Source organism: Trachypithecus francoisi, unplaced genomic scaffold (assembly GCF_009764315.1).
Source record: "Trachypithecus francoisi isolate TF-2019V2 unplaced genomic scaffold, Tfra_2.0 Contig01440, whole genome shotgun sequence".
Taxonomy (NCBI): Eukaryota; Metazoa; Chordata; class Mammalia; order Primates; family Cercopithecidae; genus Trachypithecus; species Trachypithecus francoisi.
In genome coordinates, this window is record NW_022681431.1 from 19,177,553 (window position 1) to 19,249,641 (window position 72,089).

Genomic DNA, 72,089 nt, shown 5'->3' on the forward strand with positions numbered 1-72,089 from the left:
TATTTTTTGTAGAGATGAGATCCTGCTATATTGCCCAGGCTGGTCTTGAACTCCTAGGTTCAAGTGATCCTCCCACTTTGGCTTCCCAAAGTGCTGGGACTACAGGAATGAGCCAGTGTGCCTGGCTAAGTTTTCCCACTTTGGTAGAGATGAGATCCTGCTACATTGCACAGGCTGGTCTTGAACTCCTGGGCTTAAGTGATCTTCCCACTTTGGTGTCCCAAAGTTTTGAGATTACAGGCTTGAACCACCTGGTCTGGCCCCACCAACTTTTTGATGGAAGAAGTCAAGTTCCTCGGGTGGGTGATTGCTTTGAGGTGGAAACAGCACCAGGTTCTAGCCAACAAGACATAAGGGGACCTTCTGGGAGAACTATTTTGCCCTAACAAAGAGAGAGACCCATGGAGAAATTCTACCTCCCTTTCTGCCATTGAGTGTTATTGTATAAGGACATGATGCTCGGAAGTGTGGCTGCCATTTTGTACCCCAAAAGAAAAGCAAAAGCATCATAGAGAAGCAAAACGAGAGCCCAGATATGTTGAACAGTCAGTTAGACAAACCTGAGCCAGTTGCCTTTAGACTCTTACTTATGTGGGATCATAAATTTCCAATATTTAAACCATTTTTAGTGAATACTTTAAAAATTGCAACCCAGGTCATTTAAAATTATAAACTGATATTATTCCATTTAGGGATTCAGCCATCCACAAAAATAACTGGGATGGAATTAATGAATATTTCTTAATAATTATGTTTTAAACATATGGACGAGTTGCTAGTTTATTCACTGATTTGACATATGAGTGAAGATTGCTTTTATGTGTTAGAACAATAAAGCTAAAAATGGATATACAGCCCAGCCTGAAAATAAATATGGATTACAATAGAATTATTCTTGATTTCTTTGTGGACTTGGAGAGATGTTACAATTCTATTCATTTAAAAATTTTGTTTAAATATATGGGGTACCTATGCAATTTTGTTATGTGCATAGATTGTGAGGGGCATTTGCCCGTCTCCCCTGGCATTTCCCTTGCCCTCTTCTTCTGGGTGTCTCTGGAAAGTCTTCTGCTGTGAGGGACTTTCCCTTTATTGGACAATCCTGTCCAATAAAGCTTGCATTGTGCAATATTGCCTTCTTGTTCTATCTTTCTGTCTTGTCTTTGATCAGCCCCCAAATCCTCAAACTCACCATTGTTCTCTGCTATTATTTTTCTTTTAGTGCTCATTAAAATATGTATGTGTACACACACACACACACACACACACACACACACATATAGTCTTTGGAATTCTTTTCCTTGTATGTCTCCTCCATATCCTCTCACTCTTCCTTCAAATGTCTGCCCAAACCTTGCTTCTCAATGAGTCCTTCCTTGACCACCCTTTCTGATACTGCAACGCCTGATACTGCAACTGCCCTCCATTTTACCTCCCTGCTTTTCCAAATTTCCCTTCTCTTGCTCTATTTTTTTCTTATTTCTCTACTACTTGTTGTCTATTCACATACTATACACTTTACTCATACATGTTTGTTGTTTATTGTATGTCACTACCTGTTAGGATATTATTTCTTCAGAACTTGAAGATACTGCTCCATGGCCTCATCAGTTTCACTGTTGCTAATGACAAGTCAAGATAAGACTATTTCCTTTGGTAGCCTTGAAATTTTTCCCTAGAAACTTCTAGGTTCTCTTGTTTATCTGTGTAGTTCTGAGCTGCACCAACTTTTTAAAAGAGAGCAGGCTTGTTCTTTCCTACCATTTGATACTTAGTAAGCATTCAATTCTGAAGATGTGGGTCTTTTTTCAGTTCTGGAAGCTTTTCTGTGTGTATACCCAAACACCCCCCCCACCCCCCGCCCACAGACACACAGATCTCTCTATAAACATAATACACATATATGATTCTTTGTGTAAATATAATACACATCATACATGTAGATACACACACGAACACATACATAAAATTTTATATCCGTGTGTATTACATTTATTTCCTCTCTGCTATTGTAGAACTTGTGGATCTGTTTTTATGCAACTGAAGGTTTATCTCATATTTTCCACCTCTTTTTGTGGTTTTTAATGTTTTATGAAGAATTCTTTAGTTCAATTTGATTTTAATCTCTCCATTTTCCCCTTCAGCCTATGAGTTGAATTTTTAAATATGACCATATGTTTAATTTCTAAGATCTTGTTTGTTATATTTTTATAGAAGGCTTTTCTTATTTCTCTGAGGGTATTAACTGTCCTTATTTTAAAACTTTATTTTCCTTCATCTTCTATTTGTTGAATTTGGCTCCTGTCTTTTGTGGATATTAATTTTCCTCAAATGTTGTGTGATTCTTGTTTGGTTGCCTATATTTTTATTTGAGATTCTCCTTTTGCCTCTTGGTGGTCTGAGTGCAAAACCCTGTCTCAGGGGGTCTAGTGGGAGGTGGGGATTGTTGCCAAGTAGGTTGTGTGAGACCATAATCTTCTGGGCGTAAATCACTCTTGAGGATTGTGAGTGATGGTGACAGCTGGAATTGTTCTCATTGACAGGCTTTTTAAAAAATTATTATACTTTAAGTTCTAGGGTACATGTGCACAACGTGCAGGTTTGTTACATATGTATACATGTGCCATGTTGGTGTGCTGCACCCATTAACCCGCCATTTACATTAGGTATATCTCCTAACGCTATCCCTAATCCCCTCCCCCTACCCCACGACAGGCCCTGGTGTGTGATGTTCCCCTTCCTGTGTCCAAGTGTTCTCATTGTTCAATTACCACCTATAAGTGAGAACATGTGGTGTTTGATTTTCTGTTCTTGCAGTAGTTTGCTGAGAATGATGGTTTCCAGCTGCATCCATGTCCCTACAAAGGACATGAACTCATCTTTTTTATGGCTGCATAGTATTGCATAGTGTATATGTGCCACATTTTCTTAATCCAGTCTGTCACAGATGGACATTTGGGTTGGTTCCAAGTATTTGCTATTGTGAATAGTTCCACAATAAACATACGTGTGCACGTGTCTTTATAGCAGCAATGATTTATAATCCTTTGGGTATATACCCAGTAATGGGATGGCTGGGTCAAATGGTATTTTTTAGTTCTAGATACTTGAGGAATCGCCACACTGTCTTCCACAATGGTTGAGCTAGTTTACAGTCCCACCAACAGTGTAAAAGTGTTCCTATTTCTTCATATCCTCACCAGCACCTGTTGTTTCCTGACTTTTTAATGATCGCCATTCTAACAGGTGTGAGATGGTATCTCCTTTGACAGGCTTTTCTTACACAAGTGTCAGGCTTTTCTTTCCTACCATTTGATACTTAGTAAGCATTCAGTTCTGAAGATGTGGGTCTTTTTTCAGTTCTGGAAGGTTTTCTGTGTGTATACCCAAACACCCCCCCCCACCCCCCACCCACAGACACACAGATCTCTCTCTAAACATAATACACACACATATATGATTCTTTGTGTAAATATAATACACATCATACATGTAGATACACACACGAACACATACATAAAATTTTATATCCGTGTGTATTACATTTATTTCCTCTCTGCTATTGTAGAACTTGTGGATCTGTTTTACTCTTACACAAGAGTCAACCCCAAGTTCCATGGGTCAAATCTCCATTTCTGAGAGCTGTGCTCCCTGCTTTTACGTAGAGGCTAAAACCAGAGCCTCTGTTCCCTTTCAATGTTTTTCTTCCTTTGCTGTCCACTTCGAAGTTTAGTAGTACTTTAGTCTTTGCTCTTCTGTTTTCAGCCCCAACATTTCTACAAAGCCTGTGGCTCTAAACCTTGTTTGCTCATTGCAATCACCTGGGAAGACTGAGAAACTACTGAAGCCTTGGTCTTACCCCCACCCACACCCCCACCCCCACCCCCACCCTGAGATCTTAATTTGTTTGGTTTGGGGAGCCGCCTGGACACTGGCATTTTTCTAAATTTTCTAGTTGATTTTAATTTACAACCAAGATTGCTAACCACAGTGCTAGGAAATGGTCTCAGGCAGATCTGTCCTCTAACTGTAGAAAAAGTTCCTGGAGCTTGTCATAGGGCAGAAGCCTTCTTTATCTGCTGCTCACTGTAAGAAGCAGATAGGAAGGAAGGGGGCTGCCTACACAGCCTTTGGTGACACGGTTTCTTTAATTAGTCATCTTCTTGTTTGACCAATAGCCTTTCCTTCTTTTGTATCTCAACCTTAATAACTGAACATGAAGTACTTAGAATTGCTTTTACTTCAATAGTTGTTATTTTTTTTCTTAGTTGTTTTAGGCCGAAGTTTCTCTTCCATTTTTTTCCCCATCACTCTCCTCTTAGTGATGTACGATTTTCCAAGATTATTTAAAATTTCTGGTGCACTGACTGGCGCTATCACTTACTTTTCAGCATGGTGGTACATTTATTTTTAATTATTTTTCTTGTTATTTGCATGGATTTGAAGAGGAATGGATGGACACATCTGTGATCATACTACCAAATTTGTTCCATGTCCTAGTTGTATCTCCATTTGTCTTTCTCTGCTAATAGATATATAAAATGTGGAAAGAGATGTTTTACAATCTCTCATAGCAATCCTATTTTTGTTTTACATAATTTGATGCTTTTGTATAAAACATAAAGGTTCATGGCTATTATAAATTTTATGTAGATTTTGCCTTTCATGAATATAAAATGACCTTCTTTTCTATGGAAACCTTTTTATTTTTACCTTATATTAAATTTTGTTTGAAATCAAAGGGGCCATCCTTTCTGTTTTTAAAATTTCATTTGTCTGATAAGCCTTTGTTTATTCTTTCAAAACATTTCTCATATTAATGTGTCTCTTTGAGCTTAAACAGCATATGTGTAGATTTTTAAAATCTTTTTTAAATGGGAAATTGAAATAACTTAAATGTATTATCATATATGCTTGGCCTCATCTCTGTTATCTTGTTTTATATTTTTAGATGTTATGCTTTCTTGTTGTGTTCTGAATATATGTCTTTCACTTTGTGTAATACACTTTGTTTGCTTTTACTTTTTCCAGTATTCTGAAAGATAAACATTCCTCTTAAAATTTTAGCTTTTGGTTTTTGGAAAACGATACTTAACCTATTATTAAAAATTTTAAAAAAAATTTAAATTTCCTGCAGAATTCTTACTTGCAAACAATAGAAACTGACTCCAGCTAAATTAAGCAGAAAGGAATCTTCTTCTAGAAGGATAAGGAGCTGTTCACAGAATGGATAGGAAGGAAGGTTTTACATGGGGAGAAGCCACTGGTGGCTGCATGGCAGGACTGGCTAGACCACCCCCAGAAACGGCAGCTGTGTGATTGCCTCTGTTCCTCCAGTGTTCCCTGGACGCTGCCATCAGACACTTCCTCAGCCACCTTCCCCACCCCTGCTCTGGACACCGACCTCCACGGCTGCCACTGCCAGACTTCTGAAGAGTCTCTGTTACTAAGCATCATATGTTTCACATGAATGTCCCAAGCAAGAGCACACCACGGGCTCAACTTAAGCCTCCAGCCCATGGCAGAGCCGAAACGGGTTTGAGAGGGCAAGTTTCTGACTTTTTCAGCCTGGAAGTGTGGCAAGTTCTTGCTTGCACCCTTCCCCATGTCCCAGACCTCTGCCCAATATTCATTCCCCCTCTAGTTTTATTACAGTATCTTCTCAACATTTTATAAATGATGACAAAACTGAAAAGTGAAATACCTCTATACCAGTGGTCCGCAGTCTTTTTGGAAGCAGGGACTGGTTTTGTGGAAGACAATTTTTCCATGGAGGTGGGTGCAAAGGGATTCAAGTGCATTACATTTATTGTGCGCTTTATTTCTATTATTTTTGTGTTGTAATATACGATAAAATAATTATACAACTCACTATAATGTAGAATGAGTGGGAGCCCTGAGCTTGTTTTCCTGCGACTAGATGGTCCTATCTGGGGGTGATGGGAGACAGTGAGAGATCAGCAGGCATTAGATTCTCATAAGGAACGTGCAATCTAGATCCCTCGCGTGTGCAGTTCACAATAGGGTTCGTGCTCCTATGAGAATCTAATGCTGCCACTGATCTGACAGGAGGCGGAGCCCAGGCGGTAATGTGAGTGTTAGGGAGAGGCTGTAAATACAGATGAAGCTTGGCTTGCTCGCCCACCACTCACCTCCTGCTTTGCAGCCTGGTTCCTAGCAGGCCCTGGACTGGTATCAGTCTGTGGCCTGGGTGTTGGGGACCCCTGCTATATACAATATAGGGTAAAAAAAAAGAGGAAAGAAGAGAGAATTTGGTTAAAATATATTCATAGAAGGAAGTGTGAAGAGAAGTCACGGTCCTTATTGCTTCCATTGGTTATGTGGTCGCAGATCCATGCTGCCCAGTGAAAGTTCCTGTAATGGTGCAAATGGTTTGTGCCTGCACTGTTCAATGCAGAAGTCACCTGTGGCCAGCAAACCCTCAAAATGTGGCTGATGAAATGAGAAACTAATATTTTAATTGTATTTAATTTTAATTAATTTACATTTGGATTTAAATAGCCACATATGGCTGGTGGCTACAATGCTGTACAGCGTAGCTGTGAATAGAATGATATTCCCTTTGTCTTCAGCCATACATCAGTGAACTAGGATCTCTCTCAGATTAATTCTTTGCTTAATTTCAGCACAACCCTGAAACCTAGCTAGTTTTGTCTCTATGGGACTTCCATAGTCATTCACTCAAAACTCATCATTGAACATGTTAAGAAAGGCTCTAACCATATTTTTCTTTGTCCTCATGGAGAAGGAGCAACCTTATTTCCTTTTTGATAATTCATGTCAATTACTAGGCAATCCTGTAACACTGCATTTTTATCTGTTCACCCAATGGTAAAGGGAATACAGACAGTCTGGTGGCAATTCACTGGGATGGTTATCTCCTTCCTTGCAAACAGAACTTCAAAACTAGTGGATAACAGCTATAAGAATATGTAACGTTTTTTATAAGTATATTACCAGGTTTAATTCTTAGAGGTATCACACCCCCTTCTGCTCCATTGTTTCCTGGACCCATATTCTGACTGTAGAAGAAAGAGAACTTACCTAGAATCCTTCAGGGCTGCAATCTGGCCTGTCTTTCAGCTGGAGTGACTCATTTTTCCACAGCTCATTGCAATGTTCTACAAGTTCAGCTCCAGCTGCTTTTAGATGATGGGATACATAATAAAACTAGTAGCTGGTTTATTCATTTTTCCCCACCACTGTAAAGTGAGTTCCTAGGTCAGAAACAATATCCTTTGGGGCACCATGCCTGTCATGACTATATATAAGGTATTCAGTAATGGTTGCACTTGTAGAAGCAGAGTTGAGAAGGAAAGCATATCGAAGTCCAAATAATAAGTGAAGATAAATGGCACCTTTATCAGGAAGGCTGCCAATGCAATTAACCTTGTGCTAGGTAGCTGGCTAGGTAGCTATCCCCCAAAGGCAAGGTATTATATTGGGGGCTCCAGGTTGGTCTTTTAATGGGAAAGTTGAGCCAATAGCAGATGTGTTAGCTAGGGAAGAGGGGGTTGGCTGACAATAGAGAAGGTCATTTTGTCTACCTGATTATTAAAAGCATCCCTGCACTGGGTATTCATGTTTGATACAAATATTCTCTCCCTTTGGGCCCATTCTGAGGGTCCTCTAGAATAGTAGCTGAAATCGAAGTTAAAAGCTCTTTGAGTTTCGACAGTCTGCTTTAATTCTCTAAACACCAGACATCTTCACCAGGGTGTTCCTTTGATCTTGTGTCCTGATATTATGACCATGCCTCTGGTATTTAAGTGCCCCATGTGGCCTCTGTCACCCTCAGATCTTCCCATTTTCTTTAAAATCAAGGAAACAGTTTCACTGCATCATGTTCTACTGGTCTCCCTGCTCAAGCTGTTACAAAGATACAGAGTGTCAATGGTGAAATCTGTACCAATAAATACAGTCTTATGTAATGTCTTCTCCCCTCCTTGTCCAATACTGTCTGAATCCATTCACATATATATTCCCCATATGTTTTGCCAGCGTAAAGAGGTGAGGCCTTGCAGTGTGTGTGTATGTGTGTGTGTGTGTGTGTGTGTGTGTTAAGCAAGTTCCTCCTGGGCTTGATTTTGATTTTGTAATAGTATCCCTAGGGCATGTTTAGATATGCTTATTATTAAAGGTTTAGGGACATTGAGGAAAGGGAATTCTCTCATTTTTAAAATGACATATGTAGAGTTGTATCACAACAGGGAATCAGGGTTCTTTCTTCTGGCAATAAAGGCTTACTGGAAATTGAGGGTTGCAGGTATAGAATTCTCCAAATATTTTGAATCTAAACACATACACACACACACATACACCCCACACTAGAGAGCACCAGTAAAGAAAAAAAGGTTAGTTAAATTCCAGTATAAATGCATATTTGTTCTCTTTTGTTATCTTACCTAACTTAAAAAGCAATTGTAAAAAAATGTAGATAATGTATTGCTTTGCCTATGACGTATAGGAACGTGTTATGCTTGTGAATAACAGCACAAGTAGGTGAGTAGGAACAATGCTGTGCTAGGAAAATGATTCCAGATGATTACTTGATCAAAGTATAAATGAAGGAAACCAGAAATGATAAATAGGAAGGTTAATACAACAAAAGCTACAAAAACATATTTGCTCTCCTTTCTTCTCTCTGCTCTTTGAAAAGACCTAAAATCTTATAAAGGAAGAACTTTAACAATGTATTATTGGTTTATAATATTGACAGATGTACAACAATAATACTACAATAAGTAGGAAAAGGGAATAGAGCTATATAGGAATAACATTTCTGTATTTCACTGGAATTAAAATGGTATCAATCTGAAGCCGATTCTGATAAGTTAAGATGTGTCGGTAGGCCCTACAAAAGACACTAAGAAGATGACTCAAGAAAATTTAAAAAGTTGTCAAAGAAATTTAAATGCATTAGTAGAAAATATTCACTCAATAGAAAAGAAAATAGTAAGAAAGGATTAGAGGGATAAAAAACCATGAAAATTATAGGAAACAATAAGTGTAATAATGGTGAATGTAATTCTATATCAATAATAACATTAATGTTAATAGAATATACAATCAAAATGGACAAATGGTCAGACTGGATAAAAAATAAGATCCAACTATATGCTGTCTAAAGGAAATAATTTTGATTCAAAAACACAAATAGAATGGAAGTAAAAGGATAGAAAACATATTATGCAAATAGCAACCATAAGAAAGGTGGAAGGGCTGTACTAATATCAGCAAATGGACTTTAAAAACAAAATAAAAGGTACTAGAGACAAAGAAAGGGACTTTACAGCGCTAAAAGGGTCAGTTTGTCAGGAAGTTATGAGTGATCAGAAGTGTTTCATCAGTTTTGAGAAACCCTGTACAAGTATTGGTTCACATCTCTCTCTTACCCTATTTTCCTTCTCTTTTTCTTCTGGAACTTCTCTTGCTTGTTTATTAGATCTTCTCCCTGAATCGTACCTGTCTCTAATGCTTTTTTCTGTGTTTTCAATTATTTTTTTTCCTCTCTCTGCTTTAGTTTGATTGTTTTCTGTTACCTATTTTCCAGGTGATAGATGCTGTGTCTAATGTGTTATTGAACTCAACTAGTTAGTTCTTAATTTTATATTTTGTTTTTTTTAGTTCTGGAATTTCCATTTGATCCTGTTTTCATCATTTTGAATATACCGATGAAATTACCTAGCCTTTTAACTGTTTTATGCATATTCTTTGTTTTCATATTAATTGAACATTAATTGAATTGTGGTTATTTTAACATCCTTGTAGGTTAAGACTAAAATTGGGATCACCTATGGGTCTGTTTCTATCGATTATTTTTTTTCTCTTGTTATTTTTTGACATGTGAAGGAATATCTGAATAAATGCCAGACATTATTTATTTAAAAAATATAGAAACTCTAGATTCCTGAGAAGGCTCACTTTCCCCTCTTGGCAGAGTGGTGGTCAGTTGGTTTACTTCAGTAAGGAACTGTGCTGAATCATGGCTGCATGAGGGGTGACCTCTGGCTCAAGATTGACCTTGTGTAGTTTCATCTAGAATGTTGGTGTGTTTGGGGAATGCTCTTTTTTATGGGTATCAAATTCCAATCTTTGTCATGTGAGACTGACAACAGAGCTCTGTTTTGTTTTGCAGGGTCTTCCCACTTATGTTTTTGCCTTTTGCCACATACGGGTTCCAGTTTTCAATACATGTTTTGGGGAAAATTATCTGCCGTGTGCTTGAAATTTTATAAATCTCCACCAAAACTCTTCCGATTCCTTTTACTCCTGCTGCAGCCCTCTTCCAGCTGTTGCCCTGGATTTTGCCCTAGACTCTTAGCTTCTTACCCATATTCAAATTCATCAATACCTCCAGGAGAAAAGCAGCTGCAGAGGCCAGTTCACCTCTCTGTTTCTTCCTTTGTGAAGTATTAGTCCATTTTGTTGTTGTTGCCTTAGCAACTCTTGGCTTTTTCAAAAAAAAAATTTTGTATTCCGTCTGGCTTTTCTAGCTCTAGATGGGAGCACTGGTCTTTGGAGAAGTGGACAAGTAATACATCTTCCCTAGAAGGTAAAGAATCTTTGTGTAGTACATATTTTGAAATATCTTTCTGTTTATTCATGCATAATTTGCCATTTAGCTGATATCAGAATTTGAGGGACATGATATTTTTCCTTAAAACTAGAATTTTTTTTGCCTTTTTAGCATTTTAGAGTTTGACAAGAGTCTGATTTTTATTTCTTGTGTTGTTAAACTTAAAAAAAACTCTAGGTGTTTAAAGGCTTGTCTGTTTAGTGAAAATATTATGTATTTTTTCCAGGATATGTGTTTATGTGGGTTATCTTTCAGAGATTTTGAAGAGTTTGTGATAAGCTTTTTACACTAAGCTTTCTTGACAGTTTCGATGTGGTTTTCAATTAAGCTCTAGATGTTCACTTCTTGTCTAGTTGGAGTGTCTTCCTGAGAATACCTGCAACTCTTAGGTTTAAACTCTATTTCCTTTCTTCTTACCTGTAATCTTCACCATCCATTTTATTTTTCATTTTTTTGGTCACTTTGGTTTTCTCATACTACATTTGAAAAATTTGTCAAGTTATTTCTGTTTGATTAGATTTTACCAAGTTTAATCTTATGCTTCATTGAATCAATTTGCATTTAAATCCTACTATTGTGATTTTATCTTTTTGAAAATTATCCTACCTTGAGTCTTTTTTCTCTCTTTTCTATGCATATTAGTCTTTTATTCTTAGTCTTTTTTTTTTTTTTCTGTATCTTGGCTTTCTGCTTCTGTTTCATAGAAGTCATGCATTCTAATAAGTATGCAAACTAATGGAAATTTCTCCATTCTTTAGCAAATCGTTTTCAGGTGTTTGTTATCCTTGTACATTTTTAAGGTGATCTTTCTTTTCATTTCCATAGCAGTATTTTAAAAATCAACTTTAGTGAGGTATCATTTGCATTTATTAATATACACCCATTTTCAATGAACACCTCAATGCCCTTTGTATATATCCATATATTCACCACCACAATCAAGATAAGGAATATTTTTTTTTTTTTTTGAGACGGAGTCTCGCTCTGTTGCCCAGGCTGGAGTGCAGTGGCCGGATCTCAGCTCACTGCAAGCTCCGCCTCCCGGGTTTATGCCATTCTCCTGCCTCAGCCTCCCGAGGAGCTGGGATTACAGGCGCCCGCCACCTCGCCCGGCTAGCTTTTTGTATTTTTTTAGTAGAGACGGAGTTTCACTGTGTTCGCCAGCATGGTCTCGATCTCCTGACCTCGTGATCCGCCCATCTCGGCCTCCCAAAGTGCTGGGATTACAGGCTTGAGCCACCACGCCCGGCCAGGAATATTTTCATTTCTCCAAAAAGTTTCCTATACTTTTTTTTGTAGTCAATTACCCCAACACATTCTCATGCAACCACGGATATGATTTCTATCATTACAGATTAGTTCTGGCTGTTCAACAGTTTCATAAAATCAGAGCCATCTACTATGTACTTTTCTTCCTAGCTTTTTTTGCTCAGCTTAGCATTATTAAAATTCATTAGTATTGTTATGCCTATCAGTAGTTTGCTTCTTTTTGTCACTTAGTAATATTCCATCGTATAAATATAACACACTGTGTGTATCCATTCTTGCATGGACTGAATGTTTGTGTACCCCCAGAATTCATAACTGAATCCCTAATCCCTATTATGATGGTATTTGGAGGTGAGGCCTTTGGGAGGTGATTAGGTTTAGATGAGATGATGACAATGGGCCTCCCATAGTGGGGTTTAGTGTACTTCTAAGAACAGAAAGAGAGCAGAGCACTCTCAGTCTCTCTCTCTTTCTCCACCACCCACACCCCAAAACATACACTGTGGCTTTCTGTAAGTCAGGAAGAGGACCCTTATCAAGAGCCTGACCATGCTGGCACTCTGATCTTGGACTTCCCAGCCTCCAGAACTGGGAGACACAACTGTCTAAGTTTTTTTCACCCAAGCTATGATATTTTGTTTTATCAGTCTGAGGAGTCTAAGACAATTCTCCTGTTGATTGGACTCTTGGGTTGTTTCTAGTTTGCAACCATTATGAATACAACTGCTGCGAACATTCGTGTATCAGCCTCCTTTTCTTCATGTGTATGTTTAAGTCCTTGTATATATTTACAGTAACTGTTAATGAAGTCCCTGCTTGCTAATTCAATCATTTCCATATTTTCTTTGTCCATTCCAATTAACTGGTATTTCTCTTGGATATCAGAAACATTTTTCTGACATTTTGTGTGTGGCATAATCTTCATTTGAATGCTGGACATTTTTGAGGGTCTCCATTCCTTTAAAGATTTTGGAGTTTTTCTGTGTCAGGAGGTTAATTTACTTTCTGAATCATTTTCATACTTTTGGGATGTGTTTTCAAGTTTCTTTTGAGTGGATCCAGAGTAACCTGTACTCCATGGCTATTAAGCCTTACTCCTAAGGTGCAGACATTTTGGAGTCTCTATGACTGCTCCAAATGTTCAGTGGTACCTCTTCATTCTAGATTGTCAGAACTCAGATACCTCCTGTACTGCCTTAGGAAGTTGTTCAGCTTTCAGCTTCCCTGTAATTTTTTCCTAGAAGCCATTCTTTGCCTGGTTAGTCCTATGTTGCTTGTTGTTCAATGTCTGAAAGTAGTTGTTACATATATTTTGTCTAGATTTCTAGATGTTTATGGTAGGAGTACTGGTACATCATCATGGCTGGAAGCAAAAATCATATTGTAGTGTTTTCTTTTTTAATTTTTATTTTTTGGGTCTCACTTTGTCACCTAGGCTAGAATGTAGTGGTACAATCATAACTCACTGTAATGTCAAACTCCTGGGCTTAAGTTATCCTTCCTCCCCAGCCTGCTGAGTAGCTAGGACTACAGGCATTCACCATCAGGCCCAGCTGATTCACTTTTTTGTTGTTGTTAAAGATGGGGTCTTGTTGTGTTGTCCAAGCTGGACTTTAACTCTTGGCCTCAAGCAATTCTCCCACCCTGGCTTCCAGAAATGCTGGGATTATAAGCATGAGCCATCACACTTGGCCATTAGTGCATTATTTTCAATAGTTATTTAAAATTCAGTTTTCTATTTGATTATTTTATTTTTTTCACTATTCATTATTTTATTCACTATTTTCTTAGCATCTGTGTGAATGGTTTGCTTTGTAACACCTTCGTCCTTTTGGAGGTGATTGAAACCTCTTTTCAAATATATAGCTAAGACAGAAAATTAATTTCTTCCTATTCTTAGTGAAATTCTCAGTGACATACAATATTTGTATGTCAGGTAACACTGCTGAGTTTGACTCCATGGAACAATCCAATCAACAGGTCCAGATCTTTGACTCTGAATAAATCTGCTATGAAACTTGTGACTCCTTGTATGCCCTGCAATCAGAGATCTTCATCTTTTCATTCAGAGGATACATGTATTGCTCTTCTTTGAGAGTTATGAAATAAGACTCTCCCTTTCTCTCTTTCTGGATAGTGTAGTCCAAAGATGTTACATCTAATAATGCTTCAGCAAGTTTGATACCATGACGGTAGGTAGAAGGATGGTAGTTTAAGTAGAAAATGCGATCCTACTTTAATTTATACAAAAATATTTATTTAGTACCTATTGTGCATCAGACACTCTTCTATGAGCTAGAGATACAAAAATACCTGAAGCTTGCATTCCATTGAATCAAACCACTGCGTTACCTAACCCTGAAATGCATATTATCTTTAGCTTTTTGAAGTTACAATAGTCATTTTCCCATCTTTGTTGTTTAAAGCCATTTGACTTAAGTTTTCTGTACTTGCAAACAAAGGCATCCTCAGAATATTTCATCGGGCTGCGTGCTCACATTATAGTTTACTGCTGCCAGTTCCCCATCCCTCTTCTAACAAAATTCTTGCCTGGTGATATTTTTGATAAAAATAGTAGCTAACATTAACTGAGCCCTTGCTATGTATTGGATACTTCTCTAACCACTGTACATGCGTTGGGTCATTTAGTCTTCCAAACAACTCAGTGAAGTAAGCACTGCTATTGTCACCCTTTTACTACCAGGGAACCGTAAACTTTCTCAAAGCCGCATTGCCAGTAAGCATGGAGGATTTGAACTTAGCTTGTCTGGTTGGAAAGTGTGAGCTCTCAACCACAACATTATTTACTAAACGCTTGCTTTTATTCACTGGCTGTATTGTGAATATATTTTCGTGCATTCAAATATTCTCTTTCAATTTTGCTCCAACATATTCAATTATGTAGGTACCATATTATATTTAGCCTACATCTCCTTTGTTGGCATTATTTTCTTCTAATTTTTCAATTGAATAATGACATTGCTATGTACATCCTTGTGTATATATATATATACATATATACACACACATATATACATATATATATACATATATATATACACATATATATACACATATATATATACACATATATATATTTTTTTGAGACAGAGTCTCACTCTGCCACCCAGGCTGGAGTGCAGTGGCATGATCTTGGCTCACTGCAACCTCTGTCTCCTAGGATCAAGCGATTCTCCTGACTCAGCTTCCTGAGTAGCTGGATTACAGGTGCATGCTGCCACACCCGGCTACTTTTTGTGTATTTAGTAGAGACAGGGTTTCACCATGTTGGCCAGGCTGGTCTCGAACTCCTGACCTCATGATCCACCCACCTCTGCCTCCCAAAGTGCTAGGATTACAGGCGTGAGCCACAGTGCCTGGCCATATTACTTTTTTTAGAAAACCAGTCTAATTATTTCTTTCTTTCTTTTTTTTTTTTTTGGAGACAGAATCTCTTTCTGTCATCCAAATTGGAGTGAAGTGGTGCAGTCACCACTCACTGCAACCTTGACCTCCTGGGCTTAAGTGATCCTCTCACCTTAGCCTCCTGAGTAGGTGGGACCATAGGTGTGCACCACTATGCCTGGCTAAATAAATTTTTTTTTTTTTTTTGTAGAGATGAGATTTCTCTATGTTGCTTAGACTTGTCTTGAACTCCTGGGATCAAGCAATCTTCCCACCTTAGCCTCCCAAACTGTTAGAATCACAGGCATGAACCACTGTACCAGGTTACTGTAATTATTTCTTTAGAAAAATTCCTAGGAGCAGAAAATCTGGAACCAATGACCAGTCTATTTTAAGTTTATGATGGAATATGCAATGTTGCCCTCCAGAAAATATTAGTTTACACTTCTACCATAAGTATATCTTTCTCAGTATTTTAGTAAGAAATGTGGTAAGCATTAAAATTTAAACCAGGCTGAGTGCAGTGGCTCATGCCTGTAATCCCAGCACTTTGGGAGGCCGAGGCAGGTGGATCACGAGGTCAGGAGTTTGAGACCAGCCTGACCAACATGGTGAAACCCCGTCTCTACTAAAAATATAAAAATTAACCAGGTGTGGTGGTGCACACCTGTGATCTCAGTTACTCAGGAGACTGAGGCAGGAGAATCGCTTGAACCCTGGGAGGTGGAAGTTGCAGTGAGCCAAGATCATGCCACTGCCCTCCAGCCTGGGCAACAGAGCAAGATTCCATCTAAAAAAAATTAAAACGGAAATTCCCTTTATTCATTTTTAGCCCAGATTTATCTGTTCCTGATCACTTTGTTTCTCAAGGCTATCAGTGCTTATCTTTTTTTCCTCTTGGGCAGTATCTACCTGAATTCTGTATTTTTAACATGTATTTTGACTCCTCATGCTCCTAGTTTTAAAGAATTAGTCTGTGAACTTGCTGTGGGTTTAAGGTTTTTTCCTGAGACCCCGAGACCACACTAAGATTTTCACTTGGCAAGGTTAAAGAGTGAAATAATCACCTGGATATTGTAGCTGAAAATGCTATTGGAAAGTGAAGAAGAGGCTGGGTGCAGTGGCTCACTCCTGTAATCTCAGCACTTAGGAAGACTGAGGTGAGAGGATCTTTTGAGCTCAGTTCAAGACCAGCCTGGACAATGTAGTGAGACCCACTCTCTACTAAAAATACAAAAAATTAGCCGGGTGTGGCGGCACATGCCTGTGGTCTCAGCTACTTGGGAGACTGAGGATGAGGCAGAAGGATCGCTTGAGCCTGGGAGGTTGAGGCTGCAGTGAGCTGAGATCCTGCCACTGCACTTCAGCCTGGCCAACAGAGCAAGACCTTTTTTTAAAACACAAAACCAAACAAAAAAACAAAGAAAGAAGGGAGTTGGGTTGGAATCACTTAATTTGAGAACTCATTTGTATCTCATTAACTAGTTTCCTATTTTTATTTTATTAAAACCTAGATATCACAGTGAAATTTAAACTCATATTCATAAAGGAAAGCAATTTATAAAGTCCAATCTAGTTTATGTCGTTAGTAAGAATAATAGTATGGTTTAAAGAAGATCTATATGTTTTTACTAATATTTGTTCTGCTTTCACAAATATATTGCCATGTATGGACTTCTCCTTCCAACCAGAAGTTCAGTTGGCACCATGAACAGTTCAAAACACTAATACTTGTGATCACAGCATTGGTTCTTAATTAAACGTACAATTTCCCCGCCCACACTATTTATGGATTGCTAAAACAATATTTTCGCCTTTATCTTTGGCTGTCAGATAGCAAGTTGGAGAGTGAAGTAGAACTGACAGAAATGAAGACAACTACAAAGTTAGCATTGATTTTTGCCTTCCCCCCTCTGTCTTTTGAGATTGTTTCTTCACATTTCTCATATCTTTTCTCCTGACTTATGCAAGGCCCTCTTTCTTGCTCTAGGCCTTTCATTGTTCTGAAACATAAAAAGGAACATCAAAGACTTTCGTCATGTGCGTTTTGGATCTTACTGTACCTTGACGATATCGAGAGGTTCACATTCCTACCAAGCCTGTGGGTTTAGTTCAGCAATGCTCCCCATTTTTCTCTACTGACCATAACATTTCAACCCTGCTTGAATCTTTGAAGATGGGTATTGAGTGACTTTAGAATCATCCTCAGAGTTAGAAATCCCAGAAAGCATCTTTTCTTGTGATATTTTATTCTGTATCTTGAAAACAGTCAGAACAAATGCACTTCTCTGGGTATATAGTGACTAGGAATGGAGACCATACTAGGAAAATTGACATGAAGAACAAAAAGATCCACACAAATAGTTCTTTTGCACTATACAATGTGTCACAGATTGTTTGCTAAAGTTAAGAAGAAAGCTAGTCAAAATATAGCTCTCTTTTTGTATCTCAGATGGCTGGGCTGTAGAAATTGAGACACTCTGGTCAAATATCTAGCTTCAGAAGGTGTTGTTTACATCCTCATCAATTCATCTATTATTTACAATTGTATGCATTTCAGGTTTTAGGAATAAAAAAAGTGTTATAAGAATTTGCTGTATACAAACATTGATTCAAATGTTTTTACAGGCTTAGTCAAAGCCTGATTTCTTTACAAGATTAGTTCTAAATAAAAATAGCAAGAGTTTTTGACTCCTCCCAAGGGAGTATTCCCAGATAATAATATTCATTTACTCTTCCTTATAAAAGATTTTCTCTGCTTATAATTTGTGGTTTATGTTTTTGTACTTGCAGAGTTCGGAAAATGGTCCATGAAATCACTTCTAACACCAACTGCAAGTTTGGGGGTTCCCAAGACCACCCTCACTTCTGACACCAACTGCAAGAATGAGTGTCTACAAGGCTACTTTTGGGCTTGATAATTTGCTAGACTCACTCACAGAACTCACTAACAGCCATTATCCTCATGGTTACAGTTTATTGCAGCAAAAGAATATATACCAAAATCAGCCAAAGGAAGAGGTGCATGGTGCAGGGATTAGGAGAATTCAAAATGTTGAGCGTGCAGTCGTCCTCTCCCGGTGTTGACTGCACCTGGAATGATGTGTAACAATACTCACTTAGTATTGCCAGCTATGTGTGTGTTGTCACATGGCACTATTTAACACTGAGCTGTGGTGACTAGAGTTTTCAGTTGGGTTTCAGACACATAGAATGGTTGGCTAACTCAATCTCCAGCTCCTCTGGAGGCAGAGCTGATACTGTGTAACCCACAGCTTCTACCATAAATCACATTGCTAGATGATCTGGGATGGCCCAAGGCTCCTAGCTAAACTAAGACACTCCTGTCAGGTAGAACATTCTAAGGGCTCAGAGATTGTCTCCCAGGATTCTCCCAGGTCAGACCTCTCTTTGGGCAAGATTAAATTCTGTATTACACAATACCAGATGAGCAGCTGTCTTTTGATGGCTGTAAATGGATAGTGAAGGATATTTTCAATATATTTTGGGTAGGAGCAGTGATCTGTCATTTCAGAAAGGTTATAGGAGTATAGATTTGTGTCCATCAGGATGAGAAAGCCACTGTTTGAACCTGTAGATAATTCTGAGACCACTGATAGGAAGCATTTATCCTTTGGCCAATGTTAGGCTAGTTGCCATCAAGCGTTAGCAGCATACAACAAGCTTAGGTTTTCTAAAATACAAAAAGATCCTTACTGAGAGCATATTAGAAGAAACTAATTCTGTGGAAGAGGAAGTATATTTGCTTCAGGATTAGGAAGAAAAGCAGCATCAATTCTACATTCCACTTAAGTACATTTCCATTTGCTTGAGAAAACACAGCCATTATTTAGTTGGGAATCAATTTTTGAGTGAGCAGTGAAGAAAGACTTAGACGAGAGTGTCTCTGAAAGCTTTTGTGGGTAGAATTCTACGATAGACTTGATTGTTCCTCACTGTGTCCTCCAGTTCCATGAAGATTCTATGTTATCTCTCCTAAAGTTCACTTTTATCTCCTCCATTAGATGAGAAAATGTGCACCAGGCCATCTCCTGCACTCTTTCCCATCTTGGCTAATCATTGCTCCATCCATCCATTTGCTCAGGCCAAAACCTATGTAGGCATCTGTATCAGTTATTATCATTGTGTAATAGGCTACTGCAGACTTAGTGGCTTAAAACAACACCCCTTTGTTAGCTCATAGTTCTGTAGTTAAGAAGCCTGGACGTGGCCTGTCTTGACTCTCTGCTCAGGGCCTCACAAGGCCAAAATCAGGGTGTCAGTCTGCTGCATTCCTATCCAGAGTTCAGGGTTTTCTCCCAGGTTCATCCAGATTGGCAGAATTTAATTGCTTGTGGTTATAGAATTGAATTTTCCATTTTCTTGTTGGATATGGGCTGAAGTTTACTCTGAGCTCTTTGAGGCTTTTCTCAGGTCCTAGTTTTATGGATTTCTCAAAACCTGGCAGCTTCCTTTTCTGAGCAGGCAAGATGATCTTTCTCCATTCTGCCAAGACAGACTCTTATATAATGTTGAATAATCACTAGAGTAACCATCCTACTACCTTTGTCTCCTAACACAATCTAATCAAAGGAGTGACTAACCCTTAATGGTTACAGGTCCTATCTATGCCCACAGGGAGTGATTAAGCAGGGGTTGGGAGTCTGGGGACATCTCAGAATTCTGCTCGCCACCATGTCTTTGTATTGTATTACATTATTCTTCTTATTATTTTATAGAGACAGGGTTTTGCCATGTTGTCCAGGCTGGTCTCAACCTCCTGAACTCAAGCGATCTACCCACCTGGCCTCCCAAAATGCTAGTATTATAGGCGTGTGTCACTAAACCTGGATTGTGTTATGTTATTTAATAGAATAGTCATGTATCTCTTTGTAATATTAAAAAAGACTTTAAATAAATAAAATCTAGAAAGAAAAAAATAAACCAGAGACTTTAAACATTCAAATAAATGGGGGAAAACAAGGAATATTTTTAAGTTTAATACATGCAAAATGTTAAGGAAAAAGAAAAAGAGAAGCAAAGAAATTACATGGTTAAAAAATAAAATAAGATGTTAGAAATAAATCAGAATTTATCAAAACGCCATAAATGTCAATTGATTAAACAGGCCATCAATAGAGATTCTTTCATTGAATGAAGGAATATAATCCAACTACATGCAGTTTAAAGAGCGCCCCTGAATGGTGATACACAAGGTTTATCCACTAAATTATTTAACTAATAATGTTTTTGTTTCTAGGGACTCTTCAGGGAGAAAATAAAAGTCTGTGCCTATGAAGCTCACATTGTAGTGTGGGATGTTGATGAAAAATGAAAAGCTATTAGTAATGTGGAGAATGACCAATGCTGCTAAGAATGGAGCAGGACAAGGGGTAGAGAGTAGTTTGGTGGGTGCGAAGGCCTGGATCTTTTAGATGGGCTATTTAGGGCTGACTCTGAGAAGTAGAGATCTGAATGGTGTGATCTGAGAGACCAAAATATTATTTAATAGATGCTTCTTTATCAACTAAGATGTACCCTAAAGTTAAGGTAACTTTTGTTTTCTTAACCTTAGGGTCCATCTTAATTGATAAAGTTTGAGTTTCAGAAATCGGCTAATATGACAAATTTTCAAATTCCTAAGGCTACAAGAAAGAAATACAATCTTGCTAAATTCCCTAAAAATAGGAGTTATCAGACTCCTCCTGTTTTACAACCCAGAGCACTACAACTCTGGTTGGACTGAGGACCAGCCTTACAAACATTCTTTCCTGATAAGCAAATGTAAACCTTAAGCCAGCTTCAGCCAGATATAGAGGCTGTACACAAACTGATTCCGTGTCCTGTAGTTCACCTTTTTGAGATGCCCAGGTGGGAAGGGCTCCCTGACAGAACTTCCAACCGACCTGTGCACTGGGAGGAATGCGCACTGGAGTCTTGGGAAGTTTGCCCCGTTTCCAGTGAGGAGGAGCCTGGACCCTCTGTTCCTGGGTGGAACCTGGGATTCAGCCTGTGGGACAGGAAGCACACTAGCAGGACTCTGACTTTGAGGAGGGTCCCTGTTTCCCCCCTTTTCACCCTTTTTGACCAATAAATTTCATTTTTTCTCTCCCTTCAAAGTGTCTGTGAGCCTAATCGCTGATGGTCGTGGGACAAGAACCTGGTTCTTAGCTGAACTAAGGAAAATGTCCTGTAACATTTTGACATAAACAGCCAAATTCTGTTTGATTTTAATACTAAAACCCGGCCCAAAGTGAACATGGGACGTATATTACATACATGTTTATCCATTGAACATGTGCTCAGCTCCACTTGTAAATATGCATAGCTTTTCTCCAAAACCTGCTGAATATGTATGACTCTTATTGAGTAATATGTACCCTGTGTGGCATAAAACCCAACCTGCCCTTTCCCTTCTTGAAGCAAGAGCACCTTCAACCCACACCAGAGACTCTTCCTGGTTTGCAGCCTGATAATGCCAATAAAGCTCTCCTTTCTACTATTTAGACCTCCTGGTGGTCTTCTGGACCAGAATAGATTGAGGGAATGAGCCACGTGGGTATGTGCATGCAGAATAAGTGTGAAGACCCTGAGTTGGGATGTGCTTGGCATGCTCGAGTAGCAGCAGGCTGGTAAAAATGCCACTAAAGCAGAGTGTGCAAGGGAGGACAGGTGGGGAAAGGAAGTGGCAAGGGGCAGGTGATGTAGGTCTTTAGCAATTATGCTAAGTGAAATAATCCAGACACAGAGGAACAAATAGCATGTGGTCTGTCTTATATGGTGGAATCTAAAGAAGGTGAATTTGTAGACGGAGAGAATTACAATGGTGGTTGGCAGGCACTTGGTAGCAGGGTGGTTTAGAGGGAATTGGAGAGCTGTTGGTCAAAGGGTTCAGGCCTTCAGTTATAAGAAGAACAACTTCTGGGGGTCTAATATACCATATGGATGGTGACAGATGTACTAATTAATTTGAGTATGATAACCATTCACAATGTATATGTACATCAAATCATTGTTTTGTACACCTTGAACGTATTCAATCTTTATCAATTAAATATTTTAAAATAAATATTTATTGAACACCTATTTTGTATCACACTTGGTACCTAGTTTTGGGAACACAAAATGGACAAGACAGCTAGGGGTCTTGCCACCTTGAACCTTTTGCTAAATCATGTTCCCTATGAAATATTACTTACTATCATGACACTGACCAAGGCTCTTTCCTTGTCCTGACTCTAATCAGGCTCCATTCAGCCTTTGGGGTCTCAACCTTGGGCTTTGGTGTCTGTTCTTGTGGATTCCAGTTGTAGCAAGAATCCTGCTTAAAGTCAGTTTAGCCAGAACTCCAACTCTTGATACTTAGTCACTCTCATTCTTCAGTTAAATTCCTCATCTCTCGTCATCCCGCAGGTAATATCTGATCACCTTAGCCTGCTCTCAGCAAGAATCTTGCCCAGTTGGTTTAGTCAGAATCCTGTCTGATGTTTCCTCTTGGTAATTTTGCATCCACTGACCCCTGCCCTGCTCCTTGACTATAAATCCCCACTTTTCCTTGTTGTATTCTGAATTGAGCCCAGTTCTATACTCAGGTCTTGTTTCCCCTGTTGCAATAATTCCTGAGTAAAATAGATTTTTACGATTTAACTCCTGCCACCTCTGGTATTCTTTGACATCACAAATACATAAACAGCAACAACAACATGGTCTCCTTGCAAATAATGGGATCACTCAAGCTCATCTAGGACCATGGAAACAGCTTATTTCCTTATATCTTTCCCTTGGTCTTCTTTAAAAGCTATGATCTTTCAAGAGTTACATTTAGAATCTTACATGGCTGGGCAAATTTTGGTCTATCTTTTGGTGAATGAATCACTGACTATTCAACCGTGTAACAACTTCTGGCTGCATTGTTACCCAGCAGCGAGAGTTTGCCAAACAGTACTTTGCATGACAAACTGTACTGTATCTGTCCATATCCCAGCTTTCCAAGTAATCTTTGGAAAGCATTTATTATACCAGAAAGTTTCCAAATGTTTATTTCCATTGCTTAGGGGAAAAAAGATTGGTTTGGAGGGCAGTGAAATTGGTTGTTTTTCCTACCCATTTTCCATGTGTTTCACTCCATTAGGTCTGGGCTTGCAAAGTTTAGGAAGGGGTTTATTTGTCACAATTCAATTGCAGATAGAACATAGAAAATTATCTTGTGAGTGTTTTGGAAAATGTGTGGTGATCTTTCAATGCTTCGCCAGGGTGTGAAAGATTGTGAAACCCCATAGCTTTCACAGTTTTGCAGTAAGAAGAAAGCCTTTTTGGTTTTTATTACTGAGCATTTAAAACTCATGAGAAAAAATGGAAAAGCCCTAGAATAAAAGTATGTTGAGAGGAGGTTCAAGGCAGCAGCAAGAATGGCCATCACAGTTTTGGGTCAAAACAAGTGACAACTAACAAGACAGAGAACATATTTATGCTTGCGACTTTAATGTTTGGTCTCATTATCTTATTAGATACATTGAATGATATTTGCAAATAGGCTGGGAAAATTGAAGCTTTGTGTGTGTGTGTGTGTGTGTGTGTGTGTGTGTTTTATTACAGGTAGCTTTTATAGCATGGGATTTCTCTCATAACAGGTAGAGGGGCATGGTTCTTTCCCCCATTCTGAAGCTTTGTGTGTGTGTGTTTGTTTTTTTTTTTGCTTTTTTTCTGGTATAAAAAGTTCAATTAGGGTAACTCTGCCTCTTGCCTCATTTGTCCTGGTGATACGTATGAAATAACATCAAATTTGCTAGTTAGATTAATTGTAATTAGTGATGACATTAATTGTGTGCACTCCACTCCTTCCTGCTCATCTTCCTCTTAGAAGGGAGGCTGCCCTTGGAGGGGAAATGTTCCCTCTGCTCCTTTCATCCATGAGGATGGGCCTGCTGTCTTGTCCCCTGCTGCCTGTGACTGGCTCAGAAGTGGGCCTAATGCTGGGCTTCATTGAACGTGCCTTCCTACCCAGCTGTATCTTTGTAAATATTGTTCTTTTAGTTTTTACCTTTAATCTTTTATGTTTATTTTTCAAATTGTTCAGAAGCTTATTTGGGAAGAAGGGTATATTTATTGGGGCCAATTCAGAGACCTCAACTGTAACCCAAAGATCAGTTCTATGAATACAGAATACAGAAATCCAATCCTCATTGCCGGAGACAGTGCCAGTTCAAGCCAATCAGCTAAAAGGAAAATCTCAATGTTTTGTCCCTCAAAATAATCTCTGCATAAAGACCTTGGAAATATTAGTTTAACCAACAGAAAAGCTTGTCAGGGCCAGGCATTGTTGCTCGGTCTATAATCCCAGCACTTTGGGAGGCCAATGTGGGAGGATCACTTGAGGCCAGACGTTTAAGACTAGCCAAGGCAACATGGCAAGACCCCATCTCTACAATAAATAAATTAAAAAAAAAATTAGCAGGGCGTGGTGGCATGCGCCTGTCATCTCAGTCAGGAGGCTAAGTTGAGAGGATCACTTGAACCTAGGAGGGTGAGGCTTCTGTGGGCTGTGATTGTGCCACTACACTCCAGCCTGAGTAACAGAGCAGAGCAAGACCCTATCTCTAAAAAACAAAAAAAAGCTAATCAGCATTAAACCTACAGAAAGGAATCTGAGCAGAAGAAGTCAATGGTCAATGATAGGGAATCCTGATTCCTTACTGACACCCAAAACACTAATAAATCTCTTAATTATATATGAGTTGCTGTTACCTTGCACAGCACTGAGCGGTTCTATATGGCAGTTGCTCAGTTAGCTCTCAACTTCCTGAACAGCAGTTGCAGTTATTCAGCCTTGCTCTTAAGCGTTAGTATGCATGCTGAGTTTTAGACTAGCTAACTGCTGTAAGAGGTAGATGCTGAGACCTGCAGAGGGAAGTTCTCAGGATACAAATGTACGTGTCTCAAAAACTGTTTTCTCCCAGTGTGTAGCCTCCAGAGAGATTCCCTGCCTGGCTTGGCTCTGGGGTGAAGGAGGCTGGTGGTTTTCAATTAAGTGCCTATAAAATATTTTAGAAGAAACAGGGGCAGATTGTAAATTATAAAAATGACCACAGAAGTATTTCCAGCCCCATCTGCTCTTCTAGAACCTTGTCACTCCCCATGAAAAGGTAGGTTTTATCTGGGTAGGGCTTTCTTACTGCCTTGAGGCCAAGATGTGGTTCTGAAAGTGATGCTGGGACGCAAAAGACTGTAAGATACTTCTCTGGCTCTTTCTTGGGATGTGGTTCCCTGGAAACCGAGCCACCATGTGATAAGGAAGCTGTGAAATAAGAAATATAGATATATTTCTGAGCCTGAGTTAATTGATCAGGCTTACCAGTGGCATTTAGAAATGGTGCTAGACCCAGCTTCCGAGGAGTTGGCTTATTGGATACATGAGGAAATGCAAAACAATAAGAAACATACTAAACCTACAATCCTTTGGTTGTTGTTATTTATAATAGCAAAAACTGAAAGAAAGTTGGAGTTGGACTTTGAATATATATATTGTCGTGTGTGGTGGCTCACATCTGTAATTCCAACACTTTGGGAGGCCGAGGTGAACAGATTACTTGGAGTCAGGAGTTTGAGGCCAGCCTGGCCAACATGGCGAAACTCCGTCTCTACTAAAAATACAACAATTAGCCAGGCATGGTGGCATGCACCTGTAGTCCCAGCTACTCAGAAGAGGCAGAGGTTATAGTAAGCCAAGATTGTGCCACTATACTCCAGCCTGGGTGACACAGCAAGATTCTGTCTCAAAAACAAACAAACAAACAAACAAACAATGTATATAAATCTCCACTCACAGTTTTTTTTTTTTCTTTTCTTTGAGATGGAGTGTCACTCTGTCACTCAGGCTGGAGTGCAGTGGCGTGATCTCAGCTCACTGCAACGTCTGCCTCTTGGGTTCAAGTGATACTCCTGCCTCAGCCTCCTGAGTAGCTGGGTTTACAGGAGCCACCACCATGTCCAGCTACTTTTTGTGTTTTTAGTAGAGATGTGGTTTTGCCATGTTGGCCAGGTTGGTCTCGATCACCTAACCTCAGATGATCCACTCACCTCGGCCTCCCAAAGTGTTGGGATTACAGGCGTGAGCCACCGCACCTGGCCGCCACCCACAGTTTTTAACACAGAAGTTTCAAAACTCTTGTAAAGAAAGGTGCTAGGAGAATCTTTTGTTCTAATATTTGGTCTTAGACCCCAGTTCTGTACACAGGGTTTCTAAGACTTTAGTAATTTCCATAGTGATAGGAGCATCTGACACAAAGCTCCTAAATCCCTTGGAATTTTCTAGGTGATAGGAGCCTCTTTTGTTCTAGTGAGCTGACTCTTGGTGGGCTCCTGGGTGGGTACTGGTCACCAGAAAAACCAAGGCATGCTTAGAAGCTTGGAACTGTTAGCTCCACATCTCATCCTCTGAAGAGGGGAGAGGAGCTAGAGCCTGAGTTAATTGATCAGGCTTACCAATGGCATTTAGAAATGGTGCTAGACCCAACTTCTGAGGAGTTGGCTTATTGGATACATGAGGAAACGCAAAATAATAAGAAACATACTAAACATACAGTCCTTTGGTTGTTGTTATTTATAATAGCAAAAAATGAAAGAAAGTGTGGAGTTGGACTTTGAATCCTGCACCAACCTCAGTTTTGGTTTGGATGAGCTTTGGCTGTTAGCCTCAGAGATGCTTGCAAAGGGAAAAGTTAACCAGGGACAACAGATAGTATCTCTGGTCACCAAGAAGGCAGTCAGCTTGGGGAAAGGGACAAGCCAAGAGACTACTGAAACCTGGGGGTATTGCATGAATAAATTATCTCATCTTGTGGATTGATATCATCAGCTCCCTGAAGAACCTTTACTAACATGGATTGTGAGAGTAGCTAATTTGGGGGCTGTGTCTTTGGTTTTGAATGCTACAGAGTGGAAGCCCATGCTTGAGTTGATTCAGGATCCACAGCTCACTATTGAACAATCCCTCTATACAGGGGGTTATTCCTATATGGCATGGCTATAAAGTGTGTTTATCCTAAAAGTGGGATTGCTAACTCCCCCATAAATGCCAAGTGGAACATCTCAGATGATGCAGCTGATAGGCTTCATATGCAAATTTTATGAGGAGTGGCCATTCGTCTGCTGAATATGCCTGTAACTGAGCAGCCTGGCTTCAAACTGCATTTTAAAACTTTGTTTTCTGTCCTCCTTTCTCTCCAATCTCAAGATATGACTTTGAGACAAATTGCATATGTGTTACCTGTCATCTTGACATACAGCCTTGGAATGTTCTGTGAACGTCCGCTCCTATTCTTTTCCCCTTCTATGCTCCCATGTCTTAAGCACATTCATTTACCTACATGCTTGCTAAGCACACACCATACTCACTTATCTGGTCATATATTTCCTTAGAAGCTTCAGGGGCCGGATCCTGATATGGACCAGACACCTCCAGCCACAATGGCGCCAGCCCTTCAACCTGTTGGAACAATAACTTAAGACAAGCCATCGAGTTGGTCATGCCACCCGACACCTCCTAGGCCGCCTGCCTCTTCTGCATTCCAAACCTTCTATTTAAAACCCACCCCTGTGTTCTCTCCACAAATTGGAGAGTGGAAATTTTTGGAAAATATTACACCCCTCGTCCCCTTGCTAGCATAGATAATAAAATCTCACTCTCTTTTTGTCACACTTTACTCTTGCTATATTGGCTTCTTTTTACAAGCTACAAGCAGCCAGACCCTTTTGCCAATTACATGCCCATTAAGAGGTTATGGAAAATGCTGTGATAAAAGGAGTTCCTTTTCCATGGGCGCCCCACGTGTGCTTCTGCAAAATGGAACGATAGCTTGAGAAACCTTACCAGATTTGCTATTTCAGCTTCCCTTTATGGGTCTTACTGATCAAGGACATTATAGTAATTAAAAAGAAATGAGACAAAGAAGAGAGTCATGGACTTGTCCTAGCATGGCAGAAGTCTTTAGATGGTTATTGAGAAACCAGATGAATGTTGTAGATATTGATGGTGTTGAAACAAGTATTGATCCAGCACTATTGAAGTTTAGATGAACCAATGGGACGTTCTGTTTGTCTCCCGACACTGAAAGGCCCCAAACAAGTTTGCTCCATTTACCCCAGTTTGGAGAAACTTAAAAAGTCAGAGATTACTCAGGACTGCTTGGGGTGATGGTTAAGCAGGTTAATCAAGATTGATGAGGGGCCAGTGTCTCCTGGCCAGACTGCCAGCTGACTGGGGTCCCAAGGACGTGTGCACATGTGTGGATGAAATGGTCAGTGGAAGGAGAAGAGACTTTTCTGGGACTCCTTGATATAGGAGGTCAATGCATTGTAATTCCAAAATCTGTTGGTGAAGACTTAACAGGAGCTAAAGTTAGATTGGGAGAGTATATGGAGCTGCAGTGGTTGGTGGGATTAACATGGAAGTTTGGAGGACAATTGGAATTCTTGAAAAAACTATGTGAGTTGGTTGTGTCACCTTTACCTGAATGTATTATTGGGATGGATATTATGTCTGACTGCGGATTGCTTCCTCTACCTAATATTGTTTTTTTTTTTTTTTTTTTTTTTTTTTTTTTTTGAGACGGAGTCTCGCTCTGTCACCCAGGCTGGAGTGCAGTGGCCGGATCTCAGCTCACTGCAAGCTCCGCCTCCCGGGTTTATGCCATTCTCTCGCCTCAGCCTCCCGAGTAGCTGGGACTACAGGCGCCTGCCATCTCGCCCGGCTAATTTTTTTTTTTTTTGTATATATTTTTTTTAGTAGAGACGGGGTTTCACCGTGTTAGCCAGGATGGTCTCGATCTACTGACCTCGTGATCCGCCCGTCTCGGCCTCCCAAAGTGCTGGGATTACAGGCTTGAGCCACCGCGCCCGGCCATATTGTTATTAGAAGTTATGTAAGTCTTCCCTGAGGTCAGTTTTCTTTGAATGTGCTAAATGAGAACTATTAGAACTGCCTGAATCCACACAGGTGGTTAATTTAAAACAATATAGAGTAACTGAGAGTGGCAGAGGGGGTTGGGGGGTTGCAAAAGGAGATTCACACTTTAATTAATGACATGCTAGATGCAGGAGTGCTGATACAAAAGAATTTTTTGAACAACAGCCCTGGGTGGCCCTTATAAAAGGAGGCTGGCTCGTGGAGAACCAACAGTAGACTACTGAGGCTTAAATACACATATTTGTACCACCTATAGCGTCAGTAATTCTAGACGTGATTTCAGTCATACAAAAGACTGCCACTCAGTGATAGATCTTGCAAACATTCTTCTCTAGTTTAACCTCAGAAAGTGCCAAACACTGTTTGCTCTTATGTGGGAAGGATCCCAGTCTACATATACTGTGCTACCATGGGGTCATCTGAACTCACTGGTTTACTGTCATCATTTGGTCAGTAGGGATTTGGGCTTGATGCAGGTCTCAAGTGTAATAATGCACCATATTGATGATGAGATGATAATATTGGAAACTAAACAGCTAGGTTAAGACTGAGTTGAGGCCGGGCGCGGTGGCTCAAGCCTGTAATCCCAGCACTTTGGGAGGCCGAGACGGGCGGATCACGAGGTCAGGAGATCGAGACCATCCTGGCGAACACGGTGAAACCCCGTCTCTACTAAAAAATACAAAAAACTAGCCGGGCGAGGTGGCGGGCGCCTGTAGTCCCAGCTACTCGGGAGGCTGAGGCAGGAGAATGGCGTAAACCCGGGAGGCGGAGCTTGCAGTGAGCTGAGATCCGGCCACTGCACTCCAGCCTGGGCGACAGAGCGAGACTCCGCCTCAAAAAAAAAAAAAAAAGGCCGGGCGCGGTGGCTCAAGCCTGTAATCCCAGCACTTTGGGAGGCCGAGACGGGCGGATCACGAGGTCAGGAGATCGAGACCATCCTGGCTAACACGGTGAAACCCCGTCTCTACTAAAAATACAAAAACTAGCCGGGCGAGGTGGCGGGCGCCTGTAGTCCCAGCTACTCGGGAGGCTGAGGCAGGAGAATGGCGGGAACCCGGGAGGCGGAGCTTGCAGTGAGCTGAGATCCGGCCACTGCGCTCCAGCCTGGGCGACAGAGCGAGACTCCGTCTCAAAAAAAAAAAAAAAAAAAAAAAGACTGAGTTGAATGCAGTGATGAACTCACATGACAAACCAAGGCTGGTTAGTAACTCCGGCAAAGATCCAAGAACTTACCCACATGGTAACATTCTTAGGAATAACATAGGTAGGAGCCACCCAGTTCCACAAGTGACTAAAAATAAACTGTTGTTGTTAATCACCCCTAAGACCAAACATGAAACCTTGCATTTGATTGTTGTATTTGGAGTTTAGAGAATGTATATTCCACATCTGAAAACATTGCCAGCTTCTATACATAAGACTACCTGAAAGAAAACCGTGATGAGTGGGGACCTGGACATGCAGACCATGTCTGAATTACAAAAATCAATAGCTCTCTCAGTGCCTCTGGGCCACTATGATCTCCATTCAGATGATTTTGAAAGTGTCTGCTACCAGTGCTCATGCAAACTGCAGCTTATGGTAAAACCTCGAGCACCTGGGATTCCAGATGCTGCCGCCCCATATACATATCATTTGAGAGGCAATTACTAGCTTGCTACTGGGTTTTAATTGAGATGACCTCAATGACTGAAGGACATAAAATAATCATGAAACCTGAGATACTAATAATGTCTTGGGTGATGTCAGAGAAACACTCTAATAAGGAAGGCAGTGCTCAAAAGAGCTCTATGCTAAAGTGGAAATGGTTTATACAGAAGCATGCTACTGGTGGAATGCAAGGAGGCACCTACTGTATCCATAAGTAGCTAGCCTGAGGTCCCCTACAACTGGCTTGAGAACCACTGGAAGAACTGCCAGAATCTATTGCCATGTGGACAGTGCCCTATGAACAGCTCTTAATGGGCTGACAAAGAACTGTTTGGTTTATGGATGGCAGTTCCAAGATGGATGGACATTATGCTGTCTTGAGATCTGTTGCATTAAGACCAGAAGCTAGAAAGACTAGTTGAAGAAGTTAAGAACAAATTGACTGAATGGGTTGAATTACATGCTGTTTTTTTTTAGCAATGGTGGAAGAGTTTAACAATGGTAAAAGCCCTTATGTTTGGGTTTTTATAGACTCGTGGGCTATAGCCAATGGTCTGGCTGTGTGGTCAGATAGATGGACAATGGAAAACTGGGCTATTGAAGGGATGGTCTTATGTGGTGTGGCCTTATGGAAATTACTATGGGAAATTAAGGAGAGCATTGAAGAACCCCTTACAGGTTCAGGAGGTAAATTAAACCACCATATAGACTTACTGATGCTCTCCCTTGAGGTGGCCATCTGGGTCCATGAAATAAGTGAACATGGTGTGGAGGTTACAGCCATGCAGAAATGGACTGAATGTAAACATATTCCTTTTTACTCTCTGAGGCACAGAATGTCACCAAGAGCTGTTTTGTCTGTCAACAAGAGAGACAGAGACTGCAGATGGCTAGAGAGAAGATTCTACACAGGGAAGGCCCCACACATAGCTGGTAAGTGGATTACATTAGATCAATGCCAGCAGCCCCTGGGAGCTACAAATGGGTCCCAGCAGGAATAGACACTTACTCTGGACTGGTAGTAAATGCAAATGCTGAAAATACTATTAAAAGATTGGAAAAGACAATACTGTTGCAATTTGGTTCATCAAACTACATTTCTTCAGCCCAAGGATGCACTTTACAACCAATAGTGTCCAACAGTGAGCAAAGAAATACTACATCAAATGGACATATTATGTTGCATATCATCCTCAGGGTAATGGTTTAATAGAGAATTGAAACAGGCAATTGAAATATTCACTGCCTAAAACAGGAGAAGACAAAGGCATGAGGGACTTGCCTTCATGAGTGTGTGCTCACACTCAACATGTGGGAGGATAAAGGAAGGCTCCCCCCGGATAGATTTATCACTTTTCTGGGGCATCTGGCAAAGCGGGAGTGGGAATCTCCCTCCTGCTGCCAGTGTGGTTATATGATTTGTCCCAAATAATCTCACTTTTTTTTTTTTTGTCCCAGTAAGAAGCCCTGGAGCACTGCCTGATGCCAGGGATCCTGGACCAGGGATGTGACTGTGGGCACTGTAAGCAAGCAAGGATGATTTCTAGGCAAGAAAGTGTAACTAACTTTTAAACATTTAGGCCAGAATTCCTAAGGTCCTGATAGTGTGAATTCACATCTGTGAGTATTGCTGTGTTGCCTAGGGACTGGGTTAGCCCTGACATCCCTGATAGGACAGTTCTGTACCCAGGTGACCTGACCCTATGTGAATGAAAATGGACCAAAGGGAGCACTTGTTAGATTAGCACCCCTATCAGCAATGGCCTCCCACAGATAGAAAACTTTGGGTCAAAATAAATGACAAATGGAGAGAAGGTATAATAATAGCTGGGGGTAAAGGAATTCAGTGCATATATGAGGTATGCAATGAGGGAAATCCAACATTGGCTTAATACCTCAGGAGAGACTCAGATCAGGATATTATTTCTTAGCACAATTACGAACAGATGTTTGGAAGGGTGAAGCTGTAAGTTTGCTGAGACCACCCCTGCTTTTGGAACCTGACAAGTTGAACGACAGCCTGCAAACCTGAGAGGCATTGTACTGGGAGCCATTCTGATCATATGGTATGATGATGAATTAGACTGTTAATGACTAAATGGGACTCTAGCAATGTACCAGTGGTATCTTTTGACTTCTATTTTTCAGGCTACATCAACTACAAAGGATATCCTTTGGGGAGGGAGTACTGAGGACTGCTTTCTACTGAGACTTCAATCTATATGGTGTATGGCTCCCAACAGACTGATCACTATGGTAGCTATAAACCTGATAGTCAAATGCTTAGAAAAGTCCCTGGTTATAATAGAAAAAATATGATGGTAGCATGCCCAGCATGGCATGCATTTAGGCTATGCATAAATATCTATCACTCTTGTTTTTATGGACAGAAAGCTATTAAGCAGAATAGGGAAAAACAATGGGCCTCTGGTGGGACTAAAGGAGTTGGCATCGCATGGTAGATCCAAGTTCCCCTGGGGAATGACCCCACCCGAAACAAGGAAGGCTGTGAGAGACCTTAAGGCGCGCTCAAATTAAATTACATCTACCTGTAAACACCAGTCATCTAACTCCAGTGTGGGGACCCAATATTTTTTTGCAAAACATTTATTCTAACTGCATTCAGGCCATTAGTACACAACAGCAATGATAGGCATGGTAGATTAAAGAACACTGGCTCATAAGACAGAAAAGGGCCTCAGGAGAGATAGGTGCAGGTCTAGGTATCCTGGGACAAGCTGAGTTTACTGTTAATGTGGAGCAGTATTCGGAGGAAAAAGATTTATTATCTAGAAGAGACAGAATAGAGGAAATTCTCTTCCAGGAGGAAGGCAAAGGATGGGAGTCAGGGCGGAAAGATAACGAGGCTTTAGCAAAGTGGATCAGGCTGGCTCAACAAACAATGCTGGGCACTGCTAACACCCAGCCCAGGGGAAAGGGTTTGTACCCTGACTCAACAGGGCCTCTTGACTCTTTTAATACAGATGGAAGCTGAAGTGGCCATGGGGCAGTGACCTGCTATTCTGGCTGCTGAGGTCCAAAGACCCACCCATGGGAGTCTGAGGGCCTTCCAAACTTACGGAAGTTCTCTGAGGGCACTTGTAGTGTTACACTGGTAGACTGTGACTGCTCTCCCCACAGCATAGGTCAAAATGAAATATATCCTGCAGTACCGGTGGTAGAAATAGGAACCATTCTAAATACCGCCTGTGTCCTCCCTGCAGGAAAGAGGTGGGTCTTGCTATATATTAACACACCATAGAAACCAGCCTCAGTACAAGCCTGTGAGATGAGGTGGGGTGATTCCTTTTGTCCTCAATTGACTAGAAACCCAGAAATAACTAAACCATGGCCAATTGTAATAATGCCCTTCCTTAATAATATCTGACAAATGGCCAAGAGTGGATTCCACTGGGAAGACAAGACAAATTCCTCTGTAATTCTTACTGATTTATTCTTTTATGAAACTGAGTTGTCCCATGATCATACTGTGATATGGTGTCATACTGGTGTTGTAAGTAAGATTCAATTACCTAGTATAAATAAATCTTATGATACTACTGATACTGGTGATTCAACGTATTGGGAGATTGAGTTAAAGTCTCTTCAGGATGCAATACTTATGAAAAATGACTGACTTGAAGAGAAATAGGATTTAGCTAACCATCAGCTGATTTCTGTGCTAAATAGTTCTGCGAAACTTATGACAAGATACAAATAGCAATAGAATGCACAAATTAGTGCGAGAATATGAAAATATTGGTAATGGTTTTACAGGATAAATTAGTCGTTTCTTTAAATCTATCCCTACTCCACCCTGGGGGTTCAGAGAGCTTCTGGGTAATACATACATCTGTGTGCTGGGTGAGGGAGGCACACCTCTATTCCATGCGGACAGAAACCTCCATGCTCAGGACCCTTCTAGAACTTGCCCTGTGTATCTCTCCGTTTGGCTGTTCATTTGTATCCTTTAAAATGAACTTCGTATAAGCTTTTGTAATAAATTGGTAATAGTAAGTAAACCATTTTCCTGGGCTCTGTGAGCTGCCTTAGCAAATTCTTTAACTCAGGAGGGGATTATGGGAACCTCTAATTTGTAGTCAAGCTAGACAGACGTTGTGGGGAAACTGAGGACCTACCACTTGTCATTGCATCTGAAGTAGGGGGCAGTCTGGTGGGGCTACAACCTTAATCTGTGCAGATACTAATTCCAGTTAGTGTCAGAGTTGAATTGAATCATAGGTCATCCATCTGGTATAGGAGAATTGTTCAGTATGGGGAAAAAAAACACAACCCATATCTGACTACAGCAGTGTTGAGTGTGAGTATAAAGACAAACAATTGATTTTTTCCTATATATTTTATGTCAGAAGTGAGGCATAAATTGAGAATAGTGTGAGTATAGAAGGAAAAGCAGTTTGTGTTTCTGTATATACAAGCCCAGGCCGCATGGAGAGATATGTGCAGGTTTTCCAGCTGACAACCCCAGCCAAAGTCTCAGCTGATAGAATCAACCTCCAACTCTCAGTGAGTAAACCTTCAAATGCTTCCAGGTCCCGGCCTTTGAACCTCAGCCAATCCTGAGTGGAACAGAGATGAGCTAACCTACCAAGCCTGCTGAAATTGCAGATTATGAGACAACTAAATATAGCCGTTATTTTAAACCACTGCATTATGAGGTAATTATTATGCAGCCACACAAACGGGAATGGAACCCATTTTATTCAATGACAGCTTCTGTGACTTTGCTGAAGCCTTAATAATGAATTACACGGCAAGAAGTAGATTTGCATCTATGAACAGATCAAGAGGAAAGAAATGAAGTCTTGTTAGAACAACTGTGTTTCAGGAAAAACATTTTCTCTGGTAAAAGTTTCAGCAATTGTGTTAGTTTCTGGTGGCTGTTGCAACATTACCACCAATTTGGTGGCTTAAAAGACCAGAAATTTATCTCTTACAGTTCTGGAGGCAAGAAATCAGAAATTGGTATCACTGGTGACACCATGATGAACCTGGATAACATTATGCAGGTGAAACAAGTCAGACACAGAAAGATAAATACAGCCTGATCACATTCATATGTGAAATCTAAAAAGTTGAACCCATAGAATTAGAGAGTAAAATGGTAGTTACCAGAGGCTAGGGGAGGGGAGTGAATAGGGAAAGGGAAGATACTGATTTAAAGGTACAGAATTTCAGCTAGACAGCAGGAATACACTTAGTGATTCATTGCACAGAATGGTGACTATAATAAATAGTAATGCATTGTGTATTTAAAAATTGCCAAAAAAGTAGATTCTGCATGTTTTTACCACAAAAAGGATAAGAATGGTAATTAGTTTGATTTGATCATTCCACAATGCAAACATATATCAAAACATCACATTGTAACTCATAAATATGTATACAATTATTTGTCATCTCAAAATAAAATTTAAAAAATAAATCAATATGACTGGGATGAAACCAAGGTGCTGGCAGGGCTGTGGTTCCTCTGGAAATTCTAGAAGAGAATCCTTTCTTTGCCTTTTCCAGCTTCTGTCTGTGGATACCAGAATTGCTTGGCTTATGTCTATATATTATTCCTATCTTTAAGGGCGCCATCTTCAAATCTCTCTTTCCTTTCACTTCATATCCTTTTTTCTGTGTGTCAAACCTTCCTCCACCACTCTCTTATAAAAATACATATGACTGCATTTAGGGCCCACTGGATAATCCAGGATAATCTCCCCATATCAAGATCCTTAATTTAATCACATCTTCAAAGATTCTGTTTCTCTGTAAGGTGACATGCACAGGTTCCTGAGATTAAGACCTAAATAACTTTTTTGTTTTTTATTTATTTTATTTTATTTTATTTATTTTATTATTATACTTTAAGTTCTAGGGTACATGTGCATAACGTGCAGGTTTGTTACATATGTATACTTGTGCCATGTTGGTGTGCTGCACCCATCAACTCGTCAGCACCCATCAATTCAACATTTATATCAGGTATAACTCCCAATGCAATCCCTCCCCCCTCCCCCCTCCCCATGATAGGCCCCGGTGTGTGATGTTCCCCCTCCCGAGTCCAAGTGATCTCATTGTTCAGTTCCCACCTACGAGTGAGAACATGCGGTGTTTGGTTTTCTCTTCTTGTGATAGTTTGCTAAGAATGATGGTTTCCAGCTGCATCCATGTCCCTACAAAGGATGCAAACTCATCCTTTTTTATGGCTGCATAGTATTCCATGGTGTATATGTGCCACATTTTCTTAATCCAGTCTGTCACAGATGGACATTTGGGTTGATTCCAAGTCTTTGCTATTGTGAATAGTGCCGCAATAAACATACGTGTGCATGTGTCTTTATAGCAGCATGATTTATAATCCTTTGGGTATATACCCAGTAGTGGGATGGCTGGGTCATATGGTACATCTAGTTCTAGATCCTTGAGGAATCGCCATACTGTTTTCCATAATGGTTGAACTAGTTTACAATCCCACCAACAGTGTAAAAGTGTTCCTATTTCTCCACATCCTCTCCAGCACCTGTTGTTTCCTGACTTTTTAATGATTGCCATTCTAACTGGTGTGAGATGGTATCTCATTGTGGTTTTGATTTGCATTTCTCTGATGGTGAGTGATGATGAGCATTTTTTCATGTGTCTGTTGGCTGTATGAATGTCTTCTTTTGAGAAATGTCTGTTCATATCCTTCGCCCACTTTTTGATGGGGTTGTTTGTTTTTTTCTTGTAAATTTGTTTGAGTTCTTTGTAAGTTCTGGATATCAGCCCTTTGTCAGATGAGTAGATTGCAAAAATGTTCTTCCATTCTGAAGATTGCCTGTTCACTCTGATGGTAGTTTCTTTTGCTGTGCAGAAGCTCTTTAGTTTAATTAGATCCCATGTGTCAATTTTGGCTTTTGCTGCCGTTGCTTTTGGTGTTTTAGACATGAAGTCCTTGCCCATGCCTATGTCCTGAATGATACTACCTAGGTTTTCTTCTAGGGTTTTTATGGCATTAGGTCTAACATTTAAGTCTCTAATCCATCTTGAATTACTTCTCGTATAAGGAGTAAGGAAAGGATCCAGTTTCAGCTTTCTACTTATGGCTAGCCAGTTTTCCCAGCACCATTTATTAAATAGGGAATCCTTTCCCCATTTCTTGTTTCTCTCAGGTTTGTCAAAGATCAGATGGCTGTAGATGTGTGGTATTATTTCTGAGGACTCTGTTCTGTTCCATTGGTCTATATCTCTGTTTTGGTACCAGTACCATGCTGTTTTGGTTACTGTAGCCTTGTAGTATAGTTTGAAGTCAGGTAGCGTGACGCCTCCAGCTTTGTCCTTTTGACTTAGGATTGTCTTGGCAATGCGGGCTCTTTTTTGGTTCCATATGAACTTTAAAGCAGTTTTTTCCAATTCTGTGAAGAAACTCATTGGTAGCTTGATGGGGATGGCATTGAATCTATAAATCACCTTGGGCAGTATGGCCATTTTCACGATATTGATTCTTCCTATCCATGAGCATGGTATGTTCTTCCATTTGTTTGTGTCCTCTTTGATTTCACTGAGCAGTGGTTTGTAGTTCTCCTTGAAGAGGTCCTTGACATCCCTTGTAAGTTGGATTCCTAGGTATTTTATTCTCTTTGAAGCAATTGTGAATGGAAGTTCATTCCTGATTTGGCTCTCTGTTTGTCTGTTACTGGTGTATAAGAATGCTTGTGATTTTTGCACATTAATTTTGTATCCTGAGACTTTGCTGAAGTTGCTTATCAGCTTAAGGAGATTCTGGGCTGAGACAATGGGGTTTTCTAAATATACAATCATGTCATCTGCAAACAGGGACACTTTGACTTCTTCTTTTCCTAACTGAATACCCTTGATTTCTTTCTCTTGCCTGATTGCCCTGGCCAGAACTTCCAAGACTATGTTGAATAGGAGTGGTGAGAGAGGGCATCCCTGTCTTGTGCCAGTTTTCAGAGGGAATTTTTCCAGTTTTTGCCCATTCAGTATGATATTGGCTGTGGGTTTGTCATAAATAGCTCTTATTATTTTGAGGTACGTTTCATCAATACCGAATTTACTGAGCATTTTTAGCATAAAGGGTTGTTGAATTTTGTCAAAAGCCTTTTCTGCATCTATTGAGATAATCATGTGGTTCTTGTCTTTGGTTCTGTTTATATGCTGGATTACGTTTATTGATTTGCGAGGAGACCTAAATAACTTTTGGGAGCCAATTCTCAGCCTAACATTGCAAATATTTTTCCCTTTGTATTATTCACCACTCTAACATTTATTATTAAAATGTTGAACATTCTTGTACACATACATTGTTAAGACTATATTTTTAGAAAATATTATGAACATTATTAAGAATAATTTGCATAACCCAGATTTATTCATATTTTAAGATTTTGCCATATTTGCTTCAGGATTTTTCTTTTTTTTTTTTTTTTTTTTTTTTTTTGAGACGGAGTCTCGCTCTGTCGCCCAAGCTGGAGTGCAGTGGCCGGATCTCAGCTCACTGCAAGCTCCGCCTCCCAGGTTCACGCCATTCTCCTGCCTCAGCCTCCCGAGTAGCTGGGACTACAGGCGCCCGCCACCTCGCCCGGCTAGTTTTTTGTACTTTTTAATAGAGACGGGGTTTCACCGTGTTAGCCAGGATGGTCTCGATCTCCTGACCTCGTGATCCGCCCGTCTTGGCCTCCCAAAGTGCTGGGATTACAGGCTTGAGCCACCGCGCCCGGCCAGGATTTTTCTTAAATTGTTAACACTTTATAGAAAGAGCTAGAGCTGTACGTGTACCTCTCTCTTCTTCCTCCGAAGTAGCCATTATCTCAACTTTGTCATGTAAGAGTCCTATGAATGTTTATAGCCTATTTCTACATAGAAGAGGAGGGAACATTACTCTAGATATCAAACCAGGACAAAAATATCATAAGGAAAGAAAACTAAAGATCAATATCTTATAAATATGAACATAAGAATCCTCAACAAAATATTAGCAAACAAATTCTAGCAACATATAAAAGGAATTATACACCATGGCTAAGTAGGATTTATTCCAGGAATGCAAAGTTAGTTTGGCATCTGAAAATTAATTAGTATAATATATTTTATCAATAGAATTAAAAGGAAAATTTATATGATCTCAATAGATGCAATAAAAGCATTTGTCATACTTCAATACTTTCCAAGAATGTATACACCACCACCAACTCATTAACCTAGGAATAGAAGAGAACTTCCTCAATTTGATAAAGAACATCTATAAAAAGCCCACAGCTAACATTGTACTTAATGGTGAACGACTGGATTATATTCTCTTAAGATCAGAAATAAGACTTTCTGGTTGCTTCTATTTGACATTGTACTGGTGGTTCTAGTCAGGGCAATGAGGCAAGAAAAAGAAATAAAGTGCTCTGAGATTGAAAGGGAAGAAATAAAGCTATCTGTACTTGCAGATGACATGATGTTATGTATAGAAAAATCTTAAGGGATCCACTAAATCTATTAAAGAGAGATCAGTAAGCTTGCAGGATACAAGATCAAAATAAAAATATCAGTTGTAGTTTTGTACACCTGAAATAAATAAGCTGAAAATGAAATTAAGGAAACAATTCTATTTGCTGTAGCACCAAAAATAATAAAATACTTGGAATAAGTTTAACAACAGTAGTGTAAAACCTATTCGCTGAAAACTATAAAACATTATTGGAGAAATTAAAGAGGATCTAAAGAGATGAAAAAAATGTTCCATGTTCATGAATCAGAGGGCTTAACATGGTTAAGATGGCAATACTCCCCAAACTGACCTACAGATTCAGTAAAATCCCTGTAATAATTCCAACTGACTTTCATAGAAATTGACAAGGTTATTCTCAAATTCATATGGGATTGCAAGGGACTCAAAATAGCCAAAACAGATTTGAAAAAGAACAAAATAGGGGGACTTACATTTTTAAATTTCTAAGCTTACTACAAAGCAATAGTAATCAATTGGTGCTTATGCAATGTGGTGCTGACATAAGGCTGGGTACATAAATCAATAGAATAGAATTGAGAGTTCAAAAATAAACCCATACATCTATGGTCATCTGATTTTCAACAAGAGTATCAAGACCATTCAATGGGGAAGGAACAGTCTTTTCAAGAAATTGTTCTGGGATAACTGGATAGCCGTATAAAACGTAATGAAATTGGATCCTTACCTCACACCATATACAATTCAACTGGATCAAAGACTTAAATGAAAGTGCTAAAAGTATAAAATACTTAAAAGAAAACATAGGAGTAAATCTTCATAACCTTGGAATAGAAAAGGATTCTCACATATGGCACCAAAAGCACAAATAACAAAAGAAAGCTAGATGAATTGACCTCATTAAAAACATTTTTGCTTCAAAGCAGCAGTCCCCAACCCTTTTTGGCATCAGGAAGTGGTTTCATGGAAGACAATTTTTCCACACACTGGTGGGTGATGTGGGGGCTGGTTTTGGGATGCAACTATTCCACCTCAGATCATCAGGCATTAGATTATCATAAGGAGTGCACAACCTAGATCCCACACATGTGCAATGCACAATAGGGGTCACACTCCTATAAGAATCTAAGGCTGGCACTGATCTGACAGGAGGTGGAGCTCAGATGGTAATGCTTGCTTGCCCACCACTCACCTCCTGCTGTGCAGCCCGATTCCTAACAGGCCATGGACTAGTATCTAGCCATGGCCTGGGGCTAGATACTAGTCCATGACCTGGGGGTTGGAGACCCCCTGCTTCAAAGGACACCATCAAGAAAGTAAAAAGATAAGTCAAAGAATGAAAGAATATGTTTGCAAATCATACATCTGATAAGGGATTTGTATCTAGAGTATATACAGAACATGTACAACCCATTAATAAAAAGACAACACAACCAAAAATGGACAAATATTGAGAATTAGAACACTGCAAGGATGCCCACTCTCACCACTCATATTCAGCATAGTACTGGAAATCCTAGCCAGAGCAATCACGCAAGAGAAAGAAATAAAAGGCACCCAAACAGGAAAAGAAGAAAAAAGTCAAACTATCTCTCTTTGTTGACAATACAACTCTGTACCTAGAAAACACTAAAGTCTCTGCCAAAGGCTCGTGGAACTGATAAATGACTTCAGTAGAGTTTTGGGCTACAAAATCAATGTACAAAAATCAGTAGCATTTCTATACACCAGTAATAGTCAAGTTGAGAGCCAAAGCAAACAGGCAATTCCATTTACAATAGACACACACAAAACACCTAGGAATACATCTAACCAAGGAAGTGAAAATGCTCTATAAGAAGAACCACAAAACACTGCTGAAAGAAATAAGAGATGACACAAACAAATGGAAACACATCCCTAGCTCATATATTGGAAGAATCAATATTCTTCCATGGCCAATGTGATGATATTAAGACATAGAGCCTTTAAGAGGTAAAATGGTCATACTGCCTGAAGCTATCTATAGGCCCAACACTGTTCCTATCAAACTACCAGTGACATTTTTCTCAGAATTAGAAAACTATTCTAAAATGCACATGGAACCAAGAAAAAGCCTGAATAGCCAAATCAATCCTAAGCAAAAAGAACAAAGCTGGAGGCATCACATTACCTGACTTCAAACTATACTATAAGGCTACAGCAGCCAAAACAGCATAGTGTAGAAATAGACATATAGACCAATGGAACAGAATAGAGAATCTTTAAATAAAGCCACACATCAACAGCCACCTGATCTTTGACAAGGTCAAGAAAAATAAGGGGAACAGACTCGCTATTCAATAGATGGTGCTGGGATATCTGGCTAGTCATATGCAGAAGAATGAAACTGTACCTCTACATTTCACCACATATAAAAATTAACTCAAGATGGATTGAAGATTTAAATATAAGTCCTCAAAATGTAAGAATCCTAGAAGAAAACCTAGGAAACATCATTCTGGATATAGGTCTTGAGAAAATGTATGACTAAGTCCTTAAAAGCAATTGCAACAGAACCAAAAATTGACAAGTGGGACCTAAGTAAAAGAAAGAGCTTCTGCGCAGCAAAATAAACTCAACAGAGTAAATAGACAACCTGCAAAATGGGAGCAAATATTAAAACTGATTGCTATACCATCTCACACCAGTCAGAATGGCTGTTATTAACAAGTGAAAAAATTGATGCTGGTGAGGCTATGGAGAAAAGGGAACACTTATTCACTGTTGGTGGGAAGGTAAATTAGTTTGGCTATTGTAGAAAACAGTTTGAAGATTTCTCAAAGAACCTAAAACAGAACTAGCATTCAACCTAGCAATCCCATTACTGGGTATATACCCAAAGGAAAAGAAATCTTTCTATCAAAGACACAAGCACTTGTATGTTCATCACAGCACTATTCACAATATCAAAGACCTGGTATCAACCTAGGTGCCCATCAAAAGTTGATTGGATAAAGTAAATGTGGTACATGTACACGATGGAATACTATGCAGCCATAAAAAAGAACAAAATCACGTGCTTTGTAGCAACATGGATGCGTCAGGAAGCCATTATCCTAAACAAATTCATGCAGGATCAGAAAACCAAATATTATATGTTCTTATAAGTGGCAGCTAAACATTAGCTGCACATGAGCATGAAAACAATAAACAAGGGGGACTACTGGTGGGGAGGGGAAAAGGTTGAAAAACTACCTACTGGCTACTATGCTCACTACCTAGGTGATGGGATCAATCATATTCCAAACCTCAGCATCATGCAATATACCTATGTAACAAACTTGCACATGTATCCCCTGAATCTAAAATAAAAGTTGAAAGTATATAAAAAGAATATTATCTGATTAAACATTTTTCCAAAATAAAATATGCAAATGTCCCATTAATGTATGAAAAGATACTCAATATTATTAGTTATTAGGGAAATGCAAATAAATAACGCAATAAGCTACTACTTTGCATACATTAGGATGGCTACAATGAAAATGTCAGATAATAACAAGTGTTGTTGAGGATACATACTGCTATGGTTTGAATGTGTTTGCTCCAAAATTAAGGTGTTTAAACTTAATGGCCAATGTGATGATGTTAAGAGATAAAGCCTTTAAGAGGTGATTAAGCCATGAGGAATTTGCCCCTTGTGCATGAGATTAAGGCCTGTATAAAAGAGGCTCCACACATTCATTCAGTTTATTTGCCCTTCCACCTTCCACTATGTGAGGACACAGCGTTCCTCCCCTCTGGAGGATGCAGGAACAAGGCACTATCTTGGAAGCAGTGAGCAGCCCTCACCAGACAACAGAACCTATTAGTGCATTTATCTCAGGCTTCCTAGCCTCTAGAACTATGAAGAAATAAATTTCTATTATTTATTAATCATTCAGTCTCTGGTATTTTGTTATGACAGCACAAGTGGACTAAGGCATGGACAAGCAAGAATTCTATATGCTGCTGGTGGGAATGTAAAATGGTGTAGCTGCTTTGTAAAAACAATGTAGCACTTCCTTAAATGATTACATTTAGAATTACCATATGACCCAGCAATTCCATTCCTAGATATACACCCAAGAGAAATAAAAACATATTCACACAAAACTTGAACCTGGAAGTCTATGGCAGTATTATTCATTGTAGCCAGTTCCTCAACTAAAATGTGGAAACAACCGAAGTGTATGTCAATGGACAAATAGATAAACAAAATGTGGTATATCCATAAAATGGAATATTGCTAGGCCATAAAGGGGAATGAAGTAGATACAAACAAAAAGTTTGAATCCAAACAAAAGTATGTGAGAACTCTGTTGTTCTAGAACTTTACCACCATTTCACATCATCAGACTTAGATTTTTGCCTGTCTGATGGATATGAAATGTATCTCTTTTGTACTTCCTTGACTATTAAGGCTGAATGTCTTTTCATGTTTATTGACGATATGGGTTTTCCTCTTCCATAAATATCCTGTTGACATATTTTAACTATTTCTTTTTCTGCATTGTTTGTCTTTTTCTAAATGATTTATTGGAGTATTTGGAGACCCCAACCTGGGCACTAGGGGTTCGCATAGCTCCCTGCTTGTCCTTGTTTCTAGGCCTTTTTGTGAACTACAGTTTTTACTCATGCTCCAAATTCACATTCGGGCACAGGGTTTTAAAATAAATGTGTTAAACTCATATCTCCAACTCCTTTCCCTCATACACACAATAGCTTTAGAATAACAATGCCATGTGCTCTACAATAATAAGAGAAGTGAAAATCATTTAAGAGCATTTGCCCTATTGTTTTTCTAATTCTAAAAGAAAAGAAATACATATTTCATATGGAAGAGTTATAAAATAGAAAAATTATAAAGAACAAAAATTATTTATAATCCAATAACCCGTGTATTATCAGTGTGAACATTTTGGAACATTTGTTATGCTTGAAAATGGTTTAGATGGGAAACTTTTGAATACAATGAGCCCCTGTCCCATTATATATTTTAAATGGGAGAATAATGATGTGTTCTCAGCTTTTATAAAAGTCCCAAACCATTCTCCAAATACTACTAAAATATTCTTAAGCATTCGTAGAAAAATTGACTGGAATTTCTGTAAACTTAAAGACATTTTAAACACTGTTGAGTTAACATTTGCTAAAATCACAGGGAGGTATATTTGTATGTTTTTTGAAACAGTGTTGCATAGCATTAGGAATTAAAATTGTCTTCTGCATTGCAAAGAACATGTACTATAATGTAAATCAGATTATTAAATATGATTACATTGCATAGGAATGCAAATAATATTTGGCAAAATGAAATAAGTCAAAGCAATTTTTAAACAAGATATTATTGTCAACTGAATAGCTGCCTGAATGTGGTGGGTAAAGAGAAATGGAGGACATAGTCTGTTGCTGTTTGCGGGGGTGAGGGGTTGGTTGGTGGTGGCTTAAGAGACATGTGAGTGAACTGGAGATAGGATGAGTAAAACAGTAAATACATGGTGTTTGTTCTTATTTAAATTCAAGAAACCAGATGATCAGTCTTCTTTTGTTGCACTCAAGACACCAGAAGTTGGTGTCTATTTTCCATAATTCATTAAGGAGAAATGTGCAGGCCTCACTCTTAGATCTGCAGTATCTTTATTCCAGAGAATTCTCTTTCCTTGATGGAGACCTACACAATTTCTTTTTTGTTCAATCTATGAAATTAGGGTCAGCCAGGTGGTCAGCATGACTAATTTTACTTCTTACACAAGTAGCATTAAGGGAAATGAATGCCTAGGTTTTCATTTTCTGCGGGGCAGATTCTGGCTAGTTAAGCTTGCTATAAATCATAATTTATCTATAAACTCCAGCATACTCTATTTAGAACCACAGAGTGAAAAACTAATAAATACATTTAAAAATCTTAATAGACATTAACTCCAGAGAGGTTCTTAATTTTTAGCCTGATGAAAATGTTAGCTATGTCTTAGTGGGTTGGTTGAATTACAAGCAGATACTGAGAACTTGCATTGCTTTATAACTGCTTGGGCTGCATGTGGTGGCTCACGCCTGTAATCCCAGCACTTTGGGAGGCTGAGGCAGGCAGATTACTTGGTGTAAGGAGTTCGAGACAAGACTGGCCAACATGGTTAAACCCCATCTCTATTAAAAATACAAAAATTAGCTGGGTGTGGTGGCATGCGCCTGTAATCCCAGCTACTCGGGAGGCTAAGGCATGAGAATCGCTTGAACCTGGGAGGTGGAGGTTGTGGTGAGCCGAGATCATGCCACTGCACTCCAGCCTGGGCAACAGAGCAAGACTCTGTCTAAAAAAAATTCTTAATATGCTTTATAAAAATGGACATTCCATAAAATAGTTCTGATTTGCCGAACACAACCCTTTTAAACATAAAACATAAAGTCTTGGGTGCATTATAACAGGTTTCTTTTTCAAGCAAGGTTTAGAGTAAAGAGATACCAAAAAAATGGATCTATATCTAGGTTGTGTGGTAATATTCTAATTCCTACTTCTCTTGGATTGGGGTCCTGTTGAATTCTGAAATCTTGGTAGGGAAATGGTATTGATGCCACTTGGAAGGAACAGGTGCAGTAAAAGTTTTAATAGGATGGACTGCATTCCTCTTCCTATAAAAACATACCCCCAGGAAAAGGGATCAAGGTCCATTAACCTAATCACCATTTCCACACTGTGAGAAGAAAATAGGCTGTTATTTTTTATTTTTTGCCACAGTGATTAGTTTAAGCTCTCACACTCTGGGTTTCTGAGGTCTAATGTCTGTTTCCATGGGAACGACAGTGGCAGGCAACTGCTAAGTTGTCAGACATCTAATAATCTAGGGAAGCTCCTGTCTGAATGCAGGCCAAGTTTCTCCAGCATCTTGGGTCATTTAGTCACAAGTGGCTGTGCAGCCTGTAGAGACATCTTAGAATATAGGGAGTTGAGATACTTGCTATATTGAAAATATATATATAATTTTAATTTTAAAATTCATTTAATGGAAAAAGCATTGAGTAAGAAGTGATTTGAGGCCAGGCATGGTAGCTCATGCCTGTCATCCCAGCAGTTTGGGAGGCCCAGGAGGGCGGATCACTTGATGTCAGGAGTTCGAGACAAGCCTGGCCAACATGGTGAAACCCTGTCTCTTCTGAAAATACAAAAATTAGTCAGGTGTGGTGGTGTGTGCCTGTAGTCCCCACTACTTGGGAGGCTGAGATTTGAGAATCATTTGAACCGGGGAGGCAGAGGTTGCAGTGAGCTGAGATCACGCCACTGTATTCCAGCCTGGGCAACAGAGAGAGATTCTATCTTAAAAAAAAAAAAAAAAAAAAAAAAATTATAAAAAAGAAATGATTTGAAAAAGAAAAGGGCTTTAGGAAAGACACATAATATAAACAAATCTCCTGTCCTCATGACACTTAAGATTTATTGGGATACCCAAGCCTCTTGTACTGCATATGCAAAGTGCGGGATCCTAAGAGTTGTAGGAAACATTACACCCAAATGCACTTTCTTCATTCCTGACTTGACCTTCTGTGCTGAATCCTCACCTCTTTCCTATTCTGTGAACTGGGATGTATAAACGAATAAGAAATGTAAATATCCTGGCTGCTAATTCCTTATGTCTTAAGTCTAGAAGGTGGTTAGGTATTTGACTTGTCTCCTCTGGTTCTCACCCTGGCCACTCTTGTTGCTAAGAATGAATGATGTCTCCTGCAAAGAGCCCATCAAACACATTTCTACCCTAAGTAGTCTTCTCAAAACTCATCAAAAGCCCCACAAACATGTTTTGCTGCACTGAACCCTTTCATTTTATAGTTTCCTCATTTAGAATTCCCTTTCATCCATCCATTCATTCATTCAACAAATATTGAGGGTCTACTATGTGCCAGGCCTGGTGCTAAGAATTTGGTATAGACTTAATCTTCCTTCAAGAAGCTTAGAGTTAAGCCAGCCATGGTGGCTCACACCTGTAATCCCTGCACTTTGGGAGGCTGAGGTGGGTGGATCACTTGAGCCCAGGAGTTCGAGACAAGCCTGGGCAATATCGTGAGACCCTGTCTCTATAAAAAATAAAACAATTTGTTGGATGTGGTGGCACATGCCTATAGTTCCAGCTACTCAGGAGGCTGAAGTGGGAGGATTACTTGCGCCTGGGGAGGCAGAGGTTGCAGTGACCTGAGATGTCACCATTGCACTCCAGCCTGGGCGGTAGAGTCAGATGCTTAAAAAAAAAAAAAAAAAGAAAAACAAACAAAAAAGCAGCTTAAAAGCTATTGCAGAAATAAATGCACAACTTGTTATACAATAACAGGCTATGTTATGTATCATGAGACTTCTGTGGAAAAAGAATAAGGGATATAACCTAATTTATATTGGGGTTGAGTTCATAGGGCCTATTTTCTACAGCCAAAATCCAGATACAGAGTCTTAAATACATGGTGTGAGATGGAAAAGAGAAAGAAAGTGTCCTGAATTGGGCTTTTCCCCCATTGTTTCACATCTCTTTTTGCCTTTGCTGCTCATCTATTGAGCATCTTTATGGTGGCCCATTTGTGCTTTTTCATTGGTTTATGTCTTCAGTTGCTTAACAGATTCCTCTTTGAGGAAGCTGAGATTATGGGGGAGGGTTTGGGAGCAGCAATATAGGCACTTAGCAAGAAAATAGCAACATACAGCAGCCTGTATGTTATAGGAACCTTACAGAAAGCAAGGGTGCATAAGGTCCATGTTGAGATAGCTAAGGTGGGCTTCATGGAGAGAAAAGGACATAGGCTTGGCTAAGAAATTTCTTCTGTATCCACCGTTGTGTTCTGAACCAGCAGCTATCAGGTTCAGAGGTTTTCTAGCTGTACCCTCTTCTCTCCCCTGTGGCAGGGCAGATGTGGTATCCAGGGTGGCCTGGCTGCAGGTCACCAATGTAGAACTCATATGATGGTGCTTGGCAGGTGGATGGCAATGTAATCTATTCAATCACATTGCACAGTGATAAGTCACTGCATGTGCGACAGCAGAGAATGAGCTCTGCCTAGGAAGTAGTCTGTATCTTTCCGCTTGTCCTGACTGATTAACAATTTATGCTGCGTGAGTAGAAAATAATTTTGACCTCATTCACTTTATTGCTTGTGAATTCATGGCAGCGATTGTGGACTTTTTGCTTAAGTATTTATATTGGTAGGCATTTTTATGTTTTCACATGGCTGCATGAAATGAACAGATACTTTTCTAATATTAACATATAGTGAATGAATTAATAACTATATGTTTCTAAGAGCCACATTTCTGTTAGAATTAGCCACATAAGGCATATGACTAATGGATTCAGATATTTAATATTGAAGTTTAGGAAAATGTCATTTCCACTGGGCTGAGAATTAGAGTCAGGAGCAAATCTTCCTATCTCCCTCTCCTACACATTCGTCCACTCAGCATCGTGTGCCTATTATATGTCTAGATAGTATAATGTATATATTTAATATTATATATAGTATAGTATAATACATATTGGCACATACATATGTTTTTATATATATATATACATATATATATAGTCATTGATACTAACATGTTTATAGGCAAAAGCAATTCAATGTGGCAAGTTTTATGACAGGGCCATACACAGGATGCTACAGAGCATGGAAAGGAAGGAGTCCCTAAGAACATGTCATTGAAGCTGACTTCAAATGGAAATGTAGGTATGAGCTGGTTTTTAGAAACAGAATGTTTGTGTCACCCCAAAATTCATGTGTTGAAACCCTAACCCTAGGGGTGGGTTATAATATATATAAATATTATATAAATACATATAATATATAGCCACACTATAATAAATAAATATAGTGTGGCTATATTTGGAGATGGGGCCTCTAAGCAAGTAAATAAATTTAAATGAGGTCATGGGAGTGGGGCCCCAATTCGACTGGATTAGTGTCCTCATAAGAAGAGACACCAGAAAGCCAGCTCTCTCCCTCTCTGAACACACATACAAACACGAGGCCATGTGAAGACATAGCAAGAAGGCGGCTGTCTGCAAGCTGGGAAAAGAGCCCTCACCAGAAACTAAATTTACCAGAATCTTGGACTTTTAGCTTCCAAACTGTAAAGAAATAAATGTCTGCTGCTTAAGCCACCAAGCCTGTGGTATTTTGTTATGGTAGCGTTAGCAGGCTAATACAGTGGTAAACTCTGCATATAGAGGAGTTGAAAAAGAGAAAGACTAGATGGCAATTTGGGCAGGAGAATTACCTGCAAATGTTCAAGGCAATGGAGATAATTCTTCTTTAACTGTTTATCAGTCAATCAGGAGATAAGTTTACAACAGAGGATAATTAGCCCAGAGAACTGGTTTCTGGCAAATGTCTGAAGGGCAAGGTAGGTCATAAAATACCCTCTGGTGATATTTTATATTCTGAAAACCATTTTAATCTACCTTTCACAACCTGGATGCTCCAGCCTCCTGTGCTGCCTCGGAATTCAAGAGCTGACCCATGAGACAAAAACTGATCTTTTATCTAGAATCCTCTAGATTCCAGTATGACTCAGCAGCTGTGAAGCCTCTAAATTCGCAACTTGCTTTCTTTTAAACTCAGTAGAATCCCTCAGCTAGAACCAATCTTCATGCCAATTTTAGAACTGTTCAGTGTTCCCAAGAAAAGAAAATGAATGGCTGGTGATTGTCTACTCTCTTAAGAAAGGCTTTTTTTTTTTTTGAGGTGGACTCTTGCTCTGTCACCCAGACTGGAGTGCAGTGGTGCCATCTTAGCTCACTGCAACCTCCGCCTCCCGGGTTCAAGAGATTCTCCTGTTTCAGCCTCCCAAGTAGCTGGGACTACAGGCACACGCCACCGTGCCCCGCTAATTTTTGTATTTTTAGTAGAGACAGGGTTTCACTATATTGGCCAGGCTGGTCTGGAACTCCTGACCTTGTGATCTGCCCACCTCGGCCTCCCAAAATGCTGGGATTACAGGGATGAGCCGCTGTGTCCAGCCGGAAAAGCTCTTTTGACTCTGAAATTTTAGTTCATCTAGTTCTCATTGACTTCACAGCTCTCTGGTATCTTTAAGTATATTATTTTTGTAATTTATATGCTTTATTTCCTGGTTACTAGCAGGAACATTGATCCACCATAACCAATTTCGTGTTTCTGAGAAGTGAAGATCATTTTCTGTTGAAGAGAAAGACATGAATTCCAAAACAGTTAAAGGTGTCTTCACACAATAAACAATAAGTTTATTTTAGATACCAACCAAAATTCTAGAACTTATTATTTATAAGGCAGATGGAAAGTTATTATAAAGGGCACAGTAAAAAAAGTCTAACACAGGATTATTGGGATCATATCATCACTAAATATTTCTATTTTTTTGACAAGGCTACAGAAAAATAGGTAATGTCTATCTGAAATTCAGAAAGACATTTGACAAAGTTTTTCTTAATATCCTTATTGTCAGTATAACGAGATGTGAGGTTCATACTGATACATTTAGATGTATTTAAAGAGTCAAAAGATTTTATTTTATAACTTTTTAAAGAGAACAGTGTGAGTTTGAAGACATATTTCTGTGAATAGAGTACAAAACTTGTTATCAAGGACACTGGGTGGATTTTAATCAATGAATTTGATAGAGACAGAGCACACAGGTCATGTAAAGTTGGAGAGAATGTCAGTAAATTGAAAGACAGAATCAAGAACCAAGATATCTTCTGTAAGCTGCAACAAATAACACTTAATGGGTATTAATGTCATATCCTACATTTGGATAAAATAAAAACTGTTAAAATGCAGGCTGAGAAAGACATGGCTTAATAAGAATACGTGTTTTAAAAAGCCTTGGGAATTATTGTTGGCTTGAGCTCAAGAATGAGTCAACGGGGTGACATGGCCAGCAAGAAGGCCAGTGGGATTTACAGCAATGCTGAGAAGGGCACAGGGTGCAGATGGAGTATATTGCATGGGTGAGTGCATTATCCTGAATACGGCATGGACACTGCTGTTGCATTCTCTTCTGAGCATCATACTTTAGGAAGGAGGACCATATTTGAAGCTTGCCAGAGGAAAGTAACCAGGATGTAAAGCATGAGGGAATGTAAAGACATGTCAGGAAAAGAGCTGAAGGATAAGAGAGTGTCTAACTTGGGAAAGAGAGACTTTGGAAGATGGACGAGATATCTTCCACTGCATAAGGGATTGCTTTATTATTGAGGTCAGAGCTAGGATAGAAATACAGAGAAAAAGCTTGTATTTCTAAAGAACATTTTCAAAACAGTGATAGGTGTGTAAATTTTGAATTTTGAATGAGATCACTTAGTGTAGTGATGAAGATCTAGGAATTTTAAATCAGGAAAAAATTTAAAATTGGACTGCTTTGCCACTTACAAGCTCTGTGATTGTACCTAATCTTTTGGACTCTCAGTTTTTTAAATCTCTAAAATGAGAATAATAGTACTATTTATTAAGGGATATTGGGTGATCAAAGGAAATAATTCATATGAAGTGCTTGCCATGATGTATCACACATTTCTATATGCTTAATATGTGTGAACTATGTTTAAGTTACTGAGATGTGGTAAGAAAGAAAAGCAAGCACCTGGCTGGGCATAGTGGCTCATGCCTGTAATCTCAACACTTTGGGAGTCTGAGGTGGGAAGATCACTTGGCACCAGGAGTTTGAGAGCAGCCTGGGCAACATAGCAAGACTCCATTTCTAAAAAAATAAAAATAAAAAAAGAAAAGCACTTGCCCCTTACATTGGCCATAGTTTTATTTCAGGAAGTAGGAAACTAAATCCCAGCTCAGAATTTAGGCTTGCTGCCTGAAAGGTAGGTGCCAAGGGAGTTGATGTAATCAAGTGTCACCAATTAGAGTCTACAGATCATGAAAAGTAATTCTAGGAGATTTTCAAATGCCTCTGTTTACCTAGATCTTCTGCTTGGATGAATTCATACTGTGAGTTTAGGAAACATCAATTCATTTATTCCTTCTAGGTGGCCAGCATTTTAACAAAATTACACATGTGTATGCAAGCATACATCCTGAATTTGGTGAGCACACATAATTTCAAATATTCTACTCTTTGTTCCTCAACATACATTATCTTTGTAAGATTTGATTTGGCTGGAAAATACAACCACAGTTTATGTATGTTGCATTCTATTTTTTTTTTCTTTCTTTTTTTGAGACAGAGCTTTGCTCTGTCACTTCCAGGCTGGAGTACAATGGTGCAATCTCAGCTCACTGCAACCTCCGCCTCCTGGGTTCAAGCAATTCTCCTGCCTCAACCTACTGAGTAGCTGGGACTACAGGTGCCACCATGCCTGGCTAATTATTGTATTTTTATTATTTTTATTAGAGACGGGGTTTCACTATGTTGGTCAGGATGGTCTTGATCTCTTGACCTTGTTATATGCCTGCCTTGGCCTCCCAAAGTGCTGGGATTACAGGCATGAGCCACTGTGCCCAGCCTATGTCGCATTCTTGTGGTACTGAGATTGTCAAAATTCTTTTCTGTTAAGAAGCATGGTTCAAACCTACTATGAGGTTCTATTTTGCATTCACAAGTTCTGCAAAGATTGATATAATATATGGAAAGGATATAGGGCAATGGTAACTTGAAACTGCTGTCCGGAGAGTAAATTGGAATATTCATTGTTTTACTGCTCTAAATGTTCTTATCACAAAAAAATGTAAGTATGTAAGGTGATGGATATGGTAATTATTGTGATTTAATTGTTCTAGAATGTATACATATATCAACTCATTGCACACCATAAATATATACAACATACATTTGTCAATTATAAAAGAAAAATATTGGCAGGAAATATTGTTTATAGAATGATATATACAATATGATTCTACTTACATGAAGAGTTAGTTGTAAATCGATAGTTACGCCTATGGGTTTTAAAATATGGAGCCAAGACTTCTCTCTTGTCTTTTTTATAATACGCATCCTAATAGACGGAAGGTGATATCTCATTATGAATTTGATTTAAGTTTTCCGGATGAATTGTGACATTGAGCATTTTTTCCTATACCTGTGGGCCATTGGTATGTTTTCTTTTTGAGAAAGGGCTCAGATCCTCTGCCCATTTTTTAATCAGGTTATTTAATTTTTGCTATTAATTCTACACATTCTATGAGTTTCTTTTGTATTTTGGATATTAACTCCTTATCAGGCATATGGTTTAGAGATGTTTTCTCCCATTAGTAAGTTGGCTCTTCACTCTGTTAATTGCTTCCTTTGCTGTTCAGAAGCCTTTTAGTTTGATGTAGTCCACTTGTTTATTTTTGTTTTTGTTGCCTGTGCTTTTGGGGTTATATATATAAAAAACATAACCCAGGCCAACATCAGGAAGGTTTTTCCCTGTGTTTTCTTCTGGGAGTTTTATGGTTTCAGGTCTTATGTTTATGTCTTTAATTTATTTTGTGCTAATTTTTGAATATGATTTAACATAAGGATTCAGTTTTTTTTGCATGCGGATATCTAGTTTTCCCAATGCCATTTGTTGGAGCAATTATACTTGTTCCGCTGTGTATTCTTGCTACTATTGTCAAAGACTGGTTGACTGTATATGTGTGGGTTTATTTCTGGGCTCTCACTTTTCTAAAACTGGGTATGAAAGACCTAGGTAATTAAGACAGTTGGGCGAGCCTGAAAGAAGGGAAGGATTGCCCCAGGTTAGGCCTTCTAGCTTAGGAGGCAAAAGGAAGTCTCAAGTCTCCTGTTTGCTTCAGCCCGTTAACCAGGTTTGGAGATCATACAGAAAATTAAGGTTTAAGTGCTAGCTAGCAGTGAAACGTATCAAAAAACGACTTATAACTCTACTGTGGTTTTAAATAGGCAAATGATATTGTGAGACCAAAGATTCAGAAACTCTGATACTGTTCATATTGAGAGATTTAACTAAAACTAAGTTTCAGCTGGAGAGAAGAATGAAAGGTAAGTACAGAGAAAGGCAAGGTACAAAGGAGATTTTCTGAGGCTATTCGGGGTCAGCGTGGAGACCCTGTGCACTTGGGGAAACGGAAAAAGGTAGCGTTAAAGACCAAATTGCAGATGGAAGCCATGAAGGCCCAAACTGGTCATGTCACACTTTTGCTTTGAGTAGGCTGGTAATGATTTCCCCAGGAAACCCAACTATGCAAATAAGAAAGTTTGGAAGTATGACTTAATGATTAATGAAGCTCACACTAGTGTGTTCAATGGAAAAATTTTACTTGTCTAAATGTCCAGATAGTAACTTGGTTCTTTCTCTCCGGGGTCCTGAAGAACAGAGGAGATGCTTTTCTGCCAGCTGGAAGGGGTAGCAGGTGGGGTAATGGATTCCCAGCCTGCCAGAGGCTGAGGTTCTAATTAGAATCTTCCTTCTGGCTTTTAGCAAGCAGCTTTCACTTCATAGTGTCCTTAGAGAAGAACGTTCCATATTCAGCCAGAAACTGGCCTATTTAAATGTATAAAATCTTTTTACATTTGGACTATAAAGCAAGTGGTCTTCAAGGTTCACGGCAAATATATCTTGTAATATCAAAAGCATCATTAGCTCATGAAAATGCTATTTAAAAATGCAAGTTTGCCTTAGGTAATAATGTTGAAATAAGAAGTCAGGAAATTTAAGGCAGAATTGGGAAACTTTAAAATTTAGATTCTTTAGCTTATGTATTGTATGGATTTTAATACACATAGATGAATGGTGAAGTTGGTAGAAGGAAAAGAAAAGAGAGATATGGAGGTGAGAGAGAGTGAAAATGTGCAATAGATGGATGACAGTGTTGGAGAAGGCAGAGGTTTTTGCCATAAAGAATCTCCAGCTGGGATCACTTGAGGCCAGGAGTTTGAGGCCAGCTTGGGCAACAAAGTAAGACCGCATCTCAATAAATAAATAAATAAATAAATAAATAAATATCAGCTGGGCATGGTGGTGTGCATCTGTAGTCCCAACTACACAGGAGGCTGAGGCAGAAGGATCACTTGAGCTCAGGAGTTCAAGGCTGCAGTGAGCTATGATGTGCCACTGCACTCCAGCCTGGGGAACAGAGCAAGATCCTGTCTTTTAAAGAGGAAGAGAGAGAAAGAGAGAGAGACAGAGAGACAGAGAGAGAGACTGACTGACTCCATTGGGCTTTTTCTTTTTCACTTTAAATAAGATTTAAAGGTTTAGTTGTTTAGCCTGTACTGCCTTCTCCTGGTTGGTCTTGGATTAGCAGCTCAGATACAACAAAAGTGAACTGTGTGAATGAACCCAAATGTAACACAGACGTTATGTGCCAGATTTAGCTGCCTGCCTGTTGCGGTTTACCACGGTGCTAGTAATATATCCAGGTTGCAGTGGGCTGGCTTCAGGCCGTGATTGTGTTTTTTTCATGATCCTTGCTATTGTGATACTATGCATATATTAATAAGATGTCTAAGCAGAATACCTATTCCAAAATGGAAAGAAGCACGTGTGTGCAGAATGAGGTGCCTGTGAGTTGCTTACTTCTAAAAGAGAGATATTATGCAAAATCTTAAGCCCTTGTAATGTACTTAATCTTGTAAATGTGCTAAAGGAACATTTCTTGTAGGCCTCCAGAGTTGACTTTAATTTTTCTTTTATGACCTGCCAGGAGTAGAGTGGAGAGGTTAAACTATAGTTTCCAGAATCACAGACAAATCTTAATTTGAAGAAAAGGTGGTCCTCTCTCAGTGAGAATTCTCTTGCTTAATAGTCAGAGAGATTTTGGGAAATTCTGAGAATGATGCCTATAAAGTGAAAGAAAAGGAGGAGCCTGAGAAAAAGGAAACAGAAAACAAAGTTATTGATTTTGAGCAGGCAAAACTGAAAAACTCATCAATTATCTATCTATCTATCTATCAATCACCTATCTTCTTCCTATCATTTATCCATCCATCATCTACCAATAATCCATCTATCACTCTATCTCTATTATATCTATCATCTATCTATCATTTGTCCATCCATCATCTATCAGTTATCTGTATATCTATCCCATTATACTGCCAGAAATTGTATAATGTTGGGAACCTATCTTTAAGGAACTTAAAAAGATGAAAAAGAATCAGGAAATGCTGATCCAAAAGAAATAAATAGAGAATAAGGAAGCAGAGCTGGATCCTGGCTCTGGCCTTCTGTTAGAGTATCCGTGCCTTCAGAAGTGCTGGAGCAGGAAGAGATACGTGGATATGGCTGGGTCATAAGTAAACGTCTATGTCCAAATGGTGGAAACTTGGGAAGTTGAACCAGTCAAGAATTATAAGCAGGCTCTAGGAAACAATACAATTGAGGACGGAATAAGAACTAAGTAAAAACTTGGGAAAACACCTGTAAACCCAGCACTTTGGGAGGCTGAGCAGGCAGATCACAAGGTCAAGAGATTGAGACCATCTTGGTCAACATGATGAAACCCCGTCTCTACTAAAAATACAAAAATTAGCTGGCTGTGGTGGTGTGTGCCTGTAATCCCAGCTACTTGGGAGGCTGAGGCAGGACAATCACTCGAACCTGGGAGGCAGAGGTTGCACTGAGCCGTGATCGCGCCACTGCACTCCAGCCTGGGGACAGAGTAAGACTCCATCTCAAAACAAAAACAAAACAAAACAAACCCAGAAAGAGAAAAAAACAAAAACAAAAACAGAAGAGAGAATCAGAAAGTTAATGTCTGATCATATAGGGAAGAGGCCAGAGGAGCAGCAGGGAAATCAATCTGGGTTGAATCTGGCAGAAAATGCATACAGAGAGATAACTCAGCATGGGAATTTCTTGTATTTTCAAATGACTTCTAATTCCTGGTCACTCCATGCACAGAGGTTGTACTCCTGGAGAGCCTAAAGGTAGCAAACAGCTTTGATGGAACGTGGCTGCAAAGATATTAACCTTCCTACAGAAGAGAGATTAGCAGGAGACATGTGCCTCTTGTGTGTGTGTATAAAATCAGTATGTTCAAATAAACTGGCGGGTTGCTGCTTTGGTTCATGCTAACTAATTATTTTGTTTTCAAAGCTTTAGGAAAGAACTCCATTTATATTGTTTTAAAGAAAAAACAAAGATTGACTGAGGTAAACTTGGAGTAAGTATAGGCATAATCAAATAGGGTCCCCTGGATCAAAGCTCAAGCCTGCTGGTTTATCAATGAGATGTCTTTGCTAAAGAGTTGATTTTGGATAAGAGACTATGTTCACTTAATAAATTACAAGCACCAAAAAGTCACAGAGATACTATAAAATGATCTGATGATTTTATTTTTAGAATATAAAGATATGGGGGAGACTTGTCTCTTGTTTGTTGTAACAGAGCCTAGAATTGAATAAATATCAACTAGTGATGGTAACGTGAAAATCTTGATAACTGCAGAGATTAAAAAAACCAAATCTCATAGCTTTACCCATAAATCTAATAAGAGCTAAAATTACTAATTAAAAAAATGAATAAAAGCCAAGCCAAACCACGAGAGGATAATCTAAGTTAAAATATGTGATCAGGCAGGTTGCTTCAGTTGTAGTAGAAATATTTTAATAAGCTAAGAGCAAGATGAATATGGAGTATTAGTAATTGTATTTTTCCTTCATAGTTAAGATATCAGAAACCAGTGAGATATCTCACAGCCTATAAAAACAGAGCCTCTAATTTTAAGAGCCAATTTATTTTACTTTAATTGGAGATGTTGGAAAGACTTTTGAGATTATTTAAATGCCGTTTACGGAAAAGAGGTTTGAGGGCGGAGCAAGATGGCCGAATAGGAGCAGCTCCAGTCTCCAACTCCCAGCGCGAGCGACACAGAAGACCGGTGATTTCTGCGTTTTCAACTGAGGTACTGGGGTCATCTCGCTAGGGAGTGCCGGACAATCGGTGCTGGTCAGCTGCTGCAGCCTGACCAGCGTGAGCTGAAGCAGGGCGAGGCATCGCCTCACCTGGAAGCGCAAGGGGGAAAGGAATCCCTTTTTCCTAGCCAGGGGAACTGAGACACACAACACCTGGAAAATCGGGTAACTCCCACCCCAATACTGCGCTTTAAGGAAACAGGCACACCAGGAGAATATATCCCACACCTGGCCGGGAGGGTCCCACGCCCACGGAGCCTCCCTCACTGCTAACACAGCCGTCTGCGCGATCTATCCGCAAGGCAGCAGCGAGGCTGGGGGAGGGGCGCCCGCCATTGCTGAGGCTTAAGTAGGTAAACAAAGCCGCTGGGAAGCTCGAACTGGGTGGAGCTCACAGCAGCTCAAGGAAGCCTGCCTGTCTCTGTAGACTCTACCTCTGCGGACAGCGCACAGCTGCAGTCCATTAGGGGAAAGAGCGGGGGCGGTGCAGACGCGAACGACTCTGTCTGACAGCTTTGGGGAGAGCCGTGGATCTCCTAACGCGGAGGTTGAGATCTGAGAACGGACAGACTGCCTGCTCAGGTGGGTCCCTGACCCCTGAGTAGCCTAGCTGGGAGACATCCCCCACTAGGGGCAGTCTGACACCCCACACCTCACAGGGTGGCGTCACCCCTGAGAGGAAACTTCCAAAGAAAGAATCAGACAGGTACACTCGCTGTTCAGCAATATTCTATCTTCGGCAACCTCTGCTGCTGATACCCAGGCAAACAGGGTCTGGAGTGGACCTCAAGCAATCCCCAACAGACCAACAGACAGTCCTTCTGACTGTCAGACGGAAAACTATCAAACAGGAAGGACACCTATACCAAAACCCCATCCGTACGTCACCATCATCAAAGTCCAGAGACAGATAAAACCACAAAGATGGGGAAGAAGCAGGGCAGAAAAGCTGGAAATTCAAAAAATAAGAGCGCATCTCCCCCTGCAAAGGAGCGCAGCCCATCGCCAGCAACGGATCAAAGCTGGTCAGAGAATGACTTTGACGAGATGAGAGAAGAAGGCTTCAGTCCATCAAACCTCTCAGAGCTAAAGGAGGAATTACGTACCCAGCGCAAAGAAACTAAAAATCTTGAAAAAAAAGTGGAAGAATTGACAGCTAGATTAATTAATGCAGAGAAGATCATAAACGAAATGACAGAGATGAAAACCATGACACGAGAAATACGTGACAAATGCACAAGCTTCAGTAACCGACTCGATCAACTGGAAGAAAGAGTATCAGCGATTGAGGATCAAATGAATGAAATGAAGCGAGAAGAGAAACCAAAAGAAAAAAGAAGAAAAAGAAATGAACAAAGCCTGCAAGAAGTATGGGATTATGTAAAAAGACCAAATCTACGTCTGATTGGGGTGCCGGAAAGTGAGGGGGAAAATGGAACCAAGTTGGAAAACACTCTTCAGGATATCATCCAGGAGAACTTCCCCACCTAGTAGGGCAGGCCAACATTCAAATTCAGGAAATACAGAGAACGCCACAAAGATACTCCTCCAGAAGAGCAACTCCAAGACACATAATTGCCAGATTCACCAAAGTTGAAATGAAGGAAAAAATCTTAAGGGCAGCCAGAGAGAAAGGTCGGGTTACCCACAAAGGGAAGCCCATCAGAATAACAGCAGACCTCTCGGCAGAAACTCTACAAGCCAGAAGAGAGTGGGGGCCAATATTCAACGTTCTTAAAGAAAAGAATTTTCAACCCAGAATTTCATATCCAGCCAAACTAAGCTTCATCAGTGAAGGAGAAATAAAATCCTTTACAGATAAGCAAATGCTTAGAGATTTTGTCACCACCAGGCCTGCCTTACAAGAGACCCTGAAGGAAGCCCTAAACATGGAAAGGAACAAGCGGTACCAGCCATTGCAAAAACATGCCAAAATGTAAAGACCATCGAGGCTAGGAAGAAACTGCATCAACTAACGAGCAAAATAACCAGTTAATATCATAATGACAGGATCAAGTTCACACATAACAATATTAACCTTAAATGTCAATGGACTAAATGCTCCAATTAAAAGACACAGACTGGCAAACTGGATAAAGAGTCAAGACCCATCAGTCTGCTGTATTCAGGAGACCCATCTCACATGCAGAGACATACATAGGCTCAAAATAAAGGGATGGAGGAAGATCTACCAAGCAAATGGAGAACAAAAAAAAGCAGGGGTTGCAATCCTAGTCTCTGATAAAACAGACTTTAAACCATCAAAGATCAAAAGAGACAAAGAAGGCCATTACATCATGGTAAAGGGATCAATTCAACAGGAAGAGCTAACTCTCCTAAATATATATGCACCCAATACAGGAGCACCCAGATTCATAAAGCAAGTCCTTAGAGACCTACAAAGAGACTTAGACTCCCATACAATAATAATGGGAGACTTCAACACTCCACTGTCAACATTAGACAGATCAACGAGACAGAAAGTTAACAAGGATATCCAGGAATTGAACTCATCTCTGCACCAAGCGGACCTAATAGACATCTATAGAACTCTCCACCCCAAATCAACAGAATATACATTCTTCTCAGCACCACATCGCACTTATTCCAAAATTGACCACATAATTGGAAGTAAAGCACTCCTCAGCAATGTACAAGAACAGAAATTATAACAAACTGTCTCTCAGACCACAGTGCAATCAAACTAGAACTCAGGACTAAGAAACTCAATCAAAACCGCTCAACTACATGGAAACTGAACAACCTGCTCCTGAATGACTACTGGGTACATAACGAAATGAAAGCAGAAATAAAGATGTTCTTTGAAACCAATGAGAACAAAGATACAACATACCAGAATCTCTGGGACACATTTAAAGCAGTGTGTAGAGGGAAATTTATAGCACTAAATGCCCACAAGAGAAAGCAGGAGAGATCTAAAATTGACACTCTAACATCACAATTAAAAGAACTAGAGAGGCAAGAGCAAACACATTCAAAAGCTAGCAGAAGGCAAGAAATAACTAAGATCAGAGCAGAACTGAAGGAGATAGAGACACAAAAAACCCTCCAAAAAATCAATGAATCCAGGAGTTGGTTTTTTGAAAAGATCAACAAAATTGACAGACCGCTAGCTAGACTAATAAAGAAGAAAAGAGAGAGGAATCAAATAGACGCAATAAAAAATGATAAAGGGGATATCACCACCGACCCCACAGAAATACAAACAACCATCAGAGAATACTATAAATGCCTCTACGCAAATCAACTAGAAAATCTAGAAGAAATGGATAATTCCTGGACACTTACACTCTCCCAAGACTAAACCAGGAAGAAGTTGAATCCCTGAATAGACCAATAGCAAGCTCTGAAATTGAGGCAACAATTAATAGCCTACCCACCAAAAAAAGTCCAGGACCAGATGGATTCACAGCTGAATTCTACCAGAGGTACAAGGAGGAGCTGGTACCATTCCTTCTGAAACTATTTCAATCAATAGAAAAAGAGGGAATCCTCCCTAACTCTTTTTATGAGGCCAACATCATCCTGATACCAAAGCCTGGCAGAGACACAACAAAAAGAGAGAATTTTAGACCAATATCCCTGATGAACATCGATGCAAAAATCCTCAATAAAATACTGGCAAACCGGATTCAGCAGCACATCAAAAAGCTTATCCACCATGATCAAGTGGGCTTCATCCCTGGGATGCAAGGCTGGTTCAACATTCGCAAATCAATAAACGTAATCCAGCATATAAACAGAACCAAAGACAAGAACCACATGATTATCTCAATAGATGCAGAAAAGGCTTTTGACAAAATTCAACAGCCCTTTATGCTAAAAACGCTCAATAAATTTGGTATTGATGGAACGTACCTCAAAATAATAAGAGCTATTTATGACAAACCCACAGCCAATATCATACTGAATGGGCAAAAACTGGAAAAATTCCCTTTGAAAACTGGCACAAGACAGGGATGCCCTCTCTCACCACTCCTATTCAACATAGTGTTGGAAGTTCTGGCTAGGGCAATCAGGCAGGAGAAAGAAATCAAGGGTATCCAGTTAGGAAAAGAAGAAGTCAAATTGTCCCTGTTTGCAGATGACATGATTGTATATTTAGAAAACCCCATTGTCTCAGCCCAAAATCTCCTTAAGCTGATAAGCAACTTCAGCAAAGTCTCAGGATACAAAATTAATGTGCAAAAATCACAAGCATTCTTATACACCAGTAACAGACAAGCAGAGAGCCAAATCAGGAATGAACTTCCATTCACAATTGCTTCAAAGAGAATAAAATACCTAGGAATCCAGCTTACAAGGGATGTAAAGGACCTCTTCAAGGAGAACTACAAACCACTGCTCAGTGAAATCAAAGAGGACACAAACAAATGGAAGAACATACCATGCTCATGGATAGGAAGAATCAATATCGTGAAAATGGCCATACTGCCCAAGGTGATTTATAGATTCAATGCCATCCCCATCAAGCTACCAATGACTTTCTTCACAGAATTGGAAAAAACGGCTTTAAAGTTCATATGGAACCAAAAAAGAGCCCGCATTGCCAAGACAATCCTAAGTCAAAAGGACAAAGCTGGAGGCGTCACGCTACCTGACTTCAAACTATACTACAAGGCTACAGTAACCAAAACAGCATGGTACTGGTACCAAAACAGAGATATAGACCAATGGAACAGAACAGAGTCCTCAGAAATAATACCACACATCTACAGCCATCTGATCTTTGACAAACCTGAGAGAAACAAGAAATGGGGAAAGGATTCCCTATTTAATAAATGGTGCTGGGAAAATTGGCTAGCCATAAGTAGAAAGCTGAAACTGGATCCTTTCCTTACCCCTTATACGAAGATTAATTCAAGATGGATTAGAGACTTAAATGTTAGACCTAATACCATAAAAACCCTAGAAGAAAATCTAGGTAGTACCATTCAGGACATAGGCATGGGCAAGGACTTCATGTCTAAAACACCAAAAGCAACGGCAGCAAAAGCAAAAATTGACACATGGGATCTAATTAAACTAAAGAGCTTTTGCACAGCTAAAGAAACTACCATCAGAGTGAACAGGCAACCTACAGAATGGGAAAAAATTTTTGCAACCTACTCATCTGACAAAGGGCTAATATCCAGAATCTACAAAGAACTCAAACAAATATACAAGAAAAAAACAAACAACCCCATCAAAAAGTGGGGAAAGGATATGAACAGACATTTCTCAAAAGAAGACATCCATACAGCCAACAGACACATGAAAAAATGCTCATCATCACTGGCCATCAGAGAAATGCAAATCAAAACCACAATGAGATACCATCTCACACCAGTTAGAATGGCAATCATTAAGAAGTCAGGAAACAACAGGTGTTGGAGAGGATGTGGAGAAATAGGAACACTTTTACACTGTTGGTGGGATTGTAAACTAGTTCAACCATTATGGAAAACAGTATGGCGATTCCTCAAGGATCTAGAACTAGATGTACCATATGACCCAGCCATCCCACTACTGGGTATATACCCAAAGGATTATAAATTACTCTACTACAAAGACACATGCACACGTATGTTTATTGCGGCACTATTCACAATAGCAAAGACTTGGAATCAACCCAAATGTCCATCTGTGACAGACTGGATTAAGAAAATGTGGCACATATACACCATGGAATACTATGCAGCCATCAAAAAGGATGAGTTTGCGTCCTTTGTAGGGACATGGATGCAGCTGGAAACCATCATTCTTAGCAAACTATCACAAGAAGAGAAAACCAAACACCGCATGTTCTCACTCATAGGTGGGAACTGAACAATGAGATCACTTGGACTCGGAAGGGGAACATCACACACTGGGGCCTATCATGGGGAGGGGGGAGGAGGGAGGGATTGCATTGGGGAGTTATACATGATATAAACGTCATGCACATGTACCCTAGAACTTAAAGTATAATAAAAAAAAAAATGCCGTTTACTATTAAACTGTGGTTAGAAAATCTGCTCAGTCAAAATGATGCTGAAAGAGCATTAAGTTTATGAGTCACAAAAGCCAGAGTGATTGTAATTAGTTTCCTGAACTTCAGTATACTAGAGATGTTTAATATGCAATGGGACACTGTTTTAAAATTGTTGCAAGACAGGTGATTGGAGTCTTGGCTTCTCTCCGCACCTTGATTATCAGCCAAGTAAAGGTTAGGTGCAGTATTGTGTGTTTTCATCTTAAAGATTCCTATTCTGTGGAATGGGTTAATGATGTGAACATTTGGGTATTGTGGTGCACAGAGTGGGTTCTTGTGTCTCTTCAGAGCAAAGTCCTCTTATACATCATCATGAACCTCATAATGACATTTTGGTCAATGACAACTGCATATATGACGGTGGTCCCCTAAGATTACAATGGAACAGGAAAGCATAGCTAAAGAAGAGGCAAGAGAAAAGGAAATTGCAGGAGAAGAAAAAGAAGAGCTCCTAAGACAATTTACCGTGAAGGATTTAGCAGAAGTTTTGCAGACCTCAATAAGCTTCTTAAAAAGTTTGAAAATACGGACTTCAACATCAAAAGGTTTTCATTAATAGAGAGAAATTTCCAGGGTGCATTATTTACTCCCAGGCAGATAATCTATGATGAAAAAAGAAACAAACTAAGAAACCATGATGAACATATTCCTGAAAAAAGTGACACCTCCTCAGGAAGAGCCTCAGGCAGATCTTTCAGGAGTACCCGGAAGAAGGCATGTTATCACAGGAGATGACGGTACCATGTGTGTTTTATCCCCTGGAGACCATCCAGTGGGACAAGAAATGGAGGCGGAAGGCAGTGCTATTGGTGATCCTGACCCTGTAGGGGTTAGGCTAATGTGTGTGTTTATGTCTTAGTTTTTAACAAAAACATTTAAAAAGTAAAGGAAAAAAAAACTTAACAGAAAAGAGCTTATAGAATAAGGTTATAAAGAAAGAAGAAAATATTTTTGTACAGCTGTATGATGTGTTTATGTGTTATTGCAAAAGTCAAAAAGTTTAGAAAATTTAAAAATTTATAAAGTTGAAAAGTTACAATAAACTAAGTTTAATTTGTTATTTAAGATAGAAAAATATTTTCTATAAATCTAGTTCTAGCCTAAGGGCATAGTGTTTATAAAGTCTACAGTAGTGTACAGTCAAGTCCTAGGCTTTACATACACTCACTACTCTCTCACTGAGTCACCCAGAGCAACTTCCAGTCTTGTAAGCTCCATTCATGGTAAGTGGACTATACAAGTGTACTATTTTTTATCTTTTACTCTGTATTTTTACTGTACTTTTTCTATGTTTAGTTATGTTTAGATTCACAAATACTTCCCGTTTTGTTGTAATTGACTACAGTATTCAGCACAGTAACATGCTGTACCAGTTTGTAGCCTAGGAGCAATAGGCTCTACCATATAGCCTACATTTGCAGAAGGCTACATTCTCTAGGTTTGTGTAAGTTCACTCCATGATGTTCACCCAATGAAGAAATCGCCTGAGTCACATTTCTCAGAATGTATTCCTGTCGTTAAGTGAAGCATGACTGTAGCTAAGATGAGATTATAATGGATTAGGATGGGTCCTAAATCCAATGACTGATGTCTTTTTAATAGGCCAGTGAAAACAGAGAGAGACACAGAGGCCCATATAGTTAGGAACACCACGTGAAGATGGCGGAAGAGATTGAAATGACACATCGACAAGCCAAGGAATGCCAAGACTTACGGTAGTTGTATCATTATTAGAATTATTTTGTATGCTATTATTATAATTGGTTGTGTTTCATATGGTATTTATTGATCTGATGTTAATATTTGACCAGTTTTATTTTTTTTTCTTTCACTGAAAAACCTGGGTCCATTCTTCTTTTTTCCAAGCATCATTTTGATTCAGCATGTTTTAGTTGCTTCTATTGTATATTTAAGACTTGACTCCCCAAGAAATAGGAACACTTTTACACTATTGGTGAGAGTGTAAATTAGTTCAACCATTGTGGTGATTCCTCAGGGATCTAGAACCAGAAATACCATTTGACCCAGCAATCCCATTACTGGGTATATACCCAAAGGATCATAAATTCTATAAAGACACATGCACATGTATGTTTATTGCAGCACTATTCACAATAACAAAGGCTTGGAACCAACCCAAATGCCCATCAATAATAGACTGATTAAAGAAAATATGGTACATATATACCATGGAATACTATGCAACCATAAAAAAGAATGAGTTCATATCCTTTGCAGAGGTATAGATGAAGCTGGAAACCATCATTCTCAGCAAACTAACACAGGAACAGAAAACCAGACACTGCATGTTCTCACTCGTAAGTGGGAGATGAACAATGAGAACACATGGACACAAGGAGGGGAGCATCACACACGGGGGCCTGTTGGGTGGAGGCAAAGGGGAAGGAGGGCATTACGACAAATACCTATTGCAGGCAGGGCTTAAAACCTAGATGACAGGTTGATAGGTGCACTATCACGGCACATGTATACCTATGTAACAAACCTGCATGTTCTGCACATGTATCCCAGAGCTTAAAATAATAAAAAAAAGACTTGACTCCCCATTCCCTCAATTTTGTAATCAAATAAGAGAGCATTTGCTTCTTTACTGGGAAATATATATAGTGCCCATTTTTCTAACATCAAAGTTGTAGCTTAAATATATATATGTAATACATATATTTATATTAGAAATATATATAGTTGTAGTTTACACACACACACACACACACACACACACACCACACACACACACACACACACTAGAGATAAGAGTCTTGATCAGGCTGGACTCAAGCACTCCTGCACTCAAGTTATCCTCCTGCCTCAGCCTCCTGAGTAGCTGGGGCTGTAGGCATGCACCACTGCACCTCGCTTATAGCTGATAATTTAATATGAATTGATCTTAGCTAATCATATCTACAAAGACCCTATTGCCAAATAAGGTCACATTCTGAGGTTTGGGATAGACATAAATTTTTTATATTTGCTATAGTTAGTGTTCTGTTTTTTAAATTTATATTAAATAAATGCTTCTGTTTTGAAGCATTTATATTAAAGAATATTATTTATTATTTATAAAATAAATGTATATATTAAATAAATGCTTCCTTAAAGTTTCTTTATTTCCTATCTGGCTTCCTTGCTGTTATATTGCTAAACTTGTTTGGGAAACATATTTCGTTTCCATTCCATGGGTACTCAAACGTTTTTTCAACTATGTTTAACATGATGCTCCAAGCATTTTTTTGGGGGTGTTTCCCCTTGACATAAGAAGTTTAGGACACTTTTATTTTTATTTCTCCAGTTCCACAACATTCACTCTCTTCTTTGAATTCTGTCTTTTACACTGATACTCTTTTGTAATTTAGATACTGACAATTTTACTAACAATATTATCTTCTCTTGGGGGACATATTTTGCTTTGCATTCAATTTTATTTCCAGACATTAACATTTTTCTTAGGTTTAATATGTGTTTTTAACTGATCTTAAAGGAGTCTGTTAATTCTATTCTTTCAGTCAGTTGGAGTTGTCTTTGAGTAATTTCTTAAAAGAGAAGTATGTTTTCTGAGCTGTTGCACAGCTGACTTTTTTTTTTTTACTTTGAACTTGAATAATAGCTTGAATTTTGCTCCATTTAGTTATGGGGTTTTGTGTTTTGTTTTTGTTGTTTTGGAGACAGAGTCTTGCTGTGTTGCCCAGGCTGGAGTACAGTGGCATGATTGTAGCTCACTGTAACCTTGAACTCCCAGACTCAAGTGTCCCTCCTGCCTCAGCCTCATGAGTACATCCAGCTAATTAATTTTGCTTTTGTAGAGGTAGGATCTCACTATGTTTCCCAGGCTGGTCTTGAACTCTAGGCCTCAAGTAATCCTCCCGTTTCTGCTTCCCAAAGTGATGGGTAGAGGTAGCTAAATGAAGAATTCTGGCTGGACGTGGTGGCTCACACCTGTAATACCAGCACTTTGGAAGACCGAGGTGGGTGGATCACAAGGTCAGGAGATTGAGACCATCCTGGCTAACATGGTAAAACCCCATCTCTACTAAAAATAGAAAAAATTAGCCAGGTGTGGTGGTGGGCGCCTGTTGTCCCAGCTACTTGGGAGGCTGAGGCAGGAGAATGGCATGAACCCGAGAGGCAGAGCTCACAGTGAGCTGAGATTGCGCCACTGCACTCCACCCTGGGTGACAGTGCAAGACTCTGTCTCAAAAAAAAAAAAAAAAAAATTCTATCACTATCATTGTTATTACTATTCAAAAATTCAAAAATGTTATGACAATGTCATTAGGTATAACATTTCTTCTTATTGATTTTTCTCGGGATAGCAATCTTTTTTGATTTATATGTACTGGATTTCTGTAAATTTAGATTTTCTTCTAATGATTCACTTATTATTATATTTCTTCTTTTTTGCTGGCTTCTTCAGAAACAACTATTATCCATATGATGTCTCCTTTTTCTTCATCTTGTATATTGTCTATATTTTCTCTAATTATTTTAATCTGTTTATACCTTTTTTCTATGCTGACATGTCTTCTTGAACTTGACTTTCACAGTTTTGATTTGAATTTCTTCTCCATGTATTTTTTCATTACCCTCCATATCGATTAATTTACATTAAGTTAAGAAATTATTTCTCTCGTGTTTAGTTTTCTTGGGTTCCTTGTTTTTATATTTTTCATATCTCAACTAATCTTTCTTATTGCTTATAAAAATCTTGTTCCATTATCGCCTTATTCATTAAAAAACTCATAATTCTGTTTTCTTTAGAGAATAGCATATTGTTTCCTAAAATTCCCTTCTGAAAACTTTCAAAGATCTACTTTTTGGAAGTGACTCTATTTAACTTACCCCATTATATTTCTTATTTGTTATAATTTTATATTTTTGACAAACAAAGATTCTTTATACTTATTTTTCATTAGAATGTGTGTGTGTGTGTGTGTGGCCCTTGGTCACATTCTGTCTATTGATGTGATCTTGGAATTTGTACTTTAAATCCATAATTGAAAGGCTAGTTGGTTTGTGTAGTTCCCAGTTTAATTCTCATTTGTAAGCAAATCTCTTCCTAGTGCTCTTTTGTTCCACTGCAGTTTTATCTTCTTCCGAGTGCTGGAAAACCTCTACTTCTTGAGAAGTATGTGTGGTTGTTAGGATGCTGTTTTCTCCCTCTGCATATATTGCTGTCTTCTTAATGGAAAGTACACCTCTCTGAAAGCTCTATTTTCTTCTCTATTTTCTGCCCATTAGTTCTCCAGACTTCATAGAGCCTTCTATGTGGAAAGATAGTGGGAAAAAAATCATGCAATGGTTTGTATGAAAAACTACACCTTTTGCCTAACACAGCAATATCTAAGATGTGGAGAGAAATAATTAACCTGTTTTCTGGCTAGCACAGATGTTGGATCCTTGAGTATGGGGACACATTTAAATTTTTTTGCATCTGTTTCTATTTCATGTAATGATGCTGTGTGAAGTCAGGAATAGAATTCTAAGTAGGATTTTCCTCAATTTAACTTCTACTGTCTTATGATTAATTTCTATTTATCCTGCATTTTGGCTTTGAATTATCCATCAGTGTTAGATTTCAGAGTTTTTGAGAGCTTCATTTCTTTTTTCTCTTGGGTGTGCCTTTGTGAGTATTTAATGGTTGGTTGGAAAGAATGGGTTGGAGAATGCTACCCAGACACTGTTTTGGATTGTAACTGTCTCTACTGATTCAAAATGCCATTTCAGTGATCTCAGTTGTAAATGTTTACTATTTATTTAGAGACAGATCTTGCTCTGTCATTCAGGCTGGAGTGCAATGATGTGATGATCATAGCTCACTGTAGCCTCGAACTTCTGGGATCAGGTGATCCTCCTGCCTTAGCCTCCTCAGTAGCTAGGACTACAGGTATGCACCACTGAGTGGGGCTAATTTTGTTTATTTTTTGTAGAGATGGGGTCTCTGTCACCCAGACTGGTGTACGATGGCACAATCATAGCTCACTGCAGCTTTAAACTCCTGGGCTCAAGCTACCCTCCTACCCTAGCCTCCTTAGTAGCCGTTACTATAGTATACACCACCATGCACAGCTAAGATTTTCTATTTTTTTGTACAGACATGCTTTCACCATGTTGCCCAAGTTGATCTCAAAATCCTAGGCTCAAGTGATCCTCTTGCCTTGGCCTCCCAAAGTTCTGGGATTATAGACATGAGCCATGGTGCCTGTCTTATTCTTTTACTGTTGAGGAAAATATCTTCAAGAAGCTCATTTAAGAATGACACATAGTGTGAGAATTCAATTTTGAGTTCTAGCATGTCTAAGAAGGTATAGAATTTTTGGATAGCATATTCTTTTCAGCAGAATTCTAGAAATGTTACTCCTGTGTCTTCTAGTGTTTTGTATTAAGGAAAACAAATGCATGGCCAGGCTGATTATTAATCTTTTATGAAAAATCTAATATTTTTCCTGCTGATTTGTATTCCTTTGTGAAGAATAAATGTTTTTCAGAGCACTTGTGGGATTCTTTCATCTCTGAAATTTGATATTTCTACCTGATTAAGCTTGTGTAAGTCTGGTTGTCTAGTTTCTTTTCATGAAGTTTTTCCTAAGCCTCAAAAAATACGTTCAAAATTTTATTCTAGTATAAATTTCAGATTGGGAACAAATTTTTGTTATTTCTCTAATTATTGATTATATCATTTTGTTTTCTGATGCATACTCTTATGGGAGATAACACCTTCTAGAATTATTCTTTATGTATCTTATCTTCTACCACCTTTTGTTCATGTCTTTATCTTCTGCTAATTCTGGGAGAATTTGTTGAGTTTATCTTCTCCATCACTCATTTCCTGCATATCTTTCTTACGGCCATCATCCAGTT

The 72,089-nt window shown here is 39.2% G+C and overlaps 1 long non-coding RNA gene across 1 annotated transcript; it reads left to right on the plus strand.

Annotated features, from left to right (window-relative positions):
- The first annotated feature begins 10,508 nt into the window (after window positions 1-10,508).
- Window positions 10,509-33,131, plus strand: LOC117092207. Its single transcript, XR_004440669.1, has 3 exons — window positions 10,509-10,576; window positions 31,726-31,823; window positions 33,039-33,131. It is a non-coding gene; the product is annotated as an uncharacterized LOC117092207 (long non-coding RNA).
- Window positions 33,132-72,089: the final 38,958 nt, after the last annotated feature.